Source organism: Juglans regia, chromosome 5 (genome assembly GCF_001411555.2).
Source record: "Juglans regia cultivar Chandler chromosome 5, Walnut 2.0, whole genome shotgun sequence".
NCBI lineage: Eukaryota > Viridiplantae > Streptophyta > Magnoliopsida > Fagales > Juglandaceae > Juglans > Juglans regia.
The window spans coordinates 6,410,172-6,482,260 of record NC_049905.1 but is presented as its reverse complement, the minus strand read 5'-3'; the positions used below and the strand labels follow the sequence as shown (position 1 = coordinate 6,482,260).

The 72,089-nt window shown below is 34.9% G+C and overlaps 5 protein-coding genes across 7 annotated transcripts in view; 2 read left to right on the top strand and 3 right to left on the bottom strand.

Annotated features, from left to right (window-relative positions):
• LOC108989869 (two-component response regulator ARR10-like) overlaps positions 1 to 1,983 on the bottom strand; it is a 2,017-nt gene extending 34 nt beyond the window's left edge. Inside the window, exons 1-5 of the mRNA XM_018963632.2 lie at positions 1,463 to 1,983; positions 1,251 to 1,327; positions 1,071 to 1,107; positions 859 to 955; positions 1 to 703 (exon numbers count right to left, since the gene is read on the bottom strand). The exon at positions 1 to 703 is cut by the window's left edge and continues 34 nt beyond it. Of these exons, the coding sequence (XP_018819177.1) occupies positions 88 to 703; positions 859 to 955; positions 1,071 to 1,107; positions 1,251 to 1,327; positions 1,463 to 1,730 (1,095 nt within the window). The 5' untranslated portion in view covers positions 1,731 to 1,983 and the 3' untranslated portion in view covers positions 1 to 87. The remainder of the gene's footprint in view (positions 704 to 858; positions 956 to 1,070; positions 1,108 to 1,250; positions 1,328 to 1,462) is intronic.
• Positions 1,984 to 24,935: 22,952 nt separating this feature from the next.
• LOC108989878 (pentatricopeptide repeat-containing protein At2g30100, chloroplastic-like) lies at positions 24,936 to 28,136 on the top strand. Its single transcript, XM_018963639.2, has 2 exons — positions 24,936 to 26,292; positions 26,884 to 28,136. The coding sequence occupies exons 1-2, from the start codon at positions 25,543 to 25,545 to the stop codon at positions 27,655 to 27,657; spliced, it is 1,524 nt and encodes a 507-aa protein (XP_018819184.1). The 5' UTR covers positions 24,936 to 25,542; the 3' UTR covers positions 27,658 to 28,136.
• Positions 28,137 to 30,339: 2,203 nt separating this feature from the next.
• Positions 30,340 to 35,981, bottom strand: LOC108989848 (inactive receptor-like serine/threonine-protein kinase At2g40270). The gene is made up of 10 exons (XM_018963608.2): positions 35,712 to 35,981; positions 35,426 to 35,557; positions 35,182 to 35,320; positions 34,196 to 34,267; positions 33,958 to 34,101; positions 33,735 to 33,872; positions 32,418 to 33,031; positions 31,787 to 31,977; positions 31,574 to 31,706; positions 30,340 to 31,194 (listed from the first exon to the last, which is right to left on the bottom strand). Exons 2-10 carry the CDS (start codon positions 35,535 to 35,537, stop codon positions 30,596 to 30,598), a joined length of 2,142 nt encoding a protein of 713 aa, XP_018819153.1. The 5' UTR covers positions 35,538 to 35,557; positions 35,712 to 35,981; the 3' UTR covers positions 30,340 to 30,595.
• A 22,770-nt stretch (positions 35,982 to 58,751) lies between these two features.
• Positions 58,752 to 60,209, top strand: LOC108989853 (uncharacterized protein At5g39865-like). Its single transcript, XM_018963613.2, has one exon. The coding sequence runs from the start codon at positions 59,182 to 59,184 to the stop codon at positions 59,971 to 59,973; it is 792 nt and encodes a 263-aa protein (XP_018819158.1). The 5' UTR covers positions 58,752 to 59,181; the 3' UTR covers positions 59,974 to 60,209.
• An 868-nt stretch (positions 60,210 to 61,077) lies between these two features.
• On the bottom strand, positions 61,078 to 67,787 carry LOC108989877 (ubiquitin-activating enzyme E1 1-like). Of its 3 annotated transcripts, none has more exons than XM_035690476.1 (7): positions 67,615 to 67,787; positions 67,001 to 67,380; positions 66,037 to 66,254; positions 63,774 to 64,568; positions 62,667 to 63,535; positions 62,120 to 62,552; positions 61,078 to 61,878 (listed from the first exon to the last, which is right to left on the bottom strand). In XM_035690476.1, exons 2-7 carry the CDS (start codon positions 67,362 to 67,364, stop codon positions 61,282 to 61,284), a joined length of 3,276 nt encoding a protein of 1,091 aa, XP_035546369.1. In that variant the 5' UTR covers positions 67,365 to 67,380; positions 67,615 to 67,787; the 3' UTR covers positions 61,078 to 61,281. The 3 variants fall into 3 exon arrangements, with proteins under 3 accessions (XP_035546369.1, XP_035546368.1, XP_018819183.1); XM_035690475.1 differs by having other exon boundaries at positions 67,001 to 67,377; XM_018963638.2 differs by lacking the exon at positions 67,615 to 67,787 and having other exon boundaries at positions 67,001 to 67,579.
• Positions 67,788 to 72,089: the final 4,302 nt, after the last annotated feature.

Below are 72,089 nucleotides of genomic sequence, written 5' to 3'. Positions count from 1 at the left end.
ACCATGACTCAAATTTCGATGATAGCAACAATCTTAGTATGCTCCTCTTGTACAAGTACCAACAGGATCTCACTAGAATTCTCTGATTCATAGAGTCAGATCAAGGGTACTCGCCAATTTCGTAGCTGTACTACTTTTCGCAACATTATAATCTTCTGTCAACCTGCTTATAAGCTTTGATGGCATATTCAGATCTATGGAATAGTTTCTCTTCTTTGAAGAAGAGGAACAGGAAAGAGATAAACTGCTATCCACTTCTTCGTCCACCCAACATGTACTTCTCTTAGACGCTTCCGCTTGTCTTGACGGCCGCCTTATGCCTAGTGACAGACTCAAATCATGATTGTCGTCGTGGAAACCTTTTCTTTTCCCCGTTTTTCGCTCCGCTGAAATCCACTGCGGGTTTGACTCTCTAATATTATTAGGTTTTTTCTCTATGCAGGGGGTTGAGCTTTTCTGGGTTTTGGTGGAAGTGTGATTGAACAGCCATTGAAATTCTTTTTGGAACTCCTCTAGTCTCTTACTACTTTCTTCCTCGAAGGCAATGTTGTTATTCCTGATCATGTTCAAATCGACACCTCCAGAAATCCTTTCAGCTATTGATCCATGAAGGCCGACACCTCTTGTTAAGTTCATGTCATCGGTGAAATAAGGCGACCTGGATATGCAGCTCCCTTGACCAGTCCAGTAAAGCTCACCATATCTCGAGGGAGAAGAAAGATCAAAGATTTTGAAAATCAGATTAAACAAATATAAACTTGATTATTAATTTAAAATAAAAAAGAGGGAGATCGTGAATTGTCATATATATAAAAGTACTAAAGATATAATCATAGATTCATAGGATAGTAAAATTACCTGTATTTGGGGCTAACCCTTTGGTCGATACTTCGAAGCATGGACTGTTGCCAAAAGTGATCTGCGCTTCTCGTAAGATGTCCTCTACTGATTATAACTACAAATTCATTAACATAAAACGTTCGAATTTCATATATTAGAAGCATGAGTTATCAAATAAACCCTAATTTCTACAGTCTAGATCAATAAATATAATTAATTGATGTACATACCTTGACCCTGATCATCAACCTTCTTGCTCCGATGCATCTGCTCCAAAACATGACCAAACGGGAAAAAAAAAAAATGAAATTTACAATCAATGAAGCGAATCTCACACACTGCATATATATACAATTGATTTCTTTGCAGAAGTATACGAGTCATACACAGCTAATTGACTCCTGTTTTACCTGTAAATGACTCTTGACATGAGCGATGCTTAGTCCCTTGATGTTCATTACTTGCAAAACCAGTTTCGGAGTTGCTCCTATATATACATACATATATATATATATATAATATATATCAGAAGGGGGAAAATTCAATCTTGAGAAGGAAGAAAAAAAGGCAGTAGATGTAATTAATTAATTCATGAGAAAATTTGGTGATTGATTGATCTTACTCTCTTGACCCCCAAGTCTCTCAACGGCCTGGACAAAACAACGATGAAGATCAGGAGTCCATCTTAGCCTAGGCACCTTGGATCGAACATATGGCCGCACCTCAATACAGCTACCGCTCTTCTCAGTCTCCTCAACTATGCTGTTGCTCGAGCTTGCACTGTTTTTGGTCTTACTTTCATCATCTCCTGCTGATCCGGCCTCCTCCTGATCACTCCTGTCTGAAGAAGATTTCACCTTCAAACCACCGATACATGACCCACTTTCCATCTTGATTAATTCTTTCTTTCCCAGCTATGGAAAATCTTTAAATTGGAAAGTGTGTCTCTGATCAATTCGTACTGATCGCCTCTGACAAAGCTGAAAATTTAAGCATGAGGGCCAGTTTTTTCGTGGCTAGGATCACTAATTTCCTCCACTGGTCTGATTTCTTCCTTTGTCCAGAGATAGCAAAAAGGGTTACATAATTTCCATTTGGTGAGCAAATCTTCCCGAGCTGGCAGCTGGTTCTATCCTCAAGGATTTGGACAAATAAAAAAACCCTAATGGATGATCTTGGTCTTAGCGTAGAGAGTTTTTTACACAGAAGTGCGTTTGAATGTTGAATTGAATTGAGTTGAATTGAGTTAAGATAAAAAAAATATTATTTATTATTATTATTTAAAAATTTTAAAAAAATAAATTATTTATTATATTTTATATTAAAATTTAAAAAAATTATAATTATAAATTAAAATAAATTTACTTTCTAAACGAAACCTTAAATTTTCTATGTATGCACGTAGGATAAACGTCATATCATGTACACGAATGATCAGATGGGAATAGTACTCATGCAATGTAAGAAGAATAATGATAGGGTTACTACCCTACTACTACCCATTTACTACTCTTTTTATATTTGATTTTTTTTTAATTTTTTAATTTTACTTAATGATTAAGGAAGTGTATATTAATAAATATATATATATTTTTAATTTTTTCTTAATGATTAAGGATGTTAAAAAAATATTTAAAAGAAAATGATAAAAAAATAAAAAAACTTAAAATACCTTTTGGTAGTAGATGGGTAGTAATAGGATAGTAAGTCTATCACTACCCATGTAAGAACCTCGACCAGTTGTTATCTGGGGTAAGGTGAAAGATTAGAAACAAGCTCGAGAACTGGAAATTAACATGCATGGAACCTTGAATTAGACCCAAACTCCAACGTGGCGCGTAGGTATCACATTCCCTTTTCTTCAATTCTTTTTTTTTTGGTTAATTACTAATTATGCTGTACATGCTTTCACTGTAATAATTTAGTCATCTACGTACACGATGATCAGAAAGAGAATTACTTTCATTGTATTTGGAAAAAATTTTACTATACATCAGTTGCATTTTATATTTGATTATTTTATATTTTTATTTTTATTTTTTTATATAAAATATAAGATAATAATAATGACTGATAAAAAAAATTATTCATGTTAGAAGGATTTTATGTACGTACCTATACACGCCACGCATTATAAAGCTGGACAGTGTATGAAAACATCAATAATTAATTCCAGACACGAACCAGCTACAAACGTTTTGAGAGAACCGTGATGAGATTATTCCCATTGTCGGTGATCGCCGCCCCGCGGAGGGGGGCTGATTCTTTTAGTCATCGATCACCATGGATGACCACACCTAATAACAACAAAACTTGTATTTACACTTCTCGAAGATTCCCTTATCCTTTGCCAGGTTTTATATATATATATATATATAGTAATTCTGACATTTATTTTTGAATTCAGTGCTCTTTCCTAACCTAATGGCCTTCTTCGCTAGCTAGCTAGCTAGCTACCATTTATCATACTTGAGGATGATCATGCATGATTGATCTGATCTGTTGCACCGAAGTTAATTAGCCTGCATAGGTGTTTTAATTTTGAGTTTGCCTGCAAATTAACCTGACTCATGCTTCGTGATCATGAAAATCTTCAAGATACTTGAGCAAGCTATTATTCTGCATATAATTAATCGATCGGATAGAAGAGCATTCAAAGTAGTGTATGTTCCTTCCTTTTTTAACGAATTAATTATTTTGACTTATAGAGAGGGCATTGAAAAACATGAGTCAAGCAAGCTGCAGAGATTAGAGAAAAGAAATATATATATATATATATATATATAGTTTATATAATAGTTATTGATAAGAACTACTCATGACTAGATGAAATTAAACTAAATACATGGTCAAATTAATATATGCAGAGTAGTGTTGTAGGATTAAGCTTTGAGCAGTACTACTTAGAAAAACACATATATTCCAGATCTATTCTGATGTTTTCAACAATGCAAGACATGAATTAAGCTGCCTAGCTATATAATTAATAATGAGCATGAAAAGAACTAAAATAGCAGGGAAAACAGCCGGCCTCCTTAATTACCAAAAGATGCCTTTGTAAATGGTTCATCGACCTTCAGCCAATCATGAGTTGTTATAATTAGTGGTTACTATATATTAGTACATATTTACAAAGAGAAGATTTTCTTTTATCAATCTCCAATTTTATCATGTCTAGTCACATTAAATCTTTTGACACATTCGAAGTGATTCTTCCGTGCTCCGATGACCGGTCTGATCAGTTCACGACTGGTTCTGACGGTTCCTATACACCCCTAAGTTGACCTACAAATCACTTAATATATGTCGCATCAGCCGATGCGTGAGTTATTTATTAATTAATTAATAATAGTATTTGTTTTAAGTATACTGGGAACTCATCACACCATCAACCTCATTACAAAGCAATTTATACAGTACTAGTGTGTATATATATAGTAGCTACAACAATGACAATAAATAACTCCAACTTCATAAAAATTATAAGTAGATATTATTAATCTTGATCACAAGGAATTGAGGGAATTAATTAGGCATTCCGTAGCTATCGAAAGCTGTTGCACAGTGCAGCATGTGACCAATATTTAAACTTAGAAACTTGTTTGTTTTCATATGCTCATTGATACTCGAAAAGCTCAAAAAACCATTGCCTATTTGACAGTACGTACTGAATTAGGGTCAACTCCTCAAAATCCCTACCATTTGTTTATTCAGTGCAGTCCCCACAATTACACGAAATATTTTATTTTGCATTAAGTGCAGATAGAATACTATCCCTATTAATGCGGATCGAACCCATCATTTCAGAATGAGTATGTTTGTCTTCTTTCCCGACCCAACATCATCTTCCCCACCACCTCCTCTGTCTCTGTGCTCAACATGCTACATATATCAAACTTCATGCATGCATGTCATGGATGGGTCGATCGAGACCATAGCATGCATGCATGCATGGTAAGCTTGCATTCTGGTACCATGCATGCATCGATGTCATCATAATTTGTATGGGCTTTTGGTTAAATATGTTAGATTCGATTAGAATGGGCCTAAGAGAGGTACGTAATTCATTGCCAAAATCTTTACATTTATTAGGCCCACGAAGAAATTAGACCCTGCAGCCTAGTTTTAAATTCTTACCATTTCCCTTTAGTTTTACAACACTTTATCTTTATCTAAGAAAAATTATTCTCATCAGTTATTATTCATCACTTTAAATTTTATAAAAAATATATTCACACCCTATGAAAAAGTTATATGTGTGGGGTATAGAAGTGGGTAGTGACTAATGAGAGCATGCGCACCTACAAGAAAACTGCTTATTTATAACCAGTTATTTCTAACTAAAATGTGTCTATTTTCATTACAAATAGTTCTTTTCATTGCGAAAAAAAAAGGTTCACAAATACTCATTTTTCTTGTAGCATGTATAGCATTCCTCTTTATCTAATTATATATGGTTGTTAAAATGGATAGAAGAAATCATGCTACATGGTTTGAAAGGTCATATCTTATATGTAATAAGCGGCTATAAGCAGGTGTCGTCCACTATATTCTTCCAATTTTGTCCCTGTTTTTCAGTTCATTTTGCCATGACGTCCTGAGTTCGGTTTTTTTTTCCTTTCTTTTTTATCCTTCCATTTCTATTTGTTTTCCTCTTATATCATTGGCTTCTACAGTCATCTACCCATATTTTTCATTTTTGCCCTTCTTATTTATTTTTTTTCCGTTCATATCCTTAGCTTGCTGCCTTCGTCCATTTTTTTTACCGATTTTACCCCTACTTTTTAATTCAATTTCCCTAACGTTTTGTGTTAGGTTTTTTTCCCTATTTTTATTAAATTACGGTTTACTTAGGTTCGCTTGCAAAACTGTTTGCATCGAATAGATTTTTTTTTTTTTTTTTATGTAAAACCACTTTTTTTTTTTTTTAACGAAAATACACCAGCGAGGTTCTAGAATATATTTTAACCTTCGGATAAGTTTGTTCTCCCCCCATCTCGCACCACTTCCACCTTTTGTTTTTTGTTGTTTTCAGATTAGCAGGAATTAGATAATAAATTTTCCCATCCTCGTCAACAGTCGCCTCTTGGAACGTTTGGCATTTGTCATTCTCGGATTTGTAGACATTGGATAAATTTTTTTTTTTTCACTCTCATCTACCACCGCTTGGACCGATTGCAATTTGGATCAGAAAAATCGGGTAATTTTAATTTTTTCTTTACTCTTCTATCACTTGCACCGCTTTGTGTTTCCTATAAGAGTAATTCTCCTGATCTTTACTTCCATTTGCTCTTACGCTCTTCTTCCTACTAATTCTCTCAAGTTTAAAATCAACATCCTCTTATTTACATCGCATAAACATTCGGTGGCTCAGGGCTGTTAGATTTGTTCCTGGGATTGAAATTTCAAATATAACTAGGTATGTAGTTCTCTTTCTTCTCTTCAGTTAAATTTTCCTTTGTTTTTATGTATAATGAAACTGATGTGGTCTGTATGTTTTTGCTTTCAATTATGTCATATGCCATATCTGCTCTTATGGCATGTTTATATACGTAAATTAGAAAAAATTGCAAACTGTAGACCATTTATCACATGGTTGGTAGACATGAAAGTTCAAAAACTAGACTAAACTGAAAGAACAAAATTACCATCTGAACATATATGATGGATGTTTTTTTAGTTACGAAAATTAACAGCATATGTAATTCTTTGGCTTTTCTTGTCAGTTAATTTTTCATTGGCTTTAAATTATATTGAAACTGATACGTCTCTATTCATTTTGTTTTCAATTACATCATATATTCTATCTATTTTTATCATGTGGTTCTTACACATCCAAATTAAAAAATTACAAACTACAAACTAGCTAAACCGTGTAAAAGTTATTAAATAAACTACATATGATCAATCCTTAAAAGCTGTAAAATAAGCTTCTTATCTAAACATATATGCTAATGTTTATCAGATAGTTCCTACACATGCACATTGAAAAACTACAGACTAAGAAGTAGAAGAATTAAAATTCATATGGTCATCCCTAAAAGTTGTAAAATAAAATTCTCATCTAAACACATGCTAAAATGAAAAGTGCAAAGTGTTTATGAGATAGTTGCTACATATGCAAGTTAAAAAATTAGACTAAAAACTAGAACAACAAACTACATATTGTCATCCCTAAAAGCTGTAAAATAAAATTATCATATAAACAGATATCGTAAAATCCAAACTACAAACTACTAATCACATGATTGATTTCTTATTAGTTTCTTACGTGTTTGTATATGATTATTTTTATAATCAATGAGAAAATTAAAATATAGACAAAATTATTACATTTTATAATTATACATATTAACCTATTTCTTATTATTACATATTTTTAGATTTCATAAATGTTATTTTTAAAAATATTTTTTATATTTTCACAATTGGGCACACGTGCAATGCACGTGTTTGCCCTTTACTAGTATATATAAATATATATATATATATATATATTTATATATATCCATAGAGGTGGAGTGAAATGAGCTTTAAAATTCATGCTAAGTCTTATTAATCTATTGTGTAATAATTTGGAATTATTAATTCTTATGGCATGTTTTTTTTAATCCATGATCTAACCTCAATTTCACAAAAAGGTACTAATGATAGGAAGCCCATGAATAAGAACAATAAACCCAAGTTTCATTTCTTAATATCGTATTTGCTTATATAGTCCTTTGCACGGCTCCAATTTGTTGAGCTGCTTGCAAAAGGAAAGAAAAAGACTCTTGTATGATTGTATCTCCGTTTTAGCTCTTGAACCGGTTGACCCGATTAGGGTCGGATCAATAGCTTTCGAGACTTAATGCTAAAATTTTGATTGAGACTTTTGTTTTAAAAAAAAATTAAGATTAAATAAATTTATTTTAATTTAATTTTTACATTATATTTTTATTTTTAAAAAAAAATCTCATCGTTTTGCAAAGTAAAATTACTGATTAAGATTTTATACCACCTTTTTAACTAATAGCCGACTTAATCTTTACTAGAAGTTTTCAATTTAGAGAGGATTTTATCAAATCTAATTTTACAAGACATGCTTTAGACTCTTAGGGTCCATTTGGGAACACAACTGTTCTCATATATTCTCAGATATTTTTAAATTTAACTTTAATTTCTCTCTTCTTTTCCAAAGTCCAATAAAACTTATAAACTCAACTATTTCACTACTTTTTATTGACATTTTGAGATATTATAAGTATCTGAATGAGCCCTAGAAACAATTATAATTATTATTATCAATAAAGTTCTATAAATAACCTACACATTTGAGAAAAAGTGGCCTCTTGCCTCTTTGAATGATTATACAAATTTTTTTTTATGAATACTCGAAAATTAGATTTTACTATTTATAATTTTCACATACATATTAAACTAATAATGACAAAAAAGAAATGTATTCTTAAAAAAAGAGTACGTGAAATAATTATTATGAGGAATACTTTTAAAACTAATAATAACATAACATCTATTTGATACTTTTGATGTTCTTTCGTTGAGTTAATTTTTTTTTAAAAAAAAGTTCTACTTATATATATAAATATATATTGGGCATTTTTTATGTGTATATATATATATATCTATTTGATACTTTTGATGTTCTTTCATTGAGTTAATTTTTTTTAATTGTTTTTTTTTTGAATATTTTTTTTTAATTTCTACTTATATATATATTGGGCATTCTTCCTCCAAGGCCTTAGGTAATTGTTTAAGTCGTCTAATGGATGAGCCGACTTTGGACCCAAACCTTAATTAGGAATTATCCACTAACCCTAATTAGGGCTTTGCCACGTATATATTGTACTTTTTGTATGACCGCTCATGTCTATTGTCGCATTGTGCATTCGACTTTTAAGAGAACAAAATCATCTATAGCTCCGTGGACGTAAGTACATTATCGAATCACGTAAATCTTGTATTCATATATTATTGATTTCATGTTTGCGTTAATTTTTTTTTCTATTGTTCCTAACAAACACTACAACAGAATGTGTCTTTTGTGACAGAGGAAACTGTCACCAAAAAAGGACAAACCATCACTAAACATATTTGGTGACGGTTTGAAACCGTCACCACGACCGTCACCTAAAGTGCATCACAGAAAACATTTGGTGACGGTTTACTGTTCAACCGTCACAAAAAATATTTTTAGTGACGGTTGGAAGTGTTCCGTTCTGTACAACGTTCGAACGTTCATGTTTTTGTGACGGTTATAAACTGTCACAAAAAATAACGTTCGAACGTAAAATAAAACGTTCAGACGTTATACCCGACCGATTGGCGTTCGAATGAGAGAATTTAACATTCGTTGAATATCGTTCGAATGTATCATATTTACATTCGGACGTTAACCCAACCGATTGGCGTTCGAATGAGAGAATTTTACGTTCGTTAATTATCGTTCGAACGTAATATATTTACGTTCGAATGTTAATGCGTCCGAACGTTAATTACAATAAACGTTCGAATATTTGTTCGAACGTAAACGTAAATATTCAAACGTAGAACGTATAATGTTCGGACGTTATTTCGAATGTAAACGAATGAGCGTTCGAATGCAAGTTCTTTGTTCGAACGTTAATCGCTTTACCGTTCGAACGGTTTGTTCGTTTTAGCGTGAATACGTTCGAACGTATAGTTTGACGTTCGAACGATCAAATTGTATTTACGTTCGAACGTTTGTTAGAGTGTGAACCAACGTTCGAACGATTTTTATTTACATTCAAACGTACAGATCAGAAATACTAATTTCATAAAATTTAAAAACATAATACCAATGTTATCATATTACATACCCAATTAATAATAACAATGTCTTATAAAAGCACAAAATTAGATATTAAAACTAGTCAGAAATATTGATAAAATTTATTTCTTCTTTTTCCCTCGCCCAAGGGGATTCTGTTGCAACGACATAACACGCTCCATTTGCACCATCATCTCTCGTTGCACTTGCTCTTGCACTTCACTGCGTATTCTTTCCTCCTGGTCTCTCTGTTGGTCCTGCAAACGCATCTCTAAATGAGACTGTCGTTCTAAGAGAGACTCTAACTCTTGCTGTCTCGACCTCATATACTCATTCTCACGCCGTGCAGCTTCTAAATCTGCCGTAAGATTATTAATTTGTGAAGCCGATGAGGTTAAGGAGGATGAATATTTATGCTTGATAGATCGTCCCAAACCTCTTGCCATACTAGACTGCGGCCCGAGCACTTGCGTGAATATGTCTATATCACTAGGAGAGGATTCCTCAGAAGCCGACTACATCTCCATCATTTTTCTCTGCAATTTAAAAGGTAATGATCGTAAATAATTTAGTAACGTATTAAAAGAAATAGAAATAAGAAATAAACTATTAAAATGTTATATAAATAATTTATTGAACAAAATTAACACTGCTTACATAGTTATCTGCAGTGACAGGATCCATTCACTCACTATGCTCATTAGTGTGAGCAGCAGCATAGACATGAATGAGGGAAAAATTTTCAGGATCATCACGTTTCTAACAAAGCGACAATATTAGCAATTTTAAAAAGATAATGTTAGTACTTATCAGAAAGAATATCAGGAAAATAAATGAATTCTATAATTTTTTAATTACCATTTTTTCAGCAAGACAGTGGAATGACCTTGAACCGGCACGATGGTGGACAGTCAGAGCGGATCTATTATGTGCATTTGTAGAATTCAAGTGCTATAAAATATATTAAAAATATTAATTGTAATATGTATACATATAATATATAGAACGAATATGAATATAAATAATTAAAAGATATAAATATAAAATACCTGATAATCTGAAGATGCAAAAAGATCACAACACTTTCTCCAATCATCTAACTTCATCTGCTGAAAAGGAGACTGCGCAGCCTCTTCCAACGTCTCAAACTTCTTGAAGTGGTCATGACATCGTCCTTTGTGACGTCAGAATAGTGTAGCCATCAACTCATTCACGGTTCTCAAATCCTCGCTACGGCCAAAGTCAAGGTCGAATTCATCCTAACAAAGGAATCAGGTCAAAAATATAATATATTAATCTAGGTGAAAAAAATGTACTGAAAAGTAAACTCACCAGCACACGACTTTGAATGTGCTCCTTAATCTCATTCGGAACATCTCGCCATGAGCGCACATAAAATGAAGCATAAGCTCGAACTACTGTGCCAATATAAGAGGAAAGCGCTGCTGCACTATCATCCACTCCTCCAGTGGAATTATCAGGAATTGTGACCTTCAGTTTACCGTGCCTTCTATTTTTTTTCAAGAGAGATTCCACGTGTATAGCTACGACCGCGACGTGCAGATGCATCAACTACATGATAATAGATATACTATAATTAAAATTATATAGTTATTGAGAAAAAAGTATTAACTATATATATAATTATCAACGACAATATTTCCTTACTGGTAGGTGTTGACTGGCTGTTGTTCTCTTCTGTGTTAGATTAATCTTTTGGAACGGATTTCTCTAGTGGAGAGTCCTTAATGGATTCAGGACTTGGACTTGGCGGAGGCACATTTCTTCACGTTTTGGAGGCATTCTTGAAAATAATTAATTATATCAAAGAAAATTAATCAGAAGAAATTATGAAAATTGAAGATATTTTATAGTCACCTAGCTATATGAATAAAATATTTAGTACTTTTATTCTTCATTTTCAGATGAATTCTCCATGCTTGTTTCAGAATCTCCATCAATAACATCTTCATCATCATCATGCACCTCTTCTTCATCATCCTTATCCACCTCCTGCCCGGATTCTGATTTGTCTTCATCTTCTGACTTGTCTTCTTCTTCTTCCTCCTCACATACTTGAATTAAATGATCATTTAATACAGACAGGTAGAGATGGACGGGTGGGACATCACCTCTACACAAGGGGAGCAACTCGAGTGCACCGAGGTCAACAAACAAGTTAATACCCTCTCCATCTTCCTGGTATGCCTCAACAATCGGAGTGTCATCTTCATCTCCACTATTCTCGTAATCTGCACTCGTTCCTGCTTCATATATATTTCAAGGAATAAATTTTTGTACGACTCGCCAAGTTATCTCTCTACTATCTTCATCAGCACTTTTCATTGGATCAATCAAGTAATAGAGTTGGGTAGCTTGACAAGCCAATACAAATGGATCATCTTCGTACCATTTAGATGCAGTATTGACACTCATAAAGTGATTATCCCTATGTATCGAAACCCGACTACCGCCTAGATCCTACCAATCACATTTAAAGACATATGTTACAAACCCACCCAGATATTTCAATCCGATAATATCACGTATGACACCATAATAGTCAATATCATCTGTTTCATGACTCCCCTTGACCAACACACCACAATTTTGAGTCTTTCTATTACGTTCACGGTCCAAAGTATGGAATCTATAACTTTGAACCGTGCATGCAGTATATCGAATTGCTCTATTTGAGGGACCACGGGCCAATGCATATAATTCAGAAAAAATTGATCCGGGATCACGAGCACGTTGTTCCAAAATCTAACAATTGAAATAGTATATATTTATTATTTCATTATCCAGAGTTAAAAATTTCACAATATAACATATATATAATTTTATGTTCATACACGTTTTTCAAACCATTCGGGAAATTCTTCCTTGTGTCTTGCCTCTATATTTTTTACGCCTTCCGTCCTAAGTTTGTCCATGTGGTCACTGTTATAATATGTTGCAAAAGAAGTATATTTTCAGCACAACAATTATAATTAATTTTAAGTTTGGTATAATTATTCAAAGCAATGAAATGACATACCTAAGATAATCATCAATCTCTCGGCAATTATTTAGCACATACTACCGAACTTTACCCAACTTTCCATCAATTAAATCGTAACCTGTTTGTGCACCCAATGGTCGTACATTTTGAGAAAACACTGATAGCTCACGAGGAGGCGGAGTAGCAAGATCAACATTTCGCTCTTGACGATTAAATTGTGTCTCAACACCACGAAGATATAGAGAGCAAAATGTTAACCATTCATCGTGTATATAGGCATCTGCTATTGAACCCTCAGCTTTGGCTTTATTCCCAACAGTGTGCTTCAATCGACCCAAATATCTTTCAACTAGATACATCCAACGGAACTGCACCGGTCCACCCAGAAGTACCTCTCGCGGTAAATGTATTGCAAAATGGACCATGACATCAAAAAATGATGGTGGAAAGATCTGCTCGAATTTACATAGTATAGTAGCAATATCTTCTTCCAATTTCGACAACACATCTCGATTTACTACCCAAGTGCACAAATCCTTGAAAAACATACAGAGTTCAGATATGGCGACACGTACATTAGATGTCAGCTTCCCACGAATTCCCACAGGTAATAACTTCTGTAAAAATACGTGACAATCATGACTTTTCAATCCATTGATTTTCCAATCATCAAGACTCACACATCTACCAATATTTGAAGCATAACTATCTGGCAACTTCACACCTTGCAACCATTTGCAAAAATCCATCATCTCCTCCCTCGTCATCATAAAATATGCATGCGGCATGACCACCCTATTGCCTTCCACCCGCAAATACAGATTATGTTTAATTCTCATTCTCTCAAGATCTTTCCTCGTCTTGATTGTGTCTTTCGTATTTTTGTTAATACTCATCAATGTACCCAGTATATTATCACAAATATTCTTTTCTATGTGCATTACATCCAAACTATGTCGCAACTTGCATGACGACCAATACGGCAAGTCAAAAAAATACTACGCTTTGTCTAATTCAATTCTGCTGCGCCTCGTTTTCTCTTGTTCTTTCCCCGACCTTTGCCATAATTGTTCGCTCTAACATGTTGCAGTTGTTCCACTATCTCTTCTCCAGACAACTCTTTTGGTGCAATCATATCCTCTACTCTCCCATCAAACTTGGCACATTCTCTTCTCCATGCATGATTTGCTGGTAAATAATATCGATGACCCATGAAACACAACTTCTGAGAATATTTTAGCCACTCACTAGCAGTTTCTTTATTACACGTTGGACATGCTAACTTCCCTTTCGTACACCAGCCGGAAAGATTCTCATACGTCGGAAAATCATTTATGGTCCACATTACCGCAGCATGCATATGAAAAGATGTCGACTTAGATGCATCATAAGTTCTAACGCCTGTTTCCCATAACTCTTTCAGCTCTTCAATCAACGGCTGCATGAATACGTCAATATCATTCCCAGGTGATCTAGGGTCAGGGATGAGTAAAGTTAACAAAAAGTTTGGCGCCTTCATGCACCTCTATGGTGGAAGATTGTACGGAATCAATACCATAAGCCAAGTGCTATAACTTGTACTCATATTCCCAAAAGGGTTGAATCCATCGGTTGTAAGTCCCAAGCGCACGTTCCGAGCTTCTATCCCAAACTCTGGATATTGATTATCGAAAGACTGCCACGCAAGTGAATCAGCTGGATGCCTCATATATGCGTCATTCTTAACTCTTTTCTCCTCGTGCCACCTCATATTATGAGCTATTTTCTTACACATATATAGTCTTTGCAACATAGGTTTCAAGGGAAAATACCGCAACACCTTAACCGGCACGTTTTTCTTACCTTTCCACCTCGACTCTCCACATACAGGACATGTTTGTTTCTCCTCGTTCTCCTTCCAGAACAATACACAATCATTCTTGCATGCATGTATGGACTTATACTCAAATCCTAATCCATTTCTCAACTGTTTCGCTTCATAAAAGTTCTTGGGCAATGCAGACCCTTCGGGAAGCACATCGTTAAATAAGTCCAATACCATATTTATTGCTTTCATCGATATCCCACACAATGATTTAATGTGAAGCAACCGCACAATAAACAAACATTTTGAAATGTTTTGTACAACCTGGGTAAAGCTCGCGCTTTGCATCTTCCCACAGTGAAGGAAAATTTTCACAATCAATCCCTACTCCACCACTTGAGGCATTATTGTTAACCTCATCCATAAACATCCCAGCTCCAATGTCACCCAACATCTCCTCCATTTCATCATGCTCATAATCATCATCCATGTGTCGCAAATAATCCTGATGATCGACCAATACATCTGCTAACCCTTCATACGGCTCACCATGCAGTACCCATCGTGTATACCCCAGATCCATACCGTTCACAAATATATGACGCTCTACTTCATCCAATCCTATCGCACACAAATTTTTACACCTTCGACATGGACACTTAGGCCTTGTTTGTTTTCCAAAAACATCTCATCTCATCTCACCTCATCATTACAACTTTTCCAAATCCCCACACAAAATAAAATAAACAATTCAATTTTTTCAAATCCCAAAACAACAATAATATTAAAAAATATATTTTAACAATATTTTATTCAACTTTTTAACTTTAATCTCAACTCATCTCATCTCATCTCTGAAAACAAACGGGTCCTTAATGTAACCACGACTATCAGCAGAGGCCCGTGCAAAATCAATGAAGGTTCTTACTCCACGTGCATAGGGTACGTAATCCTTTCCAAGTCTATCGTCCAGATGCATCCAATTTTTGTCTATTTCTAAAAACATCTATATATTAATAATACGTATATTGAAAATTCACATGCATATCATGCTTCAATTCTCATTGCTTTTTTTATAAGGTAGTTGGTCATATCTCATTCGAGATTATATTCTCCATATTGCACAAATCTCTGTAGAGAATTATAGAAGATGATACAATGGAAATTTTCCTCACTTGTATTGATGTATTTAGAATATTATTTATACTGATTACATACCAAAAGTAAGAAGTTACAGCAATCTAAGTATAGAAAGAATGGAGAGATTTACAACGGCTAGCAAGAATCAAGCTGTATCATATATTTACATTAATGATAGAAATCAGTAGCACTAATCTTGGTAAGAATACTCGCATGATCTTAGACTAGGAATCTGGGTGATTGGCTTTGACAGGATCTGCCTTGATAATCTCGTCACTCTACTAATTTTCACGTTAGTAGAAATTTCGGCAGCACCTCCCCATAGTTCTCCAAGTATACATGTTCAAATATCGGGATTGTAACCCTACGAACAGTATACCCGAAGAACAGTAGAAGAAGACACCGAAACTTCATATCAAACGTGGAAAGTAGCGAGTAACAAAAATGTGTAATACAGATAATATAATCTCAAACTGTCCACATTGGACAATTCAGGAATCAGTGGATACATAAATGTACATTGATTCCCAAACAGGTCTAAGGGTATTTATGCAATATCACACGCATCTAGCAAAAAATCATACTAACAATATCTCCATGTTGTTTACATTAACAATGTCACCTTCAAGTAGTGTTATATTGTTAAATTAAAGAGAGATGGAAGATTATGTGACTCTAAGTTTCGTGTCTTGTACACAACGAGGGAGAATTATCTTGAAGAAATGTTTAAATTTTAGTATAATTACTTAACCGTCACAAACTGTCCGACCTTGACAACTTTCAAGGCCGGAGAGACTATGACAGTCAAGCAATTAAATTGAAATTTCAACATTTCTTCAAGATAATATTCCCTCATTGTGTACAAGATCATCATTCTTAAAGTATAATTTTAATTGTTATACTTAATTTCAAAAGTTATACTATAATTTTAATTATTATAATTCTTAAAGAGTTACTTCTATTTGTTATTACTTAATTTCAAATATTATTATCAATATTTAATTATTACTATTCTTAAAGTTTATTATTTTAATTATCATACTTAAATTTCAAAGATTATATGACCCTAAGTTTCGTGTCTTGTACACAACGATGGAGAATGATCTTGAAGAAATGTTTAAATTTTAGTCTAATTACTTAACCGTCACAAACTGTCCGACCTTGACAACTCTCAAGGCTGAAGAGACTATGACAGTCAAGCAATTAAATTAATATTCCAACATTTCTTCAAGATCATATTCCCTCGTTGTGTACAAGATCATCATTCTTAAAGTATAATTTTAATTGTTATACTTAATTTCAAAGGTTATATTATAATTGTTATATATAATTTCTGAGACTATTATATAATTTTAATTATTATCATTCCACAATTATAATCTTAATTGTTATACTTAATTGAGTGGGTTATTTATTTATTATAGACAATAAGTATATAATTTTTATATAAACATCTATTTGATCCTTATTTTCTTTCTCTTTAGTTTATAATAAATAAGTATATTTACATATTCCAACTCTACTTATTTAGTAGGTTCAAGACTTTTTTATTGAAGAGTATTTTAAAGTTTATATTAAAATTTTAATTATTACTATTCTTAAAGTTTATTATTTTAATTATCATACTTAAATTTCAAAAGTTATAATATAATTTTAAATATTATAATTCTTAAAGAGTTACTTTTATTTGTTATTACTTAATTTCAAATATTATTATCAACATTTAATTATTACTATTCTTAAAGTTTATTATTTTAATTATCATACTTAAATTTCAAAGGTTATAATATAATTTTAATTATTATAATTCTTAAGGAGTTACTTTTATTTGTTATTACTTAATTTCAAATATTATTATCACAATATTTCAAATCCATATCACAACATATTCATAATAACTCACAAACTAATTACAAACTATACAAATAATAATCAGGATATATTCACAATAACACACAATATATTCACAAAACATGTATTAACAAAGCTTAAGGACAATATATTTATAACAATGTAAACATATTCAAACGTCATTCACAAATAATAATTTAAATTGCTCAAGTCCATATCACAATATATTCACAATAACACATAATATATTCACAAAATAATATGCCACATGTATTAACATATTCCTAAACTTGAGTAAGCAATAAACATGTATTAACAAAGCCTAATGACAATATATTTCTAATAATGTTTCTTCAAAACGTCATTCAAAAATAATAAACACAATATTTCAAATCCATATTACAACATATTTACAATAATTCACAAACTATTTACAAACTATACAAACAATAATCACATTATTTCAAGAGTAAGCATAAAATCACATGCAACAACATATTGATAAAGTTTAGAAATATACCTAGCACTCACAATGTTCTAGCCTCTTACAAATCAAAATCTTCCAACTTCCCAAAACAACCAATCAAATACAATACTAATTTATTAGAAATATTCTATAACAAAAACACAATATAAATATCATAAAATTCATAAAAAGACAATAAATTAAAATTTTTTCTTACCAAGACTCAACTCTCTCTCACTCTCTAACTCAACTCTCTCTCACTCTCTCTCTATCTCTCTCCTGCAAAGCCTCGGGCCGTAAGCAACTTCCAACTCTCTCACTCTCTGTTGCGCGCACGGGAGAAGAAGAAATGATCTGTTTCTCCCGTGCGCGTACTGATTAAGTGCTAAAATTATTAGTTCACACGTTCGAACGTTCAAGTTGTACGTTCCGAACGTTATATTCTAAAATTTTCCCGCCCAGAACGTTCGGACGTTTACAATACACGTTCGAACGTAACCTTCTTCTGATGTAACATAAAATCTAGCGGGAAAGTTCCCACACTTTCCTCATATATGTTCGAATGTATCACAATTTTCCGTTCGAACGTTCGTAGATTTTCAGATGAACGTTCGAACATCTAACTAAGACGTCCGAACGTACATTTCATCAAAGTGTTACCATATTTGAGCGGGAAATTTTCCGCACTAATTTAACTAACGTTCGGACGTTAACAGATTTGGCGTTCGGATGTACATAATTTTCTGGTGATTTTCATCAAATAACGTTCGAACGTATAGTATAAACGTCCGAACGTCTGAATAATCACACAGATCCCTTAATCGAGCGGAAAATTTCCCGCCTCTTAGTTTAACGTTCGAACGTTAACTTGAAAGGTTCGAACGTACTATTCCTACTATACTTATTAAATGAGAACATAAATCATGTATATAATATATAAACTATACCATATATATATATAAATCTTAATGATATATATTAAATTGTTATTTATTAAATTCTAACTTATATACTAACTTATAATATAATATATATATATATATATTACATTGTATATATCTATAACTATATACTACATTGTATAGTATGATAGCAAAATACTTTAAATGAGAACATAAATGTATATAATATATAAACTATACCATATATATAAATCTTAAGGATATATATTGAATTGTTACTTATTAAATTCTAACTTATATACTAACTTATAATATAATATATATACTACATTGTATATATCTATAACTCTATACTATATTATATAGTATGATAGCAAAATATTTTAAATGAGAACATAAATGTATATAATATATAAACTATACCATATATATAAATCTTAAGGATATATATTAAATTGTTACTTATTAAATTCTAACTTATATACTAACTTATAACATAATATATATACTACATTGTATATATCTATAACTATATACTACATTGTATAGTATGATAGCATAATACTTTAAATGAGAACATAAGTGTATATAATTTATAAACTATACCATATATATATATATAAATCAAATAGTCCATATATTAAATTGTTACTTATTAAATTCTTTATTATATACTAACTTATAATATAATATATATATACTACATTGTATATATCTATAACTCTATACTACATTGTATAGTATGATAGCATAATACTTTAAATGAGAACATAAATGTATATAATATTTAAACTATACCATATATATAAATCTTAAGAATATATATTAAATTGTTACTTATTAAATTCTTTATTATACACTAACTTATAATATAATATATATATTACATTGTATATATCTATAACTATATACTACATTGTATAGTATGATAGCATATTACTTTAAATGAGAACATAAATGTATATAATAAAGAATATTTATGTATTAAATGTATTAAATCCATATCACAGAATATTCACAATATTCTTACAACAATATTTATACACATATTAATTCATCAATAAACACCATAAATTAATTAACTATTTACAAAATTTACAAACAATAATCACAATTATTTCAAGAGTAAGCATAAAATCACAACAATATGTATAAACATATTGCTAAATTTTAGAAATATAACAAGTACTCACAAACGTCAAACCAATTAATTTAATTGTCAATAAAATTATATAACATCTTAATATATAACATAAACATTTATAATATAATATATTATAGATATTATTTTTGAAATTAAATTGACAAACGTTCAGACGTAATTATTATTACGTTCGAACGTTCTGTGTATATAAGGCCAAAACCGAACGTCGAAACGACATTTCCAAAACATAATTATCATCCGTTACGTTGCACGCCGCCACGCCGCCGTCATCGCCGCCGTCAACTCCGCCACAACCGTCACAAAAAGGTAGGCATTCATCTTTTATTCAAATAACATGTATTTTATTGAGATTTGGATTGAGTTTTGTTTAAAATCGGATAAGTGGTGGCCGAATTTTCAACTCCATTTTTCGGCCACCACGGCTAGCCATTGGCCGAATAGTGACCGTAGAAATGTTTCTTGAAGTGTATACTTCATTTCTACGGTGACATTTCAGCATTTAGAACGTTGTAGAGAAATTTTCGAGATTTCAATAATGGCTGAGTCGACTCAACTCTGCGTCGTAACGTTTGAACGTTTCACCAAGACGTTCGAACGTACGACGTTTAAATTACAGAGCCGTTACTGTTTCTACTTTCGAACGTAACCTTCTTACATTCGGACGTCATATTCATCAATTTTCATATCTAAACGTTTAATGTATACTTCATGACGTACTACTTTTTAAATATTATTAAATGACATACGTTCGAACGTGAATATTTTACTTTCGAATGTAAATCACATACGGTCAGACGTTTAATTATAACGTCTGAACGTAGTGATTTTCTACGTTATTCATGCTTCGACGTTCGGATGTTCGTATTTACGTTCACACGTAAAACAAATACGTTTGAACGTAAAACATAAACGTCCGAACATACGTCAGCCAATATTTATTTACTGTTTATGTTCGAACGTCTATGTTTTACATTCGAACGTATATGTTTTACATTAGAACGTAAATTTATTTACATTATTTTACGTGCGAACGTATAAATTAACGTTCGAACGTTTATTTTTAACGTTTGAAAGTGAAAGACAAAATGTTCGAACGTTAATGCAGAGCAGCTTCAAATTAATACAAAAAAATGCATTAATGTAAATAATTTTTTTTCCTTTTCTATTTTCAAGATATGGCTCTTCCACTGCATACTAGGAAACGAGGAAGGGAAGGAGCCACGTCGGATACTGCCCGTATCGGAACTCGTACTGTTATGGTAGAGCGAGAGGTCCTGATTAATGAGTTCGACAAACTCTGTTGGCAGCAGACGAACCTGAGAGATGTTTTCCTCAGTAGAGGCTAGGGAAATATTTGCACATTGAGGGGGAAGGTGTACCCCTCAATGGTTCAAGAATTTTATATGGGGATGTGTGACATGCCTTAGGATGCATCCTCTCACACCTTGACTGTACGCGGTCTTTCCATTGAGGTATCACCAGATGTCATCGGCGAGCATCTTGGGATTCATCGAGAAGTTGAGACATTTGCACACTCAACACCCCGTGAGGATGTAGGCACTTCTACATCATCTACTGGCCAGGCATTTGAGCCAGCATCAGCCAGAGATGCAGGCCAGTCAGAGGCTGAGGATACTGGCGTCGAGGCTCGGGATGATGACCGAGACGAGGATTTCTACATCCTCACCGGGAGGGACCGCATGGAGATCGAGCGGAAGAACGCCTTCAACTAGAACCATCTGCTGCATTTCTTCCACATGTTGCACCTTATTGTTGCAACAAATGTCGATCCCGTGGCTCATAAAACCACATTTAGTCGGCTTCGGGCACAATTTTTTATACGAGTGACACATGGAGATCCTATAAATTTGCCACTGCACATCTTTGAGAGGATCCGTTACGAGGCGAGCATCGTCTCCACGGATAATCTCCCATACGGTGTCCTAATCAGCCGACTATTACTTGCACGGGGAGTGCCGACCCAGCCAGAGGAGCGGGTCAAAGATCAGATGAGCCCCCTCGACATGACCACGCATCGACGTAGCATTGGACAGGCGAGGGGACGTCAGCCACCCCCTGTAGAGGATCTAGTTCCTCCGACGCAGCTTGAGCCAGGTCATGTCGGGAGTAGTAGTCAGCATACGCCGAGCACATCTGCAGGAGATGTGCGGCCTGCTTGGGTTGATGCGGTCATCTCACAGCTGACTGCGCATATCGATCATAAGATCGATCGATCGCTCGAGGCTATATCGGCGTCTGTTGCCGAACTCACCCATCGTGTAACTATCCTCAACGACAAGGTTGATACCTTGACTGAGGAGGTACGGAGTTCGACTTTTGCGGATAACGTTATCATCTGACTGTTGTTTACTACATTTTATTAAATCTTGTATTTTATTTTTAATATTTGTAATGAAAAATATTATTGAATATTTCTATCGTTTGTTAATTTCAATTTTTAATCTTCTTTGATGTTATATTTTTCAACATTAATACTAAATCACTGCATTTCAAATATATATAAACATAAATATTTATATATTACAAATTGTGTATATATAAATATATACAATTCAATTTTTTAGACTTGTTCACAAATTATGCACAATAAAAACCACATAATTTTTAAATTAAAGTCATTTAATTTAAATTTATAATGAACGTTCGAACGTTATTACTTAACGTTCGAACATTGGCGCAAACTTTTTACGTTCGAACGTTAATTAATAACGTGCGAATGGTTGCACTAAAACATTTTACGTTCAAACGTAAACAGACATAACGTTCGAACGTATATGTGACGTTCGAATGTATATTTCCCCTACGTTGGAATGTAAAAAAATATCATTCTATCTCTAGTGACGGTTTCCAGAAACTGTCACAAAAAATGCCTTTTAGTGACGGTTTATGGACTGTCACAATTTTTCAACCGTCACTAAAAAGCAATTGTGTTGTAGTGAAAGACAGTAAGAGGTTGGTCATCGAGGGACTCTCCTATGCTTAGATAGTTAGATGCTTAAATCAATAAAAAGGAATCATATATTTTTGGAGAGAGAAGCACAATTTTGTATTAATTAATCATGAACCATGAGACTAAAACACAAAAGCTCATATTGGTCGTTGGTTAAATCCTCTTATTGATAGAATAAAACTCAACATTTATATTGGAGCCTCAAAGGGCAACATCGAAATTGCTGGTTGTGGTTGGATCCTTTGTGATCATTATGGTCATTGCATGCATAGCTTTTCCATTTACTTGGGGACTGGTATAAGTGTTTTTGCATAACTTTCTACATGAGTTAAAGCAGCTTGCATCTCTTAATTATATTATCAACTAGGTTTTTATAATCTCATTGATGAATCAGATGAGATGCTTTGCAGGTAGTTAACCAGTATAAAAATAAGAAAAGCCTTCCTTGCAGGTATATGGATCTCTGGGAAGATATACTTGACTTCGACAAATTTCTATATTTTGATATTTAACATATATATATAGAGAGAGAGCAATGAAAGGACAGATATTTTAGTTAACAATTATTACTTTGTCTTTTTATTTTACTTTATATCTGCCTCAACAATTTCATGCAATCTTTTTAACTGATACATCTGGTTTGACAAACTTTAATGGAAACAGAAGTTTTAGTTTTCTTATTATATAGTCTTGTTTTTCTGAATAGTTACATCTTTCAATGCTCACATATTGTAAATGTATAGGAATTTTTTGAAATCTTGGTTAGAGATTTTTGTAATCTCAGATTTGTTTATAATATAGTATTCCTATGTCATAAATGATTATTTTTAATAAAATTGAGGGAATGTCCTCTTTTCAAAAAAATAAAAACTAAGTCCCAACTTGTAAGTATTTAAAACATATCACATCACTCAGGATTAAGCGAGATAAAAGATGGATCCTGCTATAGATATTGAGGATCCTCACCGAGAAGGCAAAAAAAATCTGCTTTTTTTTCAAATATATTTTTTTAAATTCCTTAAACATTAAAAAAATAAAAATAAAAATAAAAAATTCATTAAAAAATAATTCTTTAACTACTAAGTAAAAAGAAATCGGTAAGGATCCTCGGTGGCCCAAGCAATATTCATAAAAAATAGGTGTTAAGGTGTGCTTTGTAGCCGTCATCATAACTATTGTCTAACGCCTGTAGAAGGAGGAAGGAAAGGGTGGTTGGGACAGAGTAGCCTCTGATGCCAAAATTAGTTATCGTGGGAGCTTAATTTCTAAAAACGGAGAGGACGAGTCTTACTCGTTGAAGAACCTATTTTTCCTTCGTGTTACATACCTGCTTTTATTCGTGCTCCATTCCTCCTAAAACTCACCCATCATGGTTGTCATTCTCCTTTTCGAGATGGCAGGAGATGGAATTTAGTGCGGCCACCCGCGTCAAGTACTAGGGTCCAACCTCGGGAGAGGCCACTCTCTGATGCATTCAATGCGTCTGATTTCTCGAGGGACAAGTTCCTGATCCCATTAATGCGCCGGGATAGGAGATAGGGGCATACCACTGGCCAAGCTTACTGGCAATGAGTTTACCCTGGCCCTTCTTCCTTAAGGTTCATGGGTTTTGCCAGGAAGAGCGGCCCAACCTGAGCTTGCATAAATCACAATTCCAATAGGTTGCTTATTTAAGAAATATAACAATATAAAAGGTCTAAATGAGAAGATTAAAAAAACTAAGAATAAAAAATGATATGTGAATAAATTACTGTTCTCGTTTGTTTTTACAACTTCTTTCAATTCATCTAATTTTATCTCATGTAATTATTTATAATTTTTTTAAATTTTCATATAAAATAAAATAAATAATATAACTTTTTCAAATCTCAAAATAAAAATAATATTAAAAATATATATTTTAATAATATTTTATTTAATTTTTAATTTTAATCTCAATTCATTTTTTTTCAATAAAAACAAATATCTCAAAACGAACGAGCCCCATCTTACGAAAACAAAGGAGCCCAATTGACATACTAATTAGACTCTGGGCTCTGGAGTGAGTGAGTGGAGTCTGGAGTCGCTGTGAAGTCCCCTTTCGAACACGTTTCCTCTCGAAGTACTCACAAAACCGGCTTTTGTCTTGCAGCGGTGGCAATCGACAGCCATGGCTGACAAGCTCCACTCATGAGCCATACAACCATTGGGTAGTCCCGAACACTTTCAATCTTGTTCTGTTTCCCATATCCCTCCCGATTTTGCTCTGCTTTACTCGTCCTGTTTTCTATTTTCTTCATCTGTCCTCCTCCAATGGGCCCTTTCTTCGAGTTATTTTTCTGTGTCGAGCGGAGACCTAACTGCTCTGTTTTGCTGCAGAGAAATTTACTTGAAGAGAAAAGAAATTGAACTCTTGTGTCTTTGCTTTTCTGTTGGGTGCGGTTTTGACCATCGGGGAACCCCGTGAAAGCAGGAACATACCCTCGAAATTATAGCTAAAAACACAACGTTTTGACTTCGATTGATCTGAGCTTTACCATTTTGATTTTCACTTTTTTCCTTCGAAACGTTGGCGGCAACCAAACACGGCGTAACTACTTTGATTCTTTCGAAATTTGAGCGAAAAGAAATGGCCTCTGCGTTCACGTTCGCTCCGTCGACCGAACCCAATTTTTCATTTTGTTCTTCATTTTCGCTTCGCCGCTGCCAGTTCTTCGTTCCTCGGGTTTGTCGGAGTTCAAGAATTTCCACTAGAATCGGCAATTACCACCGAAACCCTAGCCTCGTGGTCGCTAAACCGAGCAGAATCCGAGAACTCGGGTCGTTCAGGTCGGTTGAGCTGGACCAGTTCGTGACGAGCGACGACGAAGACGAAATGGGAGAAGGGTTTTTTGAGGCAATTGAGGAGCTGGAAAGGATGGCGAGGGAGCCGTCAGATGTGCTGGAGGAGATGAACGAGCGGCTCTCGGCGAGGGAGTTACAGCTGGTGCTGGTGTACTTCTCTCAGGAGGGGAGGGACTCGTGGTGCGCGCTCGAGGTGTTCGAGTGGCTGAAGAAGGAGAATAGGGTGGACAAGGAGACCATGGAACTCATGGTTGGCTTAATGTGCGGTTGGGTGAAGAAGTTGATCGAGGAGGAACATGATGTTGGGGACGTGGTGGATTTGCTCGTGGACATGGACTGTGTTGGGTTGAAGCCCGAGTTTAGCATGGTGGAGAAGGTGATATCTTTGTATTGGGAGATGGGTGAGAAGGAGAGGGAGAAGGTGGTTTTGTTTGTGAAGGAGGTGTTGAGGCGTGGGATTGGTCGTGCTGCGGAGGAGGATGGTGGGGAGGGGCATAAAGGAGGCCCAACTGGGTATCTTGCTTGGAAGATGATGGTGAGTGTTGAGGAATTTATCATATTCCTGTTTCATCTATGAACTGCTGTCTTTGCTGCTTTTGATATCATGTTGGCTTTAAATTCCATTCATCTTTGCTTGTAGGTTTAGTTTCTAATCGTGTTGTAGTTTAATTTGGTAAGAAAGCTTATTGTTTGCTTTAATGTTTGGTGGACAAATTTGATTGTCGAAGCTTAATCACCAATAGCTTTTATTTTTACTCGTTTTCTGTTGGGTTTCTGTCAAATATTACTATTCTGATGCTAAGATGCGTTGAAATCTGTATGTCTTCATACTAGGGACAAAAAAACGTAGATTTGGCTAGTCTTCCGAATATAATACTAATTGCTATATACTGTATAATGTGTCGGATGCCAGTCACTTTCTGCAATTGGATCGAACCCATGTAGTGAACTATGTTTCATCTAGTGATTGTTAATCAACTTTATTTGTGAGATTAGCTGATTTTTTACAATCTTTTGCCTCATCCATGGTGAATTTTTAATTTTGTAACCTTTTGTTTCTTTGGTACTTATTTTCTTAGTCTTAAATTAAATTTTACGGATAACAACATGAGATGCATCCTGTCAGGTTGAGGGTAACTATAGGGATGCAGTCAAGTTGGTTATTCATCTTAGAGAATCTGGGTTGAAGCCAGAGGTCTACAGCTACCTCATTGCAATGACAGCTGTGGTTAAAGAGCTGAATGAACTTGGGAAAGCTTTACGTAAGTTGAAAGGTTTTGCTAGGGATGGGTTGATCGCAGAGCTTGATGTAGAAAATGTTGGGCTTTTTGAAAAGTATAAGTCTGATCTTTTAGCTGATGGAGTACAACTGTCTAGTTGGGTGATTGAAGAGGCAAGCTCTTCACTTTCTGGGGCGGTACATGAGAGGCTCCTCGCTATGTATATTTGTGCTGGTCGGGGACTGGAGGCTGAAAGGCAGTTGTGGCAAATGAAGCTTGTGGGTAAAGAGGCTGACGGAGACCTTTATGATATTGTTCTAGCCATCTGTGCTTCCAAGAAGGAGGCCAATGCTATTTCACGGTTGCTTACTAGAATTGAGGTTAAAAGTTCTTTGCGCAAGAAGAAAAGCCTATCATGGTTATTGAGAGGTTACATTAAAGGAGGGCATTTCAATGATGCTGCAGAAACACTGATTAAAATGCTTGATATGGGATTTCATCCAGAGTATTTGGACAGGGCAGCTGTACTGCAGGGAGTAAGAAAAGGAATCCACCGTTCTGGAAATGTAGACACTTACCTCAAGCTTTGCAAGCGCTTCTCTGATGCAAGTTTGATCGGACCTTCTATTGTTTATCTGTATATAAAGAAACACAGGCTCTGGGTCATGAAAATGCTTTGAAAACTTCTATTCAAAGGCGTGAGATTCGTTAATGCCGATCTGTTCCAAAATATAGTTTTCTAGTCTAGATTTTTATAGCACAAGCACTTCTCGCTGGGATTTTACATGTTAACACAAGCACCAATTTCTAGGTGCTTTTTACATATTGATTTTGTATAGTTTGGATTGCTTTGAGCTGCACAAAAGTGTTGGAAGGGCCGGTTGATGGAGGCTATTAGGAATAAAGTTGTCTTGTTCTTGGGAACAAATACTGGATAGGGTGGCTGTTGTAAGCATAATGATAGAGTTTTAGCACAATGTAATTAAGTAGAGTTCAATAAAAACTACAGCATTACAATAACTTTGTGTAAATTTTGGACATCTTTCATGTATTTATATGCACTGTAGAGCTGTACACAGTAAAAGGAGGAAGCTGTTGTAAGCCGTTATTATTGTATTCTTGTTCCTTCTTTTACTTATAGAGCTTCCTTTTATTTAGAGTGCCAGTGTATACTTTGGAAATCTTTGTGATGAACTTGATGGAGGAAGAATATTATGGTTACATAAGATGTAAGTTCTGTTTTCTCTATGTCAAGACTATCGTAGAGAGACCCTGTCTTGCCATTGAACTCCAATCAACTTATTTCTACTCATCCTGGAAGTTCAACATTCTAACATGATATTGCTGTGTTCAATTACTGTATGTGGAAAATATTTTTGGAGGATGCGAGTCATGTGAACATGAAAGAAGACTAGATTGTAAAGGAGAAAGCACTAATCAATTAAATTATAAGCCAGGAATGGCGAGTTGGACTTTGATATTTTGGCCTGGCATCTTTATTTTCAATAGATTAAGCAGAGAATTTGCGGAAGTAAAGTTGATAAATTGATGTTGCTAGATCCAATACATTAGGGCTGGTTTGGATTTAGAGATGAGAAGAGATGATTTTAGATGAAAATTAAAAAAAATATTGATAGAATATTATTTTGTAATATTATTAATATTTTAGAATTTGAAAAAATTGAATTGTTTATTATATTTTGTGTAAGAATTTAAAAAAATTATAATGATGAGATGAGATGAAATACTTTCTTAATCCAAATGGATCTAAATCTATTTTATTTATAAAAAAAATTATAATATGATGTACCACAATAAATTGCAGTCTGTGAGTTTATTCTTTTACGAAATAGTATCATTAGTTGTAAATTAATTATATGAATATCAAATAAATTCAACTACCCAATTTGTGGCTGACGAAATTGATGGAGAAGTTATTCATGAGTTGGAGCATAAAAATGAAAGCCCGAGCACACCTACCACAGCCGTATATAGACAAGTATCTTATCTTTGCATAGATCTGGTGGTTTTTAGTACTGATAGCCTCTGCCCATCTGCCCAAGTTGATGACAACTGGCCTGCTTTCCACCGTCCGATAACTGATATTTGAAAAACACAGCAGGGTCAGATTTATCACCTTAATTTTCTACGTACTTGACTCACTTGTCTTGACGTTTGCCTCCTCTCTCATGACTGGTTTATGTTTTATTTGGTCAATGGTCATTGTTGTTCGGATCAGTTTGCAAGTTGTAATCATATATCGAGACTGCTTAGTAAAGAAGGGGGAAACAAACAAATATTCCTGATTACAAAAATCCTTAAGATAATTAGGAGTAAACTCTCATTCAGTGTCAAAGGGTCTGTGATTTGATTTTGACATAATTTACAGCTTCTAAAATAGAGGTTTAAAGTTCAGAACCCCCCTCCTTCAACTCAATAAAAAAAAAAAAACTTTAGTTACAATGAGATTACACAAGATTAAATTCACAAATTGATATGACTTAATGCAGTACGTCAAATTATAAAGTTACTTTTATTGTATAATAGATCTAACAAATCATATAAAGCCTCTCCCTCATTCTCTATTCTCTCTCTCTTTTTTATTATATTTTATTTTCTACAAAAATGTACCACGATTTTCAAAAATTATTGTTCGAACTCTATGGTTTATAGTTGGAGAAAAATAGATTTATGGATAATGGAAATATCAAACAAGGGTTAAAGCTGTAGGAATATCAAACAAGGGTTAAATCCTTCAAGCCAGATTTAGCAATGGGAACTTTCCCTTCATCTAGAAATCAAATAGGAACTTCGCCTCGAGTAGACAGGTTTGGAGGGTGAGATGAGAATTTTGTATTTTGTTTTAGTGTTTAAAATATTATGTTTTAGTATTATTATTGTATTGGGATTTGAAAAAATTGAATTGAGATTTAAAAAAGTTGAATTGTTTATTATATTTTATATAGAGATTTGAAAAAAGTGTAATAATGAGATGAAATAAGATGAAAATTTTGTATCTCTCCCCAAAAAAACCTGCCCTTTAAGTGAACTGAGCGGTTCTGCTTCTACCTCAATGACCACATCTAACCCAAAAAACTTGTTTTTCATGTTTATGCTGGATTAGGTGAAACAAAGTCCTTGGAAAGTATATGCCCTTGAGATGTTTCCTAGGCAACATCCTCGCTGGAATAATTGTCTTGTCCCTGATGTAATTTCAAGATGTAACTGCTAAGCATCTAGGCTTCTGGAAATGGTTATAAGTAGTGGGAGAACGGTGGGGTGGTTACAGGTTAAAGATAAAAAGTAGTCGCTGACTTGAGTGAGATGACCTACTATAAACTTAAGAGTGGCTACTTTCTTGAAAAGCCACATTTATTGATGTTGAGGTTGATGACATAATCTCTTATGGTGAAGTTGTACAACCTTAGAACATCCAAAAAAGTGAAAAACATTGAAAAAAGAACAAAACAAGAGGGCAAGCAAGAGCATGCGCCACCCCTTCTCACTTCTGTACAAATATCTTCATGTCTCATCTACCTTGCAATTCACTCCAACTAAAATCAACAGAACAAGGATACACAGAGACTTTGAGATTTACTCAAGTGTCAACTTCAACTCTCAACTAGAGTCTGTAGACATTATTTCCAGCTCTGCCCACCATAGAGGAGATAGTTTTGGTGTTGCTCCATCAGGCCCCATTTCTGTGATATCTTTCAACTTAGTTGTGATCTCACTCATAGATGGCCTTTGCTTTGGATCAGGTTGGAGACAATATATTATCACTTCAAACAATTGCTCAAGCTTATCCACCTGGAAAGATTCTAGAGTTGGATCCACCATTTCTCTCAAGTGCTGCACTCCTTTTAGATAGTCTGATACCCAATCTGCAAGAGAGCCATTGTCCAAAGAGTTTGGAATCCTTCCTGTCATCATTTCAAACAAGATTAGACCGAAGCTGTAAACATTGGTTTCTGGTTCCACTGATGGGATTTCCGAACGGTCCATAACATCTGTTTCATTCTTGGCTGCAGTTATATGATTCCAAAAACTGAAATCTGATATTTTGGCTGCATAATCTTCAGTCAGATATATGGAGGAGGATTGCAGGTTTTTGTGGGTTATAGGTGGCGTCAACTGGTGCATATATTCCAGACAGTATGCAATGCCCATAGCTATTCGGAGTCTCATTCCCCAGTCCAAGTGTTCTGCTTCTTTTACTGCAACACATAAAAGATTTTAACATTTGTAAACCCATAAATAGGTCCATGCAGATTCATTGATCGTAGATAGGAAAAAAAGGATATATACTATATAGCATTTTCCTCTCAGCCAGTTATCGTACTTGCCAACTTGGTATCTTAAGCCATTTTCCTAACTTGCAGACATAATATAATGATAATAAGTGTAAATTGCAGCAACAGAGGCATATTCAAGTGCCGATTTTTTGTTTGTTTTGGGAACCGTTAATGCAACTTGTATGTAAGCAATGACATGAAACAGGTCTTCTAGAGAATTTTGAAATGCTAAGTGAAGGACAAATTGATCTCTTCATTAATTTGCTATCTGTTAAGCATACAGGGTAGTTAAGGTACTCACTGTGTAAATGCTCAAATAGTGTACCATTTGGAGCGTACTCGAAAACCATCATTCTCGTGAATGGCTTCTCTTCTTCACAAAATCCAATGAGGTTCACGAAGTTTTTGTGGTTCACTTTTGACAATGTCTCTATCTGAAGAAATAAACAGAATTGACCCTCAGAAACTATCAGAATGAATGCCCCAAGTTTGATGGGATCTGATTCTTCTATACCTTCTTTCTGAATTGGGCTTTCAAGTTTTTTGACCAGTTTCCAGGAGATGTCACTGCACTAGATGTTACAGCTATTTCCACTCCACTTGAAAGAGTTCCCTTATACACAGTTCCATCTGAGAAAGAACCAATTATATTGCTAAAATCTTCACAAGCTGCTTCAAGTTCTGGTCGGTTGAGCTTCGGCACACCTTAATTCAGACTGTCAAATATCAGTACATAAACCTCTAGGTTGGGAATAAAGCATAATTTATGATTGTACCAGATCTGAGGGATTAGAAGATGAAGTATTGTTCATCTGTTATGCATGCATGGAGGTTTGAAACTTGTTTTACTCTTACAAGGAGTTAGATAGGAAGTTTGACCACAAGAGGGGTAATCATAACCTTTTAGTTGACAATTAAATGTGGGAATCAAGGAATGGATGTTTCCTTAGACCTTTGTTCCGATGCTATCATCAGTTAACTGGTTTGTATGCATGGCTCAGACGTCTTCCAGGAAGAACTAGTGGACACTGTGTATGTTTGCTAGCAATTCAGTCATGCAGTGGTATAGTAGTCTTATTGCATAGAGAGCCTTAAGATCAGATTACAAACACAGAGACTTTGTTGTTAAGAGAGAGAAGAATGACCTGTTACAAATGCCTTCTGCAACTGCCCACTTAACCCTGTTGCCCATGGTTTCACAGTAACAACCTTATTGCTTCTGCAAAAAACAAGCCCGATCGCCGAAATCAAAATAAATAAGCAACCTCCGATAATTCCAACCCATATTAAAACTACATCATGCTTTGTCTTAGAATTCTGTTTAACCATTTGGCTTGGACTTGAAGTAGGGTAACGATTGGGATCCCAATGGGAAACTGTTGGTGCAGATACCATTACTGGTGGATTTTCTGGAATTGTTGAAGCAGGAGTTGGTGCAACAACAGGTGATGTTAATGGAGTCGGGAAGAAATTGAAAGGAGATTGTGATGGGGAGGATAGTGGAGACTCTAATGAGGATGCCGATGGAGGAATTGACGATGGTGATGTAGACAATGGCCAATTATATGGTGCCAATACAGGTGAAAATGGTGACTGTGATCCTGACAGAGGCAAATAGTCCGATGGTGAAGGAAAGGGAGAAGGTAATGGTGATGATAGAGCTCTCTTGTTGTCTTCATTGCCTCTGGATGGATTTGAGACATCATCCACTATCTGCAGCAGCCTACGGTGAGTTTCATCACCAAACCTGTCTTTCTTCCTAACATTGCAAAAAACATTATCAGCATGGAATCATAGGTAATAATATGCTAAGTTTTCTAACGGAAGTTATTGGAATCTAGTACTTTCAAATGTAAAAGTTTTCCAGTGCCAGAGATCAAAACTTGCTTTGAACTTCTGATTAGAACAGTCACATCGCACTGATGTAAGCATGGTAATCCACCATAAGCTTAAATAAAGACAACTCCTAATCTTCTGTTAAAACAGTATGGCTAATGCTTTCTTTAGTAATTTTAATTCCCAGACCAGCAACAAGTTTTGTGAAGATTATGTCCTCAAATGAACTCATTTATGAGCATAAGATCCGACTATTCCCCTCTCTGTGTTTTAATCATGTTATTTTCCAACATATTTTCGTATTAGCCAACTGCTAGCACTTCTTAGTATAACCACTGTTTAATATGTATAGTCACTTATATGTACCCCCATCTTCAAGATGACTGAACTGAATTGTGGCCAAGGTGTCAAAACTGAGTTCAAATTTCTTTCCCACTGGCTAATGTACCAAGGCAAGTTTATCAATTTTAGTTTCATGATCATCATTTTTCTAATGCCTACGCAATAAAGTATTTTCAATCTTGTTTCTACTTTTCACAGAGATTGTTATACTTGTTATATCACGGATACAAAGTATTACTGTTCTAAGAAGATTAACTGGTAGGTTAACACAAGAACTTGCTTACCAAGCAAAAGATAAACTGTTACAGGACGCCTTCAGAGTACCAAATAGCTTATTATCATCTGTCTGAAACTCAGAAAGTATCTTCAGCTCATAATGTTCAGGAGAGATGGTACCAAGGAACTTGTTGTTGTCAAGTAAACTGAGATAAGAACCATAGGATGGACTTAGTAGAAGTTCGTCTATATAGGACCAGTGAAAATAAAAATGTGGAAGGATTATATTACAGGGTAGTCAAGAAAGGATTACTGCCAAAGTCAGATGGAAATGGTCCACTAAAGTTATTGTATCCCAAGTCCAGAACCTCCAGGTCTTTCAATTTCCCAATCTCGTTTGGAATATTCCCAGTAAAAGAATTGTTTCGTAAAATTCTGTAGAAGTTAAGCACAAGTAATCAATTTATAATAGAGAAATATAATTCCAGAAGCAAAATAGAGTTTTTCGGGAAAAAATATATATACTTACATAGATTTTATGTAAGCCAGCTCCCCAAGTTCGGGTGCCAATGTTCCTTCAAGACAAAGATCCTTCAGAGTCCTGCAAGTGGACGATTATGACTGCAGGGTTAAAAATTAAAGCATAGAAATTTCAAATTCGAGAAACCATGGATTACAATTAAGATGGAAGAATCAACACCACCACTAGGATAAAATGAATAGTATAAAACAGAAATAAGAATTCTATCAGAACCAGCATTACTTTCGATTACTGTAAGAAGAGTTTTGCTTATGCAGCTATAACTACTTTGCGTCTTGCCTCTTTAAAATTGGCTGTGTATCACTTCAGCTGTTTTATAAGTTGAGTGTCGAGCAACAATTTCTGTATCTTCCTAGAAAGTAACTACTCTTGCGGATCAAAAATTGGTTCTTGATCGAAATCCTGTAATTGAATTGATCATTGACTTAAACAATTAACAGAATTCCCTTATATACTTATTCTTTTAGAAGTTAGATTTAGTGCACATAATGGTCAGAAGCAGTGTGGCCATTTAGGTACATACTAGCTACCAATGATCTCCAGACTCTTCCCGAAAGAATGAATGAAGCTTAAATTAGGAGTGTTTGGAAACGATTTGAAATGGAAAAAGCATTTATAGCATTACCATTGCATACACTGATACACATATCTAGTACCATGAACCCCATTCTAATTAGCATTTTGTAAGAACACAAGAACTTGAAATCATTGTCTAGATAAGAACACGATTTCTTGGTCAAGTTTACGAAAAATGAATCTAACCACAGTCATAGAATATGGTCTCATGCATAGAAATACTCAAACTTGTATCAAAAGCATAGTTTGTTCAACATATCCGACACACTTAAAGTAGTTGTGTTTGGTTGGAGTTTTAGAAGTTTATTGCCTCATGAAAAGCAAAAACTAAGATCGAAAAACACAAAACACATATCTAAGAACGAACAGATGCTCTGCATAAGATCGATGCCACTCACAAGGTCACCACTTTCCCGTCCGAGCACTCCACTCCGAACCAAGCACAAGGATCGACCGCTCCGTAATTCTCATTCCAATCCCATAAAGCCCCAAATGGGTCTCTCACCACTCTGTCCCGAAACCTCAACAACGCCAAACCTGCGTTCAATGCAGTACTCTTTGTCATAGAGCGATCAAACTCCATATCTGAAAAGAAAGTATCAGCTCGAGAAGTGAACTACATCATGCAGAGCTTGTATGTACCTTCGCTGTTCAGAGACGAACATTGACTCGGATTCCTAATAAACAGTGATAGCACCGCCATGAACACCGCCATGCGGAGCTTCAACTGGTTGATCCTCCACCGTCCATCCATTCCAAGAAGACTCGAAATACCTGACAAATCAAAGACGGTCCTTATCTTTGTTCCTGTCTAAGCAACTATATATAGCATGTAAAGATCAGAACATCTGAACATGTATACATATGCATTGAGCTTTCATTTCCTTTTTCCTCTTTTGTTAAAAGCTGTAAATGACCGAGAACTCACCGATACTGTTACCGGAATTTGAGAGACTCGGTGGCTAGATAAAGGGACATGAAGAGTCGGTGGAGACCAGCGTTTCGGGGAAATGATGGAGAACCAGATATAGCGGCTTGAATAGTCAGGCTTCTCAGTTTTGCGGCGATTCAGCAACGTTGGATTTGCTTTGTCTTGGGGCGTGCCGCGTGCAGGCTGGCGACGCTGCTTCAGACTTCATATATGTTCGGGGCAACGTTCTGTTTAAGCCTCCTGTTGTCACGTGCACATGGATGATGGATCGTTCTTTCCTAACTTTCTTCAATAATGCCTTCTCCTATTTTTCATGAAATAGTTTATTGGTAACTCAGCTTAGAAGAAACATCCCTCAAAGATTTGAAATATATCAAATTTATAAATATCATTTTTCTTTTAATTGGATATCCTTTTTTCTTTTTTTTTTTCTTAAGTAAAAATGGTAGGAGGTTATAATCAGATGACTGTAGCCTCCTACTAAGGCGTAATCAATCAGACAACACATCACATTTATTTTTATTCTTTTATAATTCTTTTTTGTTTTATTCTTCATAAATTTATTAAATTCTTATACTCATTATTCATATATCACACATTTGGTAAAAGAAAAAAATTAAAAATTAAAAAATTATATATAATATGTGGTGAGTGAAGATGATGAGTAGAATTTTTCAATCATAATAGCATCCTCTTCAATGAAAAATGGGACGGGAGAGACCTAGACGTATTTGCCTTCAATCATCAATGGAAAATGATAGGGATCCCGTTGGGGAATCCCGCTGGAGCTCTCGCTCCAAATTTTTATTTCATTTTTTAGTTTTTTTAATTTAATGATTAAAAAAGTATTGTTTAATAATATTGTGAGTTTTTTTTTAAAATATTTAAAAGCGTACACTTTTAAATATTTTTAAAAAAATAAGAAAATTTACAATATTATTAAACAATATTTTCTTAATTACTAAGTAAAACAAAAAACAAAAAAATAAAAAATTTGAGTGGGAGCTCCAACGGGATTCCTAGTATAAATATCCATCATTAATTACACTCTTATCTTATCTGAATGAGTTCAGTCATTTTATAAAATTGTGCTCTTATCCTAGCATTGCATTTAGGAGACATTATATATATATATATAGTAATTATGAATTTAAATATGGATAAATAATGTCAATTCAATATAATAGATAAAATATGAGTGAAATAGAAAATAATTAATATAACTATTTGCACAACTCAAATTTTCAAATCTCTAACCTTTTTTTCAAATCACTTGCGTACCTTAAATTTACGCGAATAATTTTCTTAAATGCAATGATCCCGTACGTAGATCATCCAATTAATGGCAAAGTTGATTTATGATTCCAGCAGCTGCACATGCATTCATTAACCAGGTCCACGTACGTCCTATCAATGTAGGAACAGCGAAACCTCTTGAATTTGTTGGATCCCTGCCGGCCGGCACAAGATAACCCCATTATAATAGGCACTATCAAATTACAGTACTGGTTCTTGGTTAATATATATACTTCCTAATGTAACTTAGAACACAATGATCAGACCAAATATTTTTATGTTGGTTGAAATGGTAACAATTTGTGTATATATATATATATATCATGATAATTATATCTTTTTACAAAGAGAAATGCTTTAGCAAATTCTATAAAACTAAACTCACAAACTGACGTGAATTGAAGTGATATGTTAAATTATAAAACAACATTTATTATAAAGTAGATTTAATATACATATTGTATTAAGTTATATCAGTTTGTGATATTTTTTGTGAGTTTAACACTTTTTTTTAAAAAAACATATATATATATATATATCTCAAAACCAACAAATATAAATATGTGCCATGTGGACCGACATAAAAGATGGAGTTGGAGTAAACCAGTACAAAGGGATGCCCTCACGTATATAATGATAACTCTTGTGGATAATGGGGTCACCATATGAGAGAATCATGGCGTGGAAGATAAGTATACTAATTAGGCTGGAGATGGATAACTATATTTCATTTGTATATATATTTTATATTATATGACCAAAGTTTGGTGCATTATGCTTGGTATCTTATACATCAAATTTGAGCTTTTTTTTTTTTTTTTCTTAGGAAAACATATAGTAAGTCCAAATATCACATAATCAGTTAGTTGTTCTTTCCCTAATAATAATGATTAGGACATAGATTACATGTATGTTTTGCATGTTACAATGGCTGCATGTGAATGTAATTTGTGCTTTGCATTAGTTTAACTAGTGATGAAAGAGCTCATTGGTGAAGGGATGATATTTATCATAAAGAAAAATATTGTTATCTCATATTTTTTTATCTTTTTTAATCAGATCAGACATGTCAATATGACACATTTTAGATAGTTGTCCGTCCACATTTAAGTGATAGACCATATAAAAAATCACGTCAGTAAATATGATTGAAATGATAGAAGTTTGGGTGAAGAATAACGTCATTAATCTTCCCACAAAAGAATGTATTTAGTTTCTAATAATCTCATTATAAGATATGTCTGATAATATTTCATTACGCACACGCTTGAAAATTAATTACAAATTTTTTTGGGATATAATTTATTTTCTTCAAGCAAAAAATGTTAATCTGGATTTGAAGACCTACATCTGATTGGATGATGATAAGAATAAGAGAGTTGGAATTGGTATGAGTAGGACAGTAGAAGTGCCAAGAAATCGACAGTCCACCCTACTTTGAATATATAAAAATAGAACACTTTGTTTGTTTAGGTATGGCCTTAATGTGTGTATTCTAATACTTAACCGAATGTGGGGGCTTACTTTAGAGGTCGGACCCATGATCGGGCCAGACCAGAGCAGCATCATGTCACTGTCTGGACCAAAATCACTTGCTCTTGAATTTTTGCAGGTGTTGTTTTTAGGGACGAGTCAGACTCAAGACATGAAGTGGGGCTTGTTTGGTCTGGCTCGACAAAAGACACGGCAACCCCCAGAATTCAATAGAAAATGTAGTACGACCTCTTCTAGCAGTGACTCAATGGCTTGTTCAGAATTCAATAAAAAATTGAGATGGAGAAGCCAAATGCTGATCTAATGTGTTGTTCTTTAACTCTTTTCTATAACTCGTTTCAATTTTCTTGTTTTTTTCGCCATCCATAAGACTTGTGGCTTATCTCATCAAAACTTTAATTAGCTGGCTTTAATTGCTGTTGAGTTCAAAGATAGGTCTTGTCTCCAACATTTTTTTGTTAATCTTATAATCATATAATTTTATTTATTTATTTTCATCAGTTTAAACTTTTACGATAAATATTTTTTTTTCTTTTTTTAATGCTAGGATGAGCTTCCGAGAATCTACGATATTGTAAATGCAAATGTCATTTACTATAAATTTTCTACTTAACATGAATTCGTGTTGGACAGTTTTACAAGACCATCCCCTTGATAAGAACTATAATGCAGAGAGAAATCAGATTAAAGTATAAAATGCGAAACCAAAATTACATTCTTGCCAACAAATCAAAATTAATTTAGAATAGAAATATAGAATAGAAATTAAGAAAAACTACGAATTGTAATTTAATTTCAAGGATTAAATAGTTATCATGGGATGAAGGTCGGACCTCAAGTGAGAAGTGAGTCTTACACCATTTAAATCGAATAGCATTAAATAAGCAATAAATATAAACACAGAGAACGAGATGAGAGAAGACACGAGAGCTCAAAAGATTTTAGATAGTGATATATATATAAATATATATACACACACAAATATTGGGACTGAAAATTTTATATATATTCATTGGCTCTAGATCATCGTCTTGAGCACCCTACATATACTAAAGTCTAAGATCTCTTAAGCATTTTCAGTGTCCTATTTCACTGCAATTCTCAAATTATGAGAAAAAATTTGAGGAAGAGTTGAAAAAATCTCTCTCATCTCATTTTTTATTTTAGAGTTTTGATTTAAGAGATGAACAGTGATTCTTCAAGTATGAAATTTCTGTTCATCCTCTAAATAATCTTTTATTAATATTTTATTCTAATAAATAAAATAAATTATTTTTTCAATCATTTACAATTTCTTTCATATTCATATTTATTGTAGTTTAAATAATAATTTTAAAAATAATTTAAATAATTACTAAATTATAAAAATATTATCATCCCCGCATACAAATAATTTAAATTTTTGTTTAAAATATTCATTAGAGTAATAGTTTAAAACATAAGAAAAAATATTGAGTAGTTATGTTTGTAAATGAAAGTGAAAGAAAAAAATAATAAAAAAATATTATTTTAGTAGAATAGAGAAATGATATAAATTTAGATGTAGAAGATTTTTTAAAAATGAGTAAAATTTAAAATAAAATTATAAAAAGTGTCATTTTTAACTAAAATTTAAAAAAATATTTAGAAAATCAGTGGATGGAAACAATAGTAAAGATTATATCCATTTTTTATCTAAATTTAACGATTTAATTTGGAAAAAAAATAGATATAATATTAAATATTTATGTCAAATCAAATTAATGCATATAATATTAAAAATTAGAAAGTAATTAGAATATATTTAGAGAAATAATACTTGTAATTGTGAATGTACAAAGTAATTATTTAAAAAAATAAAAATAAAATTTATATAAAAAAATTAATTTTTTAATAATAAATTTAATTTTTTTTAAAAATAATTGTACAATGTTAAATGTAATATTACTCATATATTTATCTGTTTTTCCTCAAAAAACGTGTCATTGATCTATCTGTCGTGGGCATTGATAATTTACAACAGCTAATTTGGTTAGGTGTAATAATGGATACCACGTGAATGAGAAGGAGCACACTTAAATCGTACTGGTAAAAGTCACAGCATTTATCACATATTTGGGCCTACTTCACGTAGATATGACAGTTCCTGTCGGAAAATCCATTCTATATCCATTCTATAGTTCATCTATGAGAGTGCCGGCCCAACACATGCCATTGCTGCATGTAATTAAGAGACTACTAATCAGCCTACCTAAAGGGCTCAACCTTATTCTGCGGAAGACTGCGTATAGGTTTGAAATCCATACTGCTCCTGCTTTATATTTTGTCGATTGCTGTCGTAGAAAGAAAATTGTTACATATTTTCAGACTAGGGATAGTGTTATTCTTGAATCTTAACGCACAACATGCAATGTAATTAAACTTGCTTATATAACCATTGGTTTTGTTGGGTTTGTAGAGTCTAGTATATTTTTATGAAGATCCAATTTGATGATCCAATCTAACAAGAATTTGTTTATAATTTTTTATTATAAGGTTTTAATGAGACTTTAACCATAGAGCGTAAACTTGGATTGAAAGGCCCAAGTCAAAACGAATATGGATAAGCTTTGTGGGGGTTCGGGGGTGAAGAAATTTTTTTTGACCCAGTTCGTGACTCCAGAAGCACGAGACAAAAAATTTAAGCGATAGTTCACTCGACACTCGCTCAATATGTCACTCGAGTGAACATCAGACAGAGAGTTCACTCACGGTTCACTCAACAACTCGCTCAAGCGAATAACGTGATAATTGAAAAGTTAGGATTTCCTCAATGTAACTTTATATATATATATGTGTTTATTATGATCAGTATGGTCATATAGATTCATGGAATAGTATATTTCGCCCTAAAGTATATGTTAACGTCATGTTTTGTACGCCTTTAGGCCAAACTCCAACGACTTAGGTCTTCGAAAACGGGCACTGCACAAGGTAGAAAAGACTATAGCTTTGAGAGGGTAGCCTTAGGGCTAGGTAACCTCCGATGCTAAAGTTAGTAAATATTCTTGAAGGGTAACAAATAAGTAAGAGAGTCTAAATATCATAAAGAGTATTCTCGTACCTGGGATCTGCTATTTATATTATAAGTCTGAGGAGCAGATCGTGTCTACTTTCATGAAGTTCGTGTTCTCTGTACTGTTCCCTTTGTCAAAGTCTTTAAATTTGGCGTGGCTCTGCAACAACGTCATTAATGCGGCATGTTGTCCTGGTGGCAGAACCATTAATGCGGCGTGATTCTCCAACCTCCTCCTCTCAGTCTGTCTTCCCTCTAGTTCGTTCATACCTTCTTTGTCAGTAGATCAATAGTTCCCCGTATATCTTGTATGTTATGCGTGCAAACACTCTAGGACTGGATACTACTCAATGGGTCCTTAAATCAACAAGTCTCATCCCCCCGCAACACCATCCCTCTTACAGGTCATGTACAGAGGAGCCTCCCAGTGGGCCGGGTTAATGGCTTTCTGCTCCGGGCCGGGCTTGATAGGGCCTCTTAATGGGCCTTGGAAAAAAATCTCTTTACAGTGTATTTTGTCATTCCTTAAGATAATAAAATCTTATGTAGCTTCGTAGACATAAGCACATTGTTGAATCAAGTAACTTTTTGTGTCATATGATTAATTTCTTCTTTTACTTAACTTTCTTATTTTGATTTTCACAACAGGTTTTAATTAGCATGATATCTTATGAGAAAACGAAAGCACCATATGATGTTCCTATTCTGGAAGTATTTAATAATTACCCACAACTCTAGAGAGGCTGCAATGACTTCTCGGCTGCATGGGAGATTTGTTTATCTAGAAAAGCTTTTCTTGTTCATGAAGGGCACAAGCATGCCTGAAATTTTTGGTGTTGCTCGGCCATCTGTCTGCTTTATTGCTGCAGATTGAGGAGATGAAAACTACAGAATGCAGAGAAATCATTTTATATATTGACTGTTTAAAACTTGAGTCCATAGAGTTTGAGCCTCTTTATGATGTATCAATGTATCAGGTTGTTGCAGAACCGACCACATAATCGTAAACAACAAAATAAAAGAGAGAGTATTTACTATGATTCGGTCTACGTCTATAGGATCTGACGATAAGTTTATTACTAGACGAAGAAATACAAGGACTTATAGACTCACATCTCTCATTTATAGAACGGTGTCTTACTCAATGCTACAAATTTAATCTTCTTCTCTCTTATAACGCATCTATCTCTAATTTTGTCTAAAAAACCTCTAATCTTGTGTAAAACAGGTGCTTGGGATAAGACTAATTGTGAAAGAGAAATAATATTTACAATCATAGAGTGCGCACTGTTTTTGAAAAAAATAGGTAAATAAGAGATGTACATAAAAAAATTAATTTTTTAATGATAAATCTCACTTTTTTTCAAAATGAGCATACGACTTTTACACAACTCATGATTATATCTATCATTACTCTTTATATATTTTTACCTAAATAAGTTGTCCTCATATGCAAGTCTTTTTCCACGTAAACAGTGTCCATAATCATTAGAACATGAATAGAAGATAGGACGAGGGATTAAGTTAACTCTTGCTTGATATATAGATTAATAACCTTTTACATCAAGTTCTAATTCCAACAATAATATCTTGGCCCACGATGTTGAAATATTTTAGTAGTGCTTATTTTTCCAATAAGAAAAAATTAAATTATTTAAAAAGCTCAATTTGAGGTTCAACATATAATTAATTTCGTCATTAATTTTATTATTTATAATCATAATAATAGCTAATCTGACATATTTTAATTTACAAATCATTTAAATGAAAAAATATTTAAAATATGGCACATCAACGATTTTATAATAAAAAATGATAAAATTAAGAATGAATAATAATATTTATCTATCATTTCACTAATTCCCGACTCCTCTTAATTAATTACTAGCAAGGTATATAATCATATTGATAAGATGAGTGCTTGATTCCAAATAGAAGTTGTAAGAGGCATGCATGGCCGAACAAAACGTTAAGGGTAGTAGTTGAAAAATAGACGTAGCAACCACCAAAATTAATTAAAACTCTGGCCTCCACTTATATATGCTACGATATATTTGCCATATAATTGTTTTACATTTATTGCCTTTTTAAAAGGAAAAATACGTAGAAATTAAAGCTCAAATTACCAAACAGGTTGTATTATCGTTCCTAACTTTTTAATTCCGGAAATCATGTGCTCCCAAACCTACCAAAAAGTTGCAATCTACAATCAAAAAAAAAAAAACTTTCAAAATTAGTTAATATTACAGTTTTAGTTACTTTTCTAGTTTTTCTAGTTTGTAGTGATAAGATCAGTACTGATATTTATCAATATTTTCTTCTTTGAATAAGTTGAAAAGGTGTATAGTTTTTGTAATAAGTCTTATCTTTCTTTTTTTTTAAAGAATTTGCACGCTCTGAGTTTATATCTAGTATTATTCAATTTAAAAATGTGTATATTATTTTTATTAACGAAAACAATATATATATATATATATATATATATTCATATGCATTCCCATTTTTGTAGAAAAAAGAAATATATTTTAGTGATGAAAAGATAAAACAACATGAGATATTTTAAAAGGCAAAAACCTAAAACTCGAGGGCATCTCAATTTATAGCATATGTTATTAATTATGTTGCAGCAAAGAATTTGTGTGATTTTCATTATTTTAAAAATTGTTATTACATGAGATCCTTTTATAGACATAGGTTACAATGAATGGAATATTTTAGAGCTAATGCTACTGATTCATTTGCAAAGGTAGAGAGGCACAAGGCATGCATTGCACATTAGTTGCAGAGTTTGTTATGTGGAATTACTAAAGTCCTTGCGTTGTGATGGTTGAAGGCTGAAGGTCTTTGCAAGGGTAACTTTGTCCTTAACATCCCAAAAGTTGAGCGGCAAAGCTTGGAGACGAAGACTTGAACAAAGTGATGTAAATCGAGCTGCTGAAAGAGGTTTTGTAAGGAGGTCTGCGAGCTGGTCTTTACCAGAGATGAAAGCAACATGCATGGATTTATTTTGAACTCGGTTACGCACGAAATGAAAGTCGATTTCAACATGTTTAGTTCGTGCGTGAAAAATAGAATTAGATGAGAGGTATGAAACACCCATATCACAGAAAAGAAGAGTAGCCTCGTGTAAATTGATCCCCAGATCTCTGCATAGATGCTGGAGCCAAATAACTTTAGCTGTTGTATTTGCGATAGCTTTAATTCGGCCTCAGTCGATGAATGTGCAATGGTTGGTTATTTATTGGAGGACCATGAAATGAGATTATAACCAAAAAAATATACAGTAACCACTTGTTGATCTTCAATCATCTGGACACCCTGCCTAATCGGCGCTAGAAAATGCAGTGATTTTGGAAGTGGGCGATGATGACAATTGCAGGCCAACAGTAAAGGTATGTTTGAGATACCTGAGAATGCGCTTCACTACTTGCTAATGGGGCACCCGAGGAGTATGCATGAATTGGCATACTTTTCCAACATTCAAAGCAAGATCCGGTCGTGTGAATGAGAGATATTGCAAGGAACCAATGGTGTTGCGATACAAGGTGGGATCTTTCAAAGGATGCCCAGTAAAAGCACTAAGCTTTTCAAAAGTCGACAAAAGAGATTTTACAGGCTTCACAAACTGCATGTTGGTTCGATGGAGCAAGTCATTGGATGTACATATGCTATGTGAGGAGCAATCCTTTAGAGTTGAAGGTGGCCTCGACACCCAAAAAGTAGTACAAATTGCCCAGGCCAGTGATCGGGAAGTCACTGCGTAGAGCAGAAAGCAGCTCAGAAATGTACTGCATAGAGGAGCCCATGACCAATAAGTCATCAACATAGACTAACACAAAGGTTGTGACTCCTGCAGATTTATTGATAAAAAGAGAAAGGTCTAGACTATACACCCAGATCAAGTAAGCAAGAACTGAGGCGTGAATACCATGCATGGGGTGACTACCAAAGCCCATAAATTGCTTTGTTTAACCTACAAACGTGAGAAAGATATTGAAGATGTGAGAACCTAGGGGGTTAAGACATAAAAACAGTTTCATGAAGTAGTCCATGCATAAATGTGTTATGCACATCATATTGCCGAATGGTCCGGTGTTGAGACACATCAAGTGCAAGAACAGTGCGAACTGTTGTAGCCTTAACCATGGGGCTGAAAGTCTCTTCAGAATCAGTCCTAGATTGCTGGAGGAACCTTTTGGCAACCAAGCATGCTTTGCAACCTTCAATCGATCTGTCGACGAACCATTTTGTCCAAAACACCCATTTGCAGGTGATAGTGTTCGAAGCTTGAGAAGCTGGTACTAAAGACCAGGTCTGGTTTGCAAGTAAAGCATGAAACTCTTGTGCCATTGTAGCACGCCACTCAGGGTACTGATTTGCAATTGTGTAACTTGTTGGAATTTCAGGAACAGGACTTAAATCAGTGGCAAAGGCACGGGATAAAGGCCATTTGATGGTGCCATCATGAAACTTACTTGGGCGTAGGGAGTGCGTACGTGACCGAGTAACCATCGAGTGTGCATGCTGCTGAGAAGGTGGGGAAGGCATGCTTTGTGTGGGTGACGATGAAAGTCATAGTGAAGATGGAGGAGGACCAAGAATAGATGAAGATGAAGAAGAAGTTGCTTGCTGAAGATGGGTTGGACTCGAAATGAGGTAAGATAACATGAATGGGCTCTGTATTGGACGTGGGCTTGGGAAGAGTTGAGTAAAGGAAGCAAACATCTTTGGAGATGAAGGTTCGGCCTATGAAAATTTGATGACAAATAAAACCTTTGTGAGATGGGCTTAAACCCAAAAACACACAAGATAGTGAATGGAAGAAAAATTTGTGATGATTGTAAGGAGTAGTTAAAGGCCAGCACTCAGAGCCAAAAACCCGTAAGGTAGAGTGATGAGTGTTATAGAGTAAAAAATAAGGTGAAAAGTTGTGTAATGTATAAGATGGAAGCATGTTTATTAAATAAACTGCATGCAAAAATGCATTGGGCCAAAAATGGAATGGGACATAGGAGTGTGCAAGAAGGGCAAGGCCCTTGTTGACAATGTGATTATGCTTTCGTTCAACGATGTTGTTTTGCGTGTGAGTGTGAGGACATGTAATTCTATGGATAATACCACACGAGTTTAAGTAGTTAGAAAATGACCGAAATTCTCCCCCTGCCCACCCCCTCCCCCCCAATCAAATTCGAATTGCTTTATTTTTGTGTTAAATTGAAGTTCAATATTAGTTTTAAATTTAACAAATATATCAAAGGCTTAAGACTTTTTAAAGGAAATAACCAAGTATACCGAGAATAGTCATCTACAAATGTGATATATAATCTGTAATTATCAGTAGACACATGAGGGGAAGGACCCCATAAATCCGAAAAAATAAGTTGAGAAGGGGTAGTAGATTTATGTAATCATTTGTAAGCAGGAAATCTATGATGTTTTGCCTGTGTACAGGCATTACAAAAAGGAATTATAGTATGCTCATAGGAAAGATTATGATGCTGAATGATAGATTGCACAAGCTTGAGAGAGGGGTGGCCAAGTCTGTTGTGCCATAAGGGAACCGAGAGATGAGTGTTGAGAGCAGATGGAGATGAAGTTGATTGTGGTGGGATGGAGTAGAGGTCGTTACTGATTGTCCCTTGAAGAAGAAGCTTCCCCGATTTGCATTCCTTAACAAAAAAAGAGTAAGCAAAAAATTGAAAGAAATCATCATTATCAATGCATAATTGTCATATTGATAAAAGGTTCTTTTGAAAAGAATGAACACAAAGCATGTTATTGAGTAGAAATTTAGATGAAGAAGATGAGAAAAGGGCTGAACCTGAGTGTGAGATAGGCACGTGGAGCCATCACCAACACGAAGCTGCTCACCACCACGATACTCAGTAGCATGCAAATTGAGGTTACTCAGATCATTAGTTATATGGTTGGTTGCGGCGGTGTCTAGATACCAGTTTATGTTCAAGGGATAACTTGAAGAAGAGAAGTTTGCAATCATAGGTGAGGCAGTAGTATAGGCTTGATTGAAGTGATGAAGGCAAGTGAGTATCGAGTGGCCCTGTCGATTGCATACCTGACAAACCAACTGTTGGTCAGTAAGTGAAAAGGAATTTCTACCATTGTTACCTGTGTAACCGCTACGACCCCGAGTAGAACAACAACCATTACGACCTCAATAGAAGTTGCGACCACCACCACGAGGCCCTCGGCCACGTGATTAGCAGGAGATTTTGCTGTATAATTTACAAAAGGTTCCGTAGGAAAGGTGCTCACATCAAAGTGGGGAAGTATCCTTGCTTCATGGGCCAATAAGTGTCCAAGCAGCTCCTCAGGAGAAATAGGTTCAAGGCTAGTAAAGATGGAAGTAACAATAGCATCATAATCAGAGCCAAGGCCGACAAGAAGATAAGGAATAAATTCTTCAGGTGGTAAGGGATGACCAGCTACTGCCATGGTGTCAACAAGAGTTTTAGCTTTGCGAAAGTAAGATGAAATGGTGTCTGGGCCTTTCTTAAGGGAGGCTAATTGAAGCTAATTTTGTAGAAGACGGGCTTGGGAAACTGAGGCATAGGTTGAGTCAAGAGAGAGCCATACGACTCTAGCAGGGGTACATCCAACAACGTGTGCTATGAGTGGCTCAGAAAGAGAGGAGATAAGGGCGGATATGACTAATTGATCTTGTTGAAGCCAAAGGTCGTGGGCTGGATTTGGAGTGTTATCATCGAGTTCTGGGTTCGGTGGAGGGAAAGAGCCATCAACATACTTATACAATCATTGGCCATGAAGGTAAGGAACCAATTGAACCTTCCATAACAAGTAGTTATCGATGGTGAGCTTGACGGAGATTGTATGAGAAATATTGGGATGAGGGAGGGTGGGAGAAGAAGAGAAATCAAGCGAGGAAGTCATGGACGTTTAGTCCTTTAGAGCTCTGGTACCATGTTATAGTAAAGAATTTGTGTGATTTTCATTACTTGAAAAATTTTTATTACATGAGATCCTTTTATACACATAGGTTACAATGAATGGAATATTCTAGAGCTAATGCTACGGATTCATTTGCAGAGGTAGAGAGGCACGATGCATGCACTGTACATTTGTTGCTGAGTTTGTTGCGTGGAATTGCTCAAGTCCTCGTGCTGTGATGGTTGCAGGCTGAAGGTCTTTGCAAGGCCAACTTTGTCCTTAACAAATTTCCATAGTCGATAATCAAAATTAAAAGCCTAACCCAAGATTGTGTAAGGCTTAGAGGCAAAGAAAATGACTAAAAACAAAGAAAATGGTCTTGAAGGCAATCAAATAGCCAGAGTTTTACTATTTTTTTTAAAATACTCACAAAAAAATAATTTTGTGACAGCAACATTAACTGTACAGAGTTCACAACAATGTCTTTAAACTTTTTTTTTACATTTTTTTTTCTCTATTCATATTTATCCCAACTAATTCTTTGGAAACGCACAAACTGACATTTTACATATGAGTTATACCAGATATTGAAAATTCTGTATACTCATTTTGAAAAATAGTAACTAAACTCTGAACATTTTCTTTGAAAAAAAGGGAAGTCTACCATTAAAAAATTAATTTTTTATGTATAAATTACAAATTTATTGTTTTTCAAAAAAATAAGCAAACTTAGACACCCTATTATTTTCTAAACAAAACTTTTATGTGCAATCATTTTTACATACTTTTTGTGAACGTGATTGAATGCATATTAAAAAAAAAAATTAAAGCAACCAATTGACGTAGGTAAAGATACACTTTTGTTTTGTAGATAGCAAAACTTTCTAATAGTAGGTAGAAGCATAGTGGATCCTTTAATGTCAATATAGTGACATCAACAATAAAGATAAGAAAAAACAACGAAAATTTGATTCAACCAAGAAGGCAAACAACAGTTGAATAAAAAAAATCCGTGCTAAGGGAAGTTGAATCACATAGGTTTCCTCTTGACTCTGGAGAATTCTAGCTAGGTGGAAGAACTCCTTCACTTTCAGTGGAAGGTGCCTTTGCCTAAAACAAGACTTAGTTAACTAGTATTTCCTATTTTGTTACTAAGTATTTAAAAAGCTTGGTGAGAGTGCTTCTGGATACTACAAGGCTGAAGAACTATTAGAATTGTGGAACAAATTCTCTCTAACTGATGAGGAAATGTATGAGGTAGTAATTACGGGTAAGGAAGTAAAATAAACTATGGAAAAAGGGAAACTCTGTCTAGTGGGGAAGGTTATAGCTAACAAGAGGATTAATAAAGATACTTTTAAAAACTCGATGGTTACAGTGTGGAAATTTTGTGTTGGTATCAAAATAATTGACGTGGGAGAGAACCTTTATGTCTTTGAATTTCAATCTGAGGCTGATATAAATAGAATATGGGAGGGACAACCTTGGTTATTTGACATGAATCTGGTGTGCTTAAAAACTTTTGATGGCTTGACTCCTCCGACAGAATTGAGCTTTACTCATGCCACTTTGTGGGTTCAAATTCACAACTTACTTTTGGGATACATGAATAAGGAAGTTAGAACAATGATTGGATCCTCTATTAGTACAATTAAGAGGTTGAAGCAGATTATAATGAAAACTGTTGGGGCAAATGGGTTAGAGCTCTCATAGAAGTAGACTTCATGAAACCTTTGGCAATAGGAAAGGTTGTGGATCTGTTAGGCCATAGAGGCTTTTTACAATTTAAATATGAAAGGCTCCCTAGATTTTGCTTTACCTGTGGGGTTATTAAGCATGGCCTATCTGGATGTGCTAGTCAGAACAGTCAACTGGAATTGACTAAAGAGACTAGTACTCAACAGTATGGGTCATGGTTAAGGGCTCCTAGCACAGCAACAGGTTCTAGTTATGGTAGTACTTCATGGCATCTAAATGCAAGTATTACTAAGTATAAGAGGTCTGAAGGGCAGGATAATAGTAATAGGACCCTCAATCAATCTGTCGAAAGTCTTGTGGCAGAAGGAGGGAAGTTGATGTTGCAGAATATAATAAAAGAAGACACAAAAGAAAGCAAGGTGGGAAATCAAGAAATAAGTGCTTTACCTTTGTTAAATTTGGAAGTAGAACCAAAAGAATTATCAAGACACAAGCCAAATGATTCACTGGACCAATCAGAGCTGAAATCAACAGTTGTCATGGAAAGCACTTCTCAAGATGAAAGGCTTGTGCTATTGCAGGATCAGTATACTACTAGCATACCACAGATTACTCCTGAGTCCAGTATCAATAAATAGAATAGGAAGGCAAGGTGACAAAACAATATTGAATTCATACATTCTTCTCATTATGCTACAAGGAAAAGGAAGAATGAAGAAGATAATGTTCTGTTTGTTGTGGAAAATAATCAAGAGGCTAGGGGAAAAAACAGGCAGTGGCATCTGATTTGGATATATCGGCGGAGGGTGTTAACCAGTCCCGTCGAGAGAAATGAGGCTCCTAAGTTGGAACTACCGAGGGCTTGGCAACCTTCGGACAGTTAGAGACCTTAGCCATTTGGTTAAGGTTCACAAGCCTAGCATTTTGTTTCTTATAGAAACAAAAATGCATAAAAAACAATTAGATGCTATAAAACAAATGTTGGGTTTTAATTGTATATTTTCAGTTGAAAGAGTTGGTAAAGGTGGAGGACTGGCTTTGTTTTGGGAATAGGAAGTCAAGCTTAGAATTAATACTTACATAGGCATATAAATTCATGGGTGGATAAAAAAGAGTCATCATGGATGCTAACTCGCTTTTATGGAAATCCTGAAACCGAAAAAAAGCAGGAATGTTGGAGTATATTGAGACATCTTAAACTTCTTAATCCAAAAAGATGGCTTTGCATATGAGATTTTAATAAGATATTACATCACAGTGGGAAGTATGGAAGGCTAGAAAGGATGAAAAACAAATGGAAAATTTCATAAATGTGTTACGATTCGGCAACCTGAAGGATTTGGGGTTCATCAGAGGCAAGTACACATGGTCTAATCTCAAAAATGACCATTCTTTTACTAAAGAAAAGTTAGATAGAGCCACAACCACTTTTGAGTGGTGTGAAGAATTTGGTAGGAGAGAGGTCCAAGTACTGGCTTCCACTACATTAGATCACTGCCTTATCTTACTGTTAGTAGGTCAAAAGAATGAGCGGTCAAGAAGAACATCTTCTGTGTGCAGATATGAAGACAGGTGGTCAATTTTTACAGATTGTGAGGAAGTTATTGGCGAGGTTTGGCGTCAGTCTGGAATCAATAATGCAGGACTAACAACTGTCAAGAGGAAACTCGAGATTTGCTTGAAGACTTTAAAACAGTGGAGTTACAGAAAAGAATTTCAATCTAGAGCCAGTTTAGTTCAAAAAAAAGTAGATTGCAAGATTTGCAATAGTCTGCTACAACAGATTCAATGCAGCAACTCAAAGGTCTACAAAGGGAAATTGATGACCTGCTTGAAAGGGATCATGTGAAGTGGAAACAAAGGGCTAAAGTAAGATTGCTACAACAGGGTGACAGAAACACAAAATACTATCACTTATGTGCAAGTCAAAAAATGAAAAGGAATACTATCTCTAAGGTAACTAATGACACTAGGAAGACCTTTTTAGAACCCAAACAAATTGGGGAAGCTTTTACAAAATACTATAGAAGGTTATTTGCAACCTCAGAACCTTGTAATATGGAAGCTTCTCTTAATGCAATTGCTGAAAAGGTTACTCAGCAGATGAATGAGGTTCTTGTATCACCTTTCACAAGAAAGGAGATTAAGGAGGCTATCTTCCAAATTGACCCACAAAAAGCACCTGGTCCAGATGGGTATGGGGCCTGTTTCTATCAGAAATATTGGTCTGTGGTGGGAGATGAGGTAACTAATGCAATTCTATCTTTTTTAAATTTTGACCAGGACATGGAAGTTATCAACTTTACATATCTAGTGATGATTCCAAAATGCAATAATCCAGTGAACATTACTGAATATAGATCCATAAGTCTTTGTAATGTTTTATATAAGACTATCACCAAATTGTTGGCCAATTGACTAAAACAGATTCTTCCCTCTATTATTTTCCAAAATCAGTGTGGCTTTGTTAGAAGAAAGCTAATATCTTATAACATATTGGCTGCCTATGAAACTCTTCATACAATGAGAACAAAGATACATGGACAAAAGGGTTATATGGCATTGAAATTATATATGAGCAAGACTTATGATCAAATAGAATGGAATTTTCTCAAAGAACCCATGCTAAAAATGGGATTTAATGCAAAGTGGACTAATCTAATTCTGAAATGCATAACATCCTCCTCTTTTTGTGTTCTACTCAATGGGGTTCCTCAAGAAGTTTTCAAGCCTACAAGTGGACTTAGACAAGGCTGCCCATGATCACCCTTTTTATTCATTATTTGTTCTGAGGTGTTAATAACAAACCTTCAGATGGCAGAACAAAGAGGATTAATTTCAGGTGTTCCATTAGCAAAGGGACAGATTAGAATCAGTCATTTGTTGTTTGCTGATGATAGCTTATTATTTTGTAGAGCAAGTTTGAATGAATGGGTGTCCTTAAATCAAATCCTCAACTATTATGAGCAGGCTTCAGGGCAAAGACTTAATAGGGATAAGACTTCTTTATTTTTCAGCAACAATACCAAGCAAGTTGCAAGGGACTACATCATGCAAGTAGATGGACTGAGAGCATCATCTAATATGGAAAAGTATTTGGGGCTACCATCTATTATAGGAAGGTAAAAAATCAGAGCTTTCCAAAGCTTTGTCGAAAAGGTGAGCAAAAAGATTGAGAATTGGAAAAGTAAGTTTCTATCACAGGCTGGCAAGGAAATTTTTACTAAAGCAGTTATTCAGGCCATCACAACATATAGTATGAGTGTGTTCCAATTATCAAAACTCCTATGCAACAAGCTTAACTCAATGATGGCTAATTTCTGGTGGGGTTTTCAAGATAAATCAGCTAAACTTCATTGGAAAGGTTGGGACAACTTGAGCAATAGTAAATCAAATGGTGGACTTGGATTCAGATATTTACTCAGTTTCAATTCTGCTCTCTTGGCAAAACAAGTTTGGAAGATGCTTACTAATCCTACCACTCTTGTAGCAAGAATTCTCAAGGCCATTTACTTTCCTAATACTTCTATTCTACAAGCTAGAATTGGATCAAGGCCTTCCTTCACATGGAGAAGTATTTGCTCAGCCATCAATATAGTTAAGACAGGTATAATTTGGAGAGTGGGCAATAAGGAAAATATAATGGTTTGAAAAAACAAGTGGATGCCAGCTAAGGGATCAGGCTTTATTCAGACTCCTATGAAGCTATTACCAGCAAATGCTAAGGGAGCTGATTTGATTGATCCTCAATCTGGGTGGTGTAATTTACAACTACTTAAAGATATTTTTTTGGAAGATGAGGTGAAAGAAATTATGAAACTACCTGTTATACAGACTAATGCAGAGGTTACTTTGGTCTAGAAACATACTGTAAATGATAGTTTTTTTGTTAAAAGTATCTATCATCTTTGTAATCAGATGCATGATCACAATGTGAGTTGTGGAAACAGATATGGCAAATGCAGACCATAAATCTAGTGAAAGTTTTCATGTGGCGTGCATGAAACGATGCTCTACCTACTAGGCTGAATTTATACAAAAGGAAAATTCTCACAGACCCTTTATGTCCAATTTGCAAGCAAATTGAAGAAACACCAGGCCACATTTTATGGACTTGTCCATCTGCACAGGATGTATGGCTTCTAGGCAGTAGGCAGCTTCAAAAAGCTTCAGTTACTGAGGAAGACATTGGCTGCATTTTCATGCAGGTGGTTCAAAGAATTAGCAAGTCATATATTAGTCTATTTGCAAAGATTGCAAGATCACTATGAACTAGAAGAAATAAAATGTTATTTGAGGACAACTTTCTACCTCCATCAGTATTGTTCAATCGAGCTATAGAGGCACATGAAGAGTATCAACAAATTCAAAGAAGGCAAGCCAGCTCAAGACCAACTTCTAACCAACAGGTCAGCACACTATGGCAAGCTCCACCTACAAATTGGATCAAAATTAATTGGAACATAGTAGTTAGAGAAACAGGCAACAGAATTGGTGTGGGAGTGGCTTTTCAAGATAGTGGAGGTGAAATACTGGCTACTTTGATGTAGCAACTGTGTTTTTGTTCACAACCTACTATAGCAAAAGCAAGAAGATTAGTATCTGCTGCAATTTTGTGTACAGAGCTAGGACTCAATGTAAGTTGTGAAGGCAATGAGACAACACACACATAACCATGGGTTGCTGAGTTGCCTAGTGCAAGATGTCAAGACCATCTTGGCCGATACAAACTGGATTATCAAACATGTCAAGAGGGATGCAAATAGAGTGGCACATCGATTGGCACAACAAGCTGTTATTTTGAGTATTGAAATGATAAACATTGATAACATCAACCCATGTATTGAGCCTCTAGTTATGGCTGAATATAATAGATCTGGTATAGGGACTCATGTAATGGTTGAAGGCCATAGTATTGTTTAATGCAATGATTAGGAATGTTTAAAAAATGTTTAAAAGAAAAAAAAATTATGGAGTGCACATTTGGAGTTCATATTGAGAGTGCACATTTAGTGTATACCGTAACATTATTCTAAAAATAAAGAGTCCAGTTCTCTTGCTAGCTACTCCAACTCTCTTTTATGTAAAAGAGAAATGATCTGTACAAATTCTAAATAAATAAGCCTCACGCCAACTTTTAGATAAACAATCATAAAACATCTTTCCTCATCTTGTGTAAATCAGTCCTCAAGAGTCAAGTGTTTAATATTAAGAGCACACAAATCTGGTAATCTACCGAGTGCATATTACTTATTCAAGTCGTCTCTTCTTTTACCTTAAACTAGAAAAGCATGGGTCTCTAATTAGGAAGAGAAAGATCTACTGAACTTAAGAGCATTAGTAGTGGACTCAACTTAGTCAAATTTTGGCCAAAATTTAGCTAGGTTGTACAAAAATTCACTATAATAGACTCAATAAATGAACAATAATCTTAGCCCAAGATTTATTCACTGACAATGGGCTGGCTAAATATTATTTTTATCATAAATAATTCTCTTTCCACTATCTGTTGTTCCTCCCGCACAAGAAGAAAAGATAAAGAAAAATTCATCTTACTCAGCGCAAGAGAAAGACAAAGGAACAACAACTTCAATTGATATGCTTTATGCCAAGAGTTGAGAAAGACGAAGGAACAACAACTTCAGATGAAGGAACAACAGTCGTCGACGTCTCCCACATTTGAAAGAATATGACCGTTGTAAAAAAAAAAAAAGACCATTAAAACATTATATCCGTTAGGAATAATATGAACATTAGAAAGTTAATGTGTACTTTTTTAATAACGAATAAATATTCAAATAATAATTAGAATTAAAATAAACAAAAAGGTTAAAATCAATATTTTAACAAAATAGTGATAGATTTGGAGAGTCTGTTATTTGATATTGTTGAAAAGTAACTAGTTAAATTTATAAAAGTGAATTCTCTATTCAAATTTTGACCAAACTTTATTGAGTCCACTACTAATGCTCGATCTCACAAGAATTTGACACCTGAAACTAATGAACTCAATACAGAGAATTTTAAGTTATTGAAAGATAAACTATTATTCTTTTAGATGGATGCATGCCACGTTTTTTTCCCTGAATGTGAAAGATTGGGTTTGGTTGGAAAATATGCAATTTTTGTGAGTTGTAAACAATTGAAAAGTCACCATTTGCAGCTGCATATATGACTGTTTGAGGAATGCCTAGTTGGGTAGCAGCCATAGATTGGGCTACGTCATCGATTTATGGAGGGAGGCAAAGATGGAATCTTTCGACTTGTCCACTGCTATTATAGCATTATAAACATTAATGTTACTCTTATAAATTAAATTAATTGTACGATTAGAGACTTATAATGGGATTTTAGAGGAAAGGTAGCCTGCCTTCTAATGTCCTGGTAGTACGAAGGAGATTATTCACAGGATGAGCAAGGAACAACCTCTTTTATGATTGCTTTGAGTCTTCATAGGATGGCTCAAGTCTTTTATTAACACACTTAATATACCACTTTACTTATGTGAAAGGTGCTAGACTTTAAACTTTACCAAGAAATTACTAGAGGAACTAGGCATTTATCGGTCAAAGTTCAGTGATCTAACCAAGACTTTTAATATCATTGAAAAGAAATGATATTTACAGTCTTAAGATATGTAAATTTTACTCATTCTTATAAAAAAAATAGATAAATTTAATATTCATATAAAAAATAATAATTTTTTTAATGATGAATCTTATTTAACTTGAATCTAACGTTGTCAAAAGGCATGTAGCCTAATTAGCATAACCATCAACATTTAAAATGGAGATCTGGAGTTCGAAACTCCGTTATCCCAACTAGGAGTGTAAATTTAAACCGAAAAATCGAACTGGTTGGACCGGTTTTAAACCGGTCCAGTCCGAAACCGGTTATTGAATTATGCAAACCGGTCGAAACCAGTCCAGTTCCGATTCTACGATTTTCGGAACTGAACCGGACCGGACCGGTTGGGAGAAAAAATATAAAAATTAATATTTTATATATCAGTTTTATATATAATATATAATTATATGTGAAATTTTTATATATAATTATATATCATATATGAAATAATTTCATATTATAATTTATAAATTATAACATAAAATGTTAATCTTAAATATGAACATTTGTAATTTGTTTGATCATATGTTATTAATATAATTATATATAAAATAATGTTATTATAATTTATAAAATCAAAGTTTAATCTTGAAGATGAAAATTTAATTGATCATATGCTTTAAACATAAAATATATATTAAATTATATTATATATAGTCTAATATATTATATAGCTATACTAATATATAAGTTTATGACTAATACTAATATATAACTATACTAATAGTATAATATTAATACTATTACATAGTATAATATATTATATAGTTATACTAATATATAAGTTTATAACTAATACTAATTTTTTTACTAAAATAGATTTTTTTACTAAAACAGATTTTTTTAGTAGTACAGATTTTGTAATAGGAACAAATTTTTAAAATAGATTTTTTGAAACAGTTTTTTTTTATTAACAGATTTTTATTTTTTAATGACAAACTTACATTTTAAAAAATTGAAAAATCGGATCGGACCGAAAATCAGAAATATCAATTTAGGAGGATAATCGGTGGACAATTGATTTTAAAAAATACAAAATTGATACATATCAATTCAATCTTAAATTTTATCTAAAATCAGACAACTTCAGTGCCTCCCTGTTAAACTTTTCAGGATCCACCCACTTCGACTTTAACCTTTTAACTTTTGGAAATAGACAACTTATTCAGAACTACCACACACTCCTTGTCTCATCCTCCTATAGTAATCATACATTAACATGGTCCAAGAATACACATTTTGCAGCTCTCTGTTTCTCTCTTACTTTTTCTTCACCTTTATTCTTATTCTTTAATCTTCTGGCATGGAGCTTAGGATGCCTAATTTGTTTTCCTTGTGGTAGTGAAAGCAGGTGAAAAGGGTTGAATACAGAAGTCAATGAGCCATTGATGGGAAGAGTTAGAAACCATCACATCCTCCATCCAATTTATGACCTGCGTGAATATAATAACAATCTGTCACATACAGGAGGAGCCCGAGCCCGAGCCCGCGCAGAATTGCAACTGAAGTTAGGAAGAATTGTGATTCAAGCTTGCCAAAAACAGAGATACTCACAAGTCACTACCTTTTTCTTCATTTCACCATGAAAATGCACTTCTCTTGGGTTTGTTTGCTTTAATTCACTAGTCTGTCACCAGGGAGACCATTTTAATTTGGGTTGTTTTAAGGCATTTAAACATATAAAAGTTCTGCCAATGCAATAACAGCAGCATTGCACTTTCCTGCCAGCACCAGCAAGCATTGCAGATATATTATGTCCTCATTGAAGACCAATGCAAATATATATATACATATATATATATATATGTATAGATATATACCCCTCTCATAGGTAACATACAAAACTCTGCATTGACCTGGTCCAAATCCAACCCAAAAAAGAAACCCAACAAAAAAGAAATGAAAAAAGAAAGAAGAAAAGAAGAATCCATGGTAATTTTAGGGTAAATCATCCCATCCATACACTAAACAGTAAACAGGACATGTCATCTATAATTAGGCTCAAATCATCCCATCTGTGTAATCACAGCTTCTGTCACCCTTTTTTTCTCGTAAAACCCATTAAAGCGAAAACACGAAGACAACGTCAACTATCTTAACCAACCGACTTAGCCCCCAAACCTCCCCCCTAACCCTTTCCTTTCCCCCCTCCCACAATCTCAATTCTCACAGCTCAAGGGAAAATATATAAATGGATAAATAAATAAGGGAGAAAAGATTGAGCTTCCATTTCCAAACCCTGCAAGCCCAACCTTGCTTTCCTCCTTCTATCATTAAATCCTTCGCTTTTAAGCAGCAATCAAAACAGAAACGCAAACCCATTTTGTGTGTCTATTTTGTTTTCGTTTCGTTTCCCGGTTCGTTTCTCTTTGTTTCGAGGTCTTCGAATCCGAATTCCGATCCTTACCCTCGATGTGGCGGCAGTTGGGCAAATCAACCGTTCGAATTCACAACACGTCACCTCCGCCCACCCTCTTCTCTTTCAAGGACGTCCAAGAGCTCTGCGCCGAGGAGCCCCCTCAACCCACCGCCAAGAAACCGTCGATATTCCACCGGGTCCGAGTCGCCAACTCCATCATCCGTGCCTGGTCAACTCGCCCACCGACTCACCCACCCGCAGACTCACCCGAGTCCAGTCCAAATGTCGCAGCCGTCTCGGCCCAATCGGGCAGCGACCCACTTGCGAAAACGCAATCCAAACCGTCGATTCGAATCCCCGGCACCGAGAAGCGCATTGTGGTGTACTTCACAAGCCTCCGGGTGGTGAGGTCCACGTTCGAGGACTGCAGGGCCGTACGATCCATTCTACGTGGGTTTCGTGTCTCGCTCGACGAAAGAGATCTCTCCATGGACTCGGCGTTCCTAACCGAGCTTCAGGAGATCCTGGGCGGCCAAAACCAAAGCAAGTTAAGCTTGCCGAGGGTTTTCATCGGCGGGAGGTACGTGGGCGGAGCGGAAGAGATTCGGCAGCTGCACGAGGCGGGAGAGCTCAAGAAGCTTGTGGAAGGCTTGCCCGCAGTGGAACCGGGCGTGTGCGACGCGTGCGGCGGCTACAGATTCGTTCTGTGCGGCGAGTGTTACGGTAGCCATAAACTGTTCACGGAAAAAAGCGGGTTCAAGAGCTGTACGTCGTGCAACGAGAACGGTATGATCAGGTGCCCTTCTTGTCACTCCGCGCCTCTCTCAGCCGTCCGATTAGACTAAAAGTAGATTTTTATTTTTATTTTTTACTTTTTACTTTTTTACCTTTTACTTTTTTTTTAAAAAAAAAGGGGATTTTGGACAAGTTAATGTTGTAGCTTTATTACGTTATAAAGTTTATTTGGGAGCGTGAACATAGGATTGTGCCACTTTCCTAAAACAACAGAAAAATGACTGCGAGTCAAATAACATTCTTCAGCTAAATTCATTCTATCAAAATTATGGCATCTTACCTTTGTTTTTTTTTATCAATACAAGTAGTTTGATGCATCAAATTGTATTGTTGATATCATTTTTTTTATTAAAAAAGAAAATTTGAGAGAAGAAAGTCTTTTATCTTATAAAAATTATTTTCTTCTTTAATTCACACCGTTTTATTAAATAGATGTCCTATATATCAGTATCGGTGCTCGGGTTTAATGTGCAAACTCACTTACAAAAAGACTGTTCACTTGTAAAACTCAATTTTATCATTTTTGTGCTTCCAATCAGAATGGGACTTTCGGCAATTCTCACGAGGTCCAGGGGAGAGAGACAATAGGAGAAAACAAGAGGTTACAAGGGGATTTGAGATGACCATTAATTAGGTCCAAACCATATGAAATAGTTCTTACCCTTTTTCGTAAAGAAAAATACTTTAGTCAATAAATAAATTTACTAATTGACGTAACCATTAAGTTATAAAACTATTTTTATTGTAAAATAATTATAACATATAATACAAAAATATCTCAATTTATAAATTTATTTTTGAAAAAAAATCGTTGGGTGAATGATTGATACGGAGAATGCTGCAAAAGCCCCACATTACCCAGCCTATCAGGATGGTTCATGCCATCCTCTCCTAGTCGTGTTTAAAAAGACATTTCACAATCATCAAGAGATATTGAAGAAATCATTGACCAGTCCAGCCATCATAATTAATTACTTTTACGATGGATTTAGAAAGAGCAGTAATGCCGTTCGAGTCACGAAATCATTCAACCATGTAAGGAAGGAAGACCGGCAATGACATAGGAACACGATTCAAGCAAGAGCAACCACAGATACGAAATTTTGAGAGTACCTTCCTAGACATTCATGGTAAAAATAGAAATACCACTAGAATAAAGCAATCATGGGGAAAATTATTACAGCACATGGAATCAAAGTTACTCCCGAATTTATATATAAAATGTTGGTGAAAAATATCCATGTTGGTGTTCTCCTGTGTTAAATTAACAGTAGAGCCAAAGACAGGTATAAAAATATAGAGTTCTCTCTCAGCCTAAATTCACAATCCAATAGACAAGGCTTATTGGGAACAAGAACCTAACCGAAGTAAATGGATACTTGAGGAATGTCAACATCATTGTCCTCATCGTCTTCGCAAGCCACAACAACATCCAGGTGCCGACGGTATGTAGGTAGGTCTACTTTGGCCACTTCCCTTGCCAGATCCACCAATTTCTTGTCCATTCGATCTTTGTGCCGAGGGAACATACTGTTATAAAGCAGGCAACTTCCGCATGAAATGCTATAGGCATTCAACCCTTTCTCCTTGAGCCATTGGATGAGTTCCCTCAGGGTAGGGTTGCCTTTCAGGATCCACCTGTCCCAGACAGTCCAACTCAAGTTCTCGTGTTTGATAACCTTGGGTGGAAGTGGCTCGGCAATGGAGAATAAAGGCAGTGCAAGGTTGGCAAACGTGTTCCGATAGTCCTCCACTTTGTGCCCTCCATCCAAAACCTTGTAGAGCTCCAGGCAGACAAGACCTGTGGCCATTGCGGTGGATGTTGCAATCGCAGGAATGATCCTTCCAGCAATAAACTTGGCTTTCAGCTTGTCAACTTCCGGAATGCTGTAATTTCGTGCCCTCATGTTCGCAAGGCCAGCGATAAGGTCCATATGGAAGTTTGTATCATCATCCTAGACATTTATGGGATCAAATTCATGAAAATCAGAAAGCTGATTCAAATATCAGTTTGCAGATAATTACTTCAAGTCAAGGGGAGCTTAAATGGGGGAAGAAGTTTATAGAAATTTCAGAGTAAACCATTACAGACTAATTTTAGATTAACAATAGATCAATCTAGGGGCAGGTGACAAGAGACAAGCATGGGAATAGTGCTAAAAATCGAATGAAAGTGATGGACGGTAGAAGGTATACCTTCTCAAACTGAATTGGTTTCATCCTAAATTCTGGTGCCAGGTTCTTCTGGCACTGCTTTAACTTCATAATCAGTTCAGCAATGACTGCCGAATCATCTATGGAACCTGTAGATATACTCGTAGCCTTCTCATCTGTTACAATTTTCACATCTTTCTTGGGCTGAAATTCTGGGACCATCACTTTATCAACAGCTTCAGCCATCTTCTTAGGGTTCTTGACCCAGTCAGGAATTGGGATACCAAATGTCTCTGCACGTAGAATGGATCCTGCCATAACAAAATGGAGGTGACTAAGATCAGCAGCTGAGAACTGCAGTGGACGAGGGAACCGCTTAGGTGCGGACCAGAATGGAGCCCCAGTACTGGTTGCAGCATCCTCAGGGAAAGTATAAATCAACTGCTTCACACGGTTGGCAAAATAATCTTCGAACCTGAGTGAAGTAAAAGACAATATCATTCTATTGAAGGGGTAAACAAAGACTTCTATCACAGCTTTCACAGAAGGAAAAAGAAAAGCTACTAAAAGAATTATTCAAGGAACATACTTCAAACGAGCCCAGGTAATGCAGTCTTGGAATGTCTCACATCGTTCATTTTCAAGGCACTCCAGCACACGCTCCAAGTTATCCCTGGCCTGAGCATCACCTGCATTTATCATTGCAGTGCTATATTCATTTGGGTTGGATAAATAGGCATTCACTTCTGCTGGTGTTTTCTCAAGCAAACCCTCAAATTCAGATCGAGCCCATGTCAAGCAGTGGTCGATGTTGTGTGGAAATGAATGTACAGTGCACATAGGGGCTTGTTTCTCAGGAGGGTCTCTTGAGGCGCCATAGTTTTCTGTGAGATGAGGGATCACCATCTGAGTGTTGCATTTGGCACCAAGAGTTCCTGACTCAAGAAGTGGCTTTTGGAAATATAAGCATCTCTGATCAACATACAATCTGGCATTCACATTGTCTAGAGCGTTAATGACAACACTCAAATTCTCCCAGAAAGTATCATCAAACACATTCTCAGTTTCAGGACCAACTCGATTCTGCAAGGCTTCAATGTTGAAACGAGGGTTTATTGATGTAGCAGCAGAAGCAGCAACGGTGGATTTGGCCTGACCAATGTTCCAATCACGGAAGAGGAACTGCCTGCTGAGGTTACTCTTCTCAATCACATCATCATCAGTAATTGTAAGCTTCCCCTCATTGCCACATGAAACTCCCATCAAAGCTACATTCTTTAAGAACTCACAACCTAGGGCACCAGATCCAACAATAAACACTTTGGCATCCTCCAGTTTCTTCTGAAGCTTAGAACCGAAGACAGAAATCTGAGCATCATAACGACTATTTAATGGTCTAAAATCAATAGAATCCACCGGCTCTGTAGGAAGGGACTCCACTGAGTCAAAGTAGAAGAACTGTAAAAACAAGCCAGCCAACATTACATTATGAGAACAGCAATCAAGATAAGATATAAACCAACTCTCACCCCTCAAAAAGTGGTCAAGATCGTATTGCAACCAAGAATAAACAATTAGACTAACATCAAAAGCCTAGGTCAGAGGCCAGCTAGAAAGGCTCCTTCAGGCATAATTTCAATATTAGAAAGCTTAACCAACTATCCAGAACATGATATAAGAAAAAATCAGTGGTAACCTGGAAAAGTGGATGGAACTTCCCAGAACATGCTTTCACAACCTCTTGTCCCACAATACCACCAAACATTGCAGCCATGGGATTCAGTACCGCCTTTGCACCAAAGGCAAAATGCCTGAGAAGTTTTGGATTAATATCTTCCTGTCTACCATCTCCCAAGCTCTCGTTAACGTTAGTGACAATAGATATAAGTTTCTGAGCATCCTCTTCTGAACCAGCAACAGGGAACCGCCCCAACTCAGACACAAACTTATCCAGTGCTTGGAATGCCAAGTGCAGGAGAGGTGGGCGATCAAACTTGGAGAAATCACTGAGAAGAAAATCACCAGGCTCAGTTAGCGCTTCTCTCAATGGCTTGAAGTTCAACACCTTGGGCTGCTTCACCTGTGTAACAATACCACCCTTCACATAGGCTCCGTAGTTTGTAGTATCCTCTTCAAGGGTGAATGAATAAGCCCTTGCATTTTTAATCTTCCTAGGTTTCCCGTCATTCAATTCTGTCATTCCGTGAACTTCCGAGAATACAACAAGATCCCCATCCTGAAACTCAAGCCTTTCATCGTCGACACAGGATACGAGGGCAGGATTGTCATTGCTGATTGATGCAATTATACCAGTGTGTGGTTCCTCTCCATCAACATCAACAATAGTAAACTCAGGTCCAAAGTCACAAAACACAGAACCAAAAAGGCCTCGGACTTCAGTTTTGATGAATGCAATAGGAGGTTGATGATTATGACAGTAATCGTTGAACTCAATGGCTTTCTCAAAACTGATATCAGTGAAGACCACAGCCTGCACCACCAGAGAATAAACATTAGCTTATCCAATCCAATAACCACGATACAAACACAAACCAGTGCATTGAGACACACACAGAGCAAATCTATCGTTGCATAAATAAAACAATCAGCTTATATTCAGATAAAACAATCAAGATTTGAACTACGCTGCTGCAACCCCAAAACATCACCAGTATAGAGTTACTGCAAAACAAGCAAGCACTTCCTATCCTATTCGCAAGCATTTTATCCTGCTCCATGCTTTAAACAAACAATTTCCCTTTTCCAGTTCTCTGGTTGAGGATGGTGGCTTGCAATCAAATGGTGTAATGGAAGAAGGCAAATAAAATCATATTCCGCTAGTTCTGAAGAAACACAAATCTCTGGTTACGGCATTAGGGATGTTTCTAACTCTACATCTCCATAACATTGTTAAGAAATTCAGCTTAATGGGAATATGATATATCATCTTTATATTAAATGCAGAGATAAGGCCAAACTGACCCTAGAGCAAACTTTTTATGGACATTTGAGGAGTCTTCATCAGAAGTTCATCAAATAAAAAATTATATTCTAATCATTTACTCTTTACAGTTTCAAGTAAATTACTAGATTTAGAAACTACAATTTCAGTAATACCCATACTAAATTAGCTACTTAGGTGCTAGCTTGTGTGCGTAAATGAAAACCAGATTGGAACTTATAAAGAACACCGATTCAAAGATTTAGAAATTTGTTCCTCATCATTATTCGAATCCATTCAACCAATTTGTGATATGAACTCAACTAGGAAGTAGAACCATAGCAACTACTAAAAATGGAAATTCACCATATGACAACTTACTCTTAAAACCCTAACTACAAATGAAAATATGATGAATATCTAGCAACAACAATAATTTAACCAACATTGATACCAAACGAAATCTAAACTCAATTTGCTATCATTAGGATAATATCCAATAAGTGAAACCTATCATCAAGACAATATCTAATAATTGAAACCTAGAGAATTCCAATGAAATAAGAAATAGTAGACGAAAACTAGGGGGTGGCCCAATGAGAAGCGCTACAGCCACAAAGGAATTATACAAAAGTAATCCCACAAATTGACGTAGCTTTATATGATCCGTTAGATCTACTTTATAATAAAAGTAACGTTACAATCTGACGAACCACATCAAACCACGTCAATTTGTGAGATTGCTTTCGTGTAATCTCTTTGTGGCTAAAGTATTTCTCTTTCCTTAATTGTTACCATGTCCTAAATTTTTCATACCTTTTTGATAAGTTAAATTGTTCATACCCAAATGGCACCCAAACAAAATCTAAGTAAGAACCATTATGCAGAGGTTCGATTTCGAATTGCCTCCAAGAACATCAAGATAGTTAATTTTTTTTGGGCTAAGTTAGAATCAATAAGTTCCATTAATGACTAAACAATCAATAAATCAACAAAAAAATAAAAGAAACAAAAGTACCTGGAAATCAGAAAGCTGTTCTTTTGTCAAATTTGTTGTTAAGGCACGAACAACCACAGCATTGTTGAGCTCCTGCAACTTTTGGAGAGAAGCAAGTGCTCTGTTCTTACCAACATCATCTTCAGAGAAGATGAAATTACTGGACAAATCCCACAACTCTACCACCCCTTCATCATGCAAGGTCACAGACTTGACACCAGCAAGAATGAGGTTCTTCGCTGCAGCAAACCAACAAAAAAGGAACATTGAACACACCAGCAAGAGTAAGGATCACAGAACCAATATCAGAATTACTACGCTGGCAAGAATTAGAATCAACTCACAGCTACATGGTCATGGAAAGAATATGAGGTAAAAGATATCTCTTAGAACTAAAATCAGGGGCCAGAAAAATATAAGAAAGAAAGGGGCAGCAGACGATCCCAACAAATGCAGCGTGTACATGACAATAATGTATCAGATGATAGGTACGCTCTTGCATCATTTCCATATAGTTTGGTTCTCTCGGAGAATGAGAAAGAATAAAATGAACACCACAAACTGTCCACCAACCTCCGAACCTTTTTTGGCAGAGATGAAAAACCAAAACCAAATATGACAATGTTCAAGTGCAAAGAAGCCAGAGAAGGAAAGAATCGCCAACTTAACTGACATGACTGATACGTGAACGTGTATGCGAAAACTCCAAAATAAATAAACTAATCTAGGACAATCTAACAACCAGATGATTTCATAATAAACAGCAATCAATACCCCATCACTCATGAAACTAGATCCTCATAGTGAATATTCAAAATCAATGTGAACCAGACCTTATAAGGAGAATGAAAGACATCTTTTTTACCTTTCCATCGGTGAAAAATGACATTTTTTCTTTATAAATGAGATTTATCGTTGAAAAAAGACATCTTGGTTAATAAAAGAGAGAACTGAAAATTATTGACGGAGAAATATATATATATACCAATCTCGGCGCCAAGACCCTGCATCCCTGAGACAAGGATGTTGGACGCAAAAAGCCGGCGCATCGTCTCACGGCCATACACCGCGAGCTGGCGGCTGTGGAGATCCTCGTCGATGTCCGTCGAATTGGCATCACCCAAAGCCATGAAAGAAGCCTCCTCTTTTTCTTCTTTTTTAACTAAGCTACCGCTACCGTGGTTGTCGCTGCTGTTGCTGTTGCAGTTGTTCTCACCACAAACGACGTCGCTGCTGATCTTCACCGTTGGATCGGCCGCTTCGAGGATCCGAATCTTCTTGTTTTCGTTGTTGTTATCAGTATCTTCGTGTACAGCCACTCCTTCACAAGCTCGCTTTCTAGGAAGCATATAGTGCAGTAAGCTGCTGAATACGCCAGAAAACCCCATTATCGAAAGAATCACAACAACCAGAAAAGCAATCAAGAACTTGTAAGAACAATTAAGATAGTCTCCAAGCGCGAATCCAACAAAGATCGGAACCAGAAATGAAACGATAAACCCTAAGAACCCTAATTTCAACATGATTCCAAGGCTAAAACTCCAAGCAAAGGAGATTAAAGACCTTAATCGTAGAGTTAAAAGTAAAAAAGAAACGTACCGATTAGGACGGTGAGGGATGGAAAGAAGAAAGGAATCTGGGAGATGGAGAGGGATGGATGGATTTCTTTTGGTTGGGGTGGAGGAGGCTTGTGGTTTTTTTTTATTTTTTTCAAATGTTGTTTGTTGAGCAGAAATAGGAAATGTTTGAGATGGTTCGTAGTTCGTACGCGGAATGGAAGTGGAAGGTAGAGCTAGGCGTATTTATGGATGGGCTTTGGGCCTTGTTGAGATCAAATAATTTTTAAATAGATTTTAATATACATAAATAACTATTCACTTACACATTTAAAATAATTTTTATTTTAAATTTTTATAAAATATGAAATATGTACAGTAAATAATAATTGATAAAAAAAAATTATTTCTAAATATAATAATTGAGTTGTTTTATCTAAAAGTGGTAACATTTTTTATTTTAGAAAAATTATATTCATCATTCTTATATGTTATATTTTTTTTCTTATTAAATATGTAATATATAGATAATAAGTAGAAGAATTTAATTAATTTAAAAATATTATAATTAAAAAGTTTTGTTTTTAAAATATAGTATGTGATGCGTGAAAAAAATAAATATCAAAACTTTTTATTTTATTGACATAATAAAATTTAATTTATAACAAAATTAAATTCTAAATTTCTTGGACAAATCAAATTTTATCATATCAATAAAATGAAAGGTGTATTTTTACATGCCAACTTTCAAATATAATTTTTCATAATTAATTTGTTTAAAAGACACAATTATTGTTCATGTGTATAATAAAAGCTTATTAATTTATTTTCGTACCAATTTATAAATATAATTTTTCTCTTTTATAAATTATATCTAAGTTTTAGAATTTTAGAATATAGAGTGAGAAATATACAGTTAATAACGCATCCTCTGCTATCTTCCTATTTTTTTTCATTTTATATTTGGTTTATTAAGGGGATTTTGTCTCTCTTTTTTCAACTTTAAGGGTATTTTTAAAAGAAAAAATTTAAATAACATTACTGTTTGTAGAGTACCCAGCACACTCAACGTGCTGGGGTGAAAAAAAAAAAAAATTATGTGAGGTGTGTGGAGAGTGTGATGTACAGTAGAGTGATTTGTAGCATTTCTCTTTTTGAAATCACATGTAAGTTTGAGAGACTTTACATGTGAAACTCTAGATTTTCTCTACAGGTTTTATTTTAATTTTTACGTTAACGGTGTAAAGTGAGCAGTATAAATGAGCCAATTTAGTAACATCTTTTTTTATTATAAAACATATTTAATATATAATACGAAATTATATGATTACCTAGATTTACTTTATTATTAATGAATTTTTGCAAACAAAGCAAAGTAAGTATAAGGCTTTGTTTAAATGTTGAACTGAATTGAGTTGAGTTGAGTTAAGATGATAAAATATTGTTAGAATATTATTTTTTAATATTATTATTATTTTAAAATTTGATAAAGTTGAATTATTTATTATATTTTTTGTTAAAATTTAAAAAAATTGTAATGATAAATTAAGATGAATTGAGATGAATTGTGACAAAGTCAGATTCAAATCCGAGTCTTACTGCTCACAATATATTTATATATATAATGCTCGCTTAATATTATTATCAACATCATATCAATTATAAATAAAAATAAAATAATTAGAGTGCTGCTAATATCATATTCTTTCTCTATGTCTTTCTTCCTTTCGTTTTTAAGCAATTCCTAAACATATATAGACTCTACACCACTAAATTAGCTTAAAATAAAGTCGACTTCTGCGCATAAAAGCATGTATTATACGCGGAATTGAGATTTTCTCTAATTATCTAATTAAATTAGATGATTTATAAGATAGATATATCATATGAGTCTTACTACATTTAATAATACCCTTGTGTCGGTTCGATTCTTTAACAAAGGAATCCTTTTAGCTTTTGTACATGAAGGAACCTGTTCTTCTTTCCCTTTTTTTATCTTTACAGTAGTGCTGCAGGGCCACATTAAAGCTAGCAACAATTATTTAATTAAAAAAGATTAATGAACCAGGAAACATTGAGTTTTTTTTTTTTTTTTTTTTTTTTTTTTGAGCGGGGAGGGGTGGTTTTGAACTCCATACTTCTCTTTTAGAGACTAAAAATTATATCAATCAGGTCACAGATTTTTAATTGGAAAATATTGATTTAAGTCATTGCTTTATGCTCACTCTTTTGATGTGTGTGCATATTATAGGACAACAATTGAAGTTGGATCACTACATATCCATAACCATTTAGCTCATGGCTACAAATTTAAGGACATCAATATTGTTAGGTAAAATTAAAGCTATGAAAGATTAGAGCCACTATGCTAGGATGCAAGTGAGAAATAAATGACTAGCCAATATGGCTGTATAATGATGGGCTCGGCGTCGATTTCGTCAAAAAATCGAGATACCATCGACATCTACTATGGATCTATTGAACCGGCCAAAACTATAGGTTTGGGAAGAGAAAACCGATCATATCAGTCTCGACGTGCATCGGTGTGGTCTTCAGTCCACTGTCGGCGTCTTCTGTGAAGGAGGAACTGAAGAAGAAGGAAGAAGCGTCGCACCGTTGCTGCCATGGAAGAAGAAGAAGAAGAGAGTTGTAGAGAGGAATAAAAAGATGGGTGGGGGGGAGTTATTAATTTCAAGCTCTAAAACGACGTTGTTTCACTCATTTAAATAAAATGGCACTGTTGTATATACATATACTCAAATATATATATAAATAGATTAGATCGGTCGGTTCAGTTGTTTCTCGAGGCTCAAATTAGCGCTGAACCGCCGATACCAGTTTTTTCTCAATTCCTCTCGATCGTCGACTGGTTCTTTGTCAGTTCTATGCTCCAACGGTCGGTCTGATCGGCTCACAACCGATTTTGGCAATTCCTATACACTCCTACTAGCCAACGATAAGGGATTGATTAGATATAAAACTAGAATGAGACATAAAACTGAAGCGACATGACATAAAGTAAGGAATTTGACTATAATAGGAAGAGAATGAGGGGTGTTTATTTAGGATGTGATCGACTTATAGAGGAGAAGTAAAGAACCAGATAGCTCCTAGACCATTCAAGAGAAATCCATGTGAGCAATTGTAGAGAGCTTAGTGACGTGGGAAAGTTTGTTTAGGTAACGAGATATTTTTAAAATTTTCATAATTTTCTTATCAAACATTACTCAAATATAAAATATTTCAATTTTTAATTTTTTCATCTAATCATTACATAATCACCGAAGTATACCGACAACTGACATGGAATAGTTAATTGAAACGGCTCGTTTTAATATTACTTGATGTGAATGAGTTTTGGGCGAGATCTAACTTAAATGAGAATTTCTGAAATGCTTCGTTTTGCATTCTCTCTTCTCTGCGTGCCTTCACTGTACCTAGACTCCTCCATTCTCTTCTCTCTTCCACTTCCACCTAAAAGCTCCATTCTCTTCTCTCTGAATGCCTTCTCAAGCAGTCGATTATCGTTCTTTCTTCCCGGATGATTACGAGGATGTTGTCTCCAGGTTGGTCACTCATATGACGTTTACTAAAAATGAGTTTTTTCTTCTTTTCTACAACCCGGTTCTCATAGATGCTGGCAAGAATGTAGGTTTGAAATGATCTCCAAACCCCTTCATTTTTCTCACTCTCATTATCTCATGCACAAATTCTCTGCATACGAAATGATCTCCAAACCCCCTCATTTTTCTCACTCTCATTATCTCATGCACAAATTCTCTGCATACCTCTTCACCATGCATCTCTTAGTTCAAATACTCTTTACTCCAAAGAACTTTGAAGTTTGAAAAAGGGAAGTGTTAATAATTCAATATACAATACAGAGCTTCAAAGCTACTAGAGAAGATGTATGGACAAGAAAACTAAAATTATGCATACATCTCTAAATTTTCTCTTTTTTTTTTTTTTATGTTCCAAATAAAAAATAAAGCTTCAAGTTGGAGAAACCATCTGGCAAAAAATCCTATATGCTATCTATAAGAGAACTTTCCATTACATGGAGCCACGAACCCCTGTATTGGAGCTGGAGATCCATACCCCAATCAAGGTTGATTTTCTCTTCTGCTTTTCTGATAGAGTGAGAGAGAGAGTGGGGAGCAAACAACAAAGCATCCAACTTTTTCATTTGTTTCTTCAACAAAGCATCCAACGAAGTGGGGCACCATTCGTAGAATAGTTGGTCCCAAAATAGTCAATGAAGAAGACCGACGATACCCAAAGAAGACCGTCGCGGGCGCAGAAGAGTCTCAATTTCTAGTCGTATGAAGTTTCTCTCTCTTCTATAGTGTTTTCATCTTTCTTCTTTTTTCCCTTCTTTTTTTTTTAAATAAAAATATTAGAGATGCATGCACAACATGGCATCACCACTCTCAAATCACAAGACTATCAAGTAAGGCTGAGCAAAAATTCGACAATCCGACTCCGAATCCAACTCCACTCTGGGTTCGCTCCGACTCC

What these genes read in the sequence shown, in the direction of transcription:
- LOC108989848 (XM_018963608.2), bottom strand. Translation starts at nt 35,537, where the DNA reads ATGGATGGACGGTGGAGGATCAACCAGTTGAAGCTCCGCATGGCGGTG. An exon ending in AATCCTTTCTTGACTACCCT is followed by an intron (nt 33,873 to 33,957) that starts GTAATATAATCC and finishes TTCTTATCTCAG; the next exon opens with TTTACTTGACAACAACAAGT. An exon ending in AACAGTTTATCTTTTGCTTG is followed by an intron (nt 33,032 to 33,734) that starts GTAAGCAAGTTC and finishes TTGCAATGTTAG; the next exon opens with GAAGAAAGACAGGTTTGGTG.
- LOC108989877 (XM_018963638.2), bottom strand. Translation starts at nt 67,538, where the DNA reads ATGTTGAAATTAGGGTTCTTAGGGTTTATCGTTTCATTTCTGGTTCCG. An exon ending in AGTTCCATCCACTTTTCCAG is followed by an intron (nt 63,536 to 63,773) that starts GTTACCACTGAT and finishes TTGTTTTTACAG; the next exon opens with TTCTTCTACTTTGACTCAGT. An exon ending in AACCAATTCAGTTTGAGAAG is followed by an intron (nt 61,879 to 62,119) that starts GTATACCTTCTA and finishes ATAAATGTCTAG; the next exon opens with GATGATGATACAAACTTCCA.
- LOC108989853 (XM_018963613.2), top strand. Translation starts at nt 59,182, where the DNA reads ATGTGGCGGCAGTTGGGCAAATCAACCGTTCGAATTCACAACACGTCA.
- LOC108989878 (XM_018963639.2), top strand. Translation starts at nt 25,543, where the DNA reads ATGGCCTCTGCGTTCACGTTCGCTCCGTCGACCGAACCCAATTTTTCA. An exon ending in ATCTTGCTTGGAAGATGATG is followed by an intron (nt 26,293 to 26,883) that starts GTGAGTGTTGAG and finishes GCATCCTGTCAG; the next exon opens with GTTGAGGGTAACTATAGGGA.